Source organism: Beta vulgaris, chromosome 9 (genome assembly GCF_026745355.1).
Source record: "Beta vulgaris subsp. vulgaris cultivar EL10 chromosome 9, EL10.2, whole genome shotgun sequence".
Taxonomy (NCBI): Eukaryota; Viridiplantae; Streptophyta; class Magnoliopsida; order Caryophyllales; family Amaranthaceae; genus Beta; species Beta vulgaris.
Genome location: NC_079210.1, coordinates 43,999,361 through 44,071,449, shown reverse-complemented (window position 1 = coordinate 44,071,449; position 72,089 = coordinate 43,999,361). Strand labels below are relative to the sequence as shown.

Sequence of the window (72,089 nt, the reverse complement as noted above, 5' to 3'; positions counted from 1 at the left end):
AGTCGTGACGGGACAGAGAGGCAAGGTAATTAGGTGAAATGCAAGAGATAATTTCTGTAAATATGAGAGGAGAGCCAAGGTGAAACAGATGATAATATTCTCTTTTGATAATGTTGCTCTTCAAGAGCGTAGAATAGAAGCAGTTAGTAGAGTTACTGCTCTTACTTAATAGCTCTGGTATGTCGTTACATTTGGTAGGACATTGACTCTTGAGTAGGATAATGGGAAAGTGTTCTGTGAGTGCTTTATGTTGAAAAGTTTGTAAGTTTTTTTGTTCAATGGCGTATAGTGTCTTTGGGCCTGTGATAATAACACGTGCTGTGGGAAAGATTAAGCTAGTTTATGTTTCTTGGGATATTCTATGGTGCTTTTTGGTAATTTAAGTTCAGTCAATGTCCTCTACATCCTGGTTATCCAATATTACTGATACCATATTTCACTGATACTTCCTATTAGAAGGTGGTTGCTGCATATGGTCGAGCAATCAGAGATTCCTTTTTGTTATTCTTTATTATAATTTTAGCTTCTTGATGAAGTGGAAGGAGAATATTGTAGGTGCCCTTCACACCATCCTTCCAAAATCACTTCTATCCAATTTCCAACCCCTCTTCATACTGGATGTGCTTATGAGTTGAAAAGGCTTGGCAAGTTTAAAAAAGTGGGTCAAATTGGATATATCACGGAGTTGTTCAAATCTTTGGTGGTCGAGTTTTTCGTGTTTATGGATGCCATAGTTTTGTTTTGTCAAAGAAGTTATCCTCGTGAAAGAGAACACATTGAATGGAGTAAGGAAGTCTCCGGAGTCCAGAACTCAGATAGAGAATGGGCTATCTGGTGATCAAGGTGAAAGTCTTGGATGAGATTTTGTAGCGATATTCTTTGACATAATTAATAGGATTCAGCAAATTGCAGGCAAGCAGCAACTTGTCAAGTCAGAAGATGGATTGATATGCATTGACACAAAAGGCTAAGAAGCTTTAGGTTGCAGAAGAGGATAATAACACTTTTTTTTTTGGAATGTGGCAAACAGTAGAAAGAAAATCTCATGAGAGGCAACTCCAGGAAAGTATATTATGAGGTGATGTTGGGCATTCTAAAATTTCATTAGATGTTCAATGAAGAGAACTCCATAAGGCAGGCACCTATTGACGGACTCCTAACTCTTTTATGTGAAGTTTGCAATAAAACTGGAAAAGCCTATTTCAATAGAGGAATGATGGAGTCGATTAATGAGCTTTGCAAAGATTAACTTTCTAGTATCTGATGACTAAGGTTGCTTCACTATTGCTTTCTCCTACAAGGGGTGGCATATTGTAAAGGAAGATTTGATGGCCCTTTGTTTTATTTGCATGAGAAGGCTTTCCCTAGCAGTGTCTGAAAGTGGCTAAAAAATGACATAAACTACTACAGGCCTCTTATATTAATTGGTAGTGTTATAAAGTCACTGGATAACTCTCTGTTTCAAGATAGAGAAGTAATAGTTCAATTAACTAGGGCCCATATCAGCATTTTTTTGTTTGCGATGGTCAACTTTTGGATGAAGTTCTCACTGCAAATTGGTGCATGGAGTTCGCATTGGAATTTATTTTGAAATATCTTATTGTGTAAGCTAGATGTGGAGAAGGCTTATGATTGGCCGGGTTCTGGGACAAATATTTGAATTTGGGAGAGCTATGCTCGGAGATAGTGTAAAAATTATTGCCAGGAGAATTTCAACTGTTTTTATTTATTATTATAATCATATTTAGCTACCTGCCTACAGTAGGTCGTATCACCAAATCAGCAGATACTATCAGTCTATCACACTAGAAATGAATAAGATGAACTGTGTGAATAAGTACTTACTAATTGTTGAGGACAACCCATTTAGTTATTTTTGCACCATTAAGTAACCAAGCTTGTTCTAGAAAATATTAGGATTCCTTTGTGATGCTGGGGTCCCACAGAGTTGTGGGGGAGGATACTTAGGCTTTGCTCTAGTTTATATTTAAATTTTCTGTGGACCTAAGTATTGTTCCTTGTTGATGTTGGTTCAGTCATTTTTTTGGTTTAGCATCATAGACTCACTTGATTGATATTGATCTACCAGTGGAGCAGTGGAGGCTTCTCTTTACTTTTAGCTTTCGATATATCAGTTAAGTGTTGCGAGGGTGTTGTGTGAGTTGTGGTGCTAGAAATGGGTTTTTTGGGTGCTTTGATCCGCCGTCGCCTTCGGTTTGCTGTCTTCTATAGTGTCGAATAATTATGAACCCCCTATCAATCTAGAAGAACTGATTGATATTGATCTGCCAGTGGAGCAGTGGAGGCTTCTCTTTACTTTTAGCTGTCGATATTTCAGTTGAGTGTTGCGAGGGTGTTGTGTGAGTTGTGGTGCTAGAAATGGGCTTTTTGGGTGCTTTGGTCCGCCGTCACCTTCGGTTTGCTGTCTTCGGTAGTGTCGAATTATTATGAACCCCCTATCAATCTAGAAGAACTGCTTGGATTTTGGGCAGCTTTTTTCTAATATCTTTGAACACTTTCTCCAAGTGCCTATGGTAGGTTTATTTGCTTCTATGTCCTTTGGTCACCGGGTAATGGAGGTTTTTCCTCAATCTCACTTTACATTTTTTGCCGAACCTTGGACATGTTAAACCTTCTAATGGATTATTGCCTAGTGTAGAAGACTTTCCTCTTTTATCTGCTGAAATCTTCTTAGGTGTTCACAGTGGAACTTGTTGGCTTGGTGGGGAAAGTTAATCTTGTTTTAGTTTCACCCATGATCCCTTTTCCCATTGAAGAATCCTGGGGAACAGGATGCTCTCTGGTTTGATTCAGACCTTATAACAAAAACATGGGTAAATTCTTCAAATTTGGTTGAATAAACCGAGAGTTTAAGTTCGATTTTCCATGTTTATCTCCTACACATAAACCATCTATCCATTATAAATGGGTGTATTATATAATTATATAGTCTATGAATCAAACAAATCTCTATGTGGACTTTCTTCTGTATGAAACTTCAATTAGATAATTGCATCTGAACAGTCGTATATTTGATTATATACCAGATATGATATGAGGTTTCAGGTATCATTTCATCTGACCATCTGTTTTACATGTACAGAAATGCGTTTGGTCCCTCAGCTGGAACTATATGCTTCTCTGGGTTAATAATATGTGTTGTCCGCCTGGTTCGTGCTGCTGTTGACAGTGCTAGACAAGAAAATGCTACTGGAATCGTCAATGTTGTCCTTAGGTGCTGTGTCAATGTTTTTGTTGCAGCTGTTGATTTTCTGAACAAGTTCACTATCAACTTTGCGGCTATTACAGGTGAAGCTTATTGTACATCTGCAAGAATGACTTATGAGCTTTTGAAACGTAATCTTCTATCAGCTGTGTTTGTGGAGACAATTTCTACGCGCTTACTGGCTGGAATAATATTCGTCCTTTCAGCAGTTTATGCAGTTGTGGTAAGTTACTCCATTTACTGTCACTTGCAAGATTATTATGATGTGTTTCAATTTGTTCAGAAACGTTATACTGATCTCATGCATGTTATCCTTAGTGGAGACACCTTTTCTTGTGATTAGAACCAAACAAGAGAAACGAGGAATCATTTGTTTCTTTTCACATTAGAGTTTCTAGTCTAAACTGAATGGAACTTATCAAATCTTATTTTAGTTGTAAATTGACCCTAGGTATCCCATATATGAACTTAAGTATCCTTTAGAAACAATTTTTTTTTGAGGTAAAAAAATCATGCAGAATAATGCTTTGCTATCATCTTTTTGGTTCGTCGTTTACTTTGGCAGTTCTTCTGTGTTTTCATTAAGAACTGAATTTATGAATTTTCAGGTATGTGCCATATTAAATGGTGTAACAAATCTCGGAGTGAATTCCTACTATGTTTCCCTCTTGGCTTGGTTGCTGCTCATAGTGGTGCTTGGTTTCTTCGTGCACCTGCTCGAGGATGTGATCGACACGGTATACGTGTGCTATGCCATTGACCGAGACAGAGCAGAGGTCAATAAACCTGAGGTCCATGACGTTTATGTTCAGCTTCCTATAAGCAGGAGCACCCGAACGCCACTCAACGTGTAAATTATCATGTCCTGAATTCTTTTTCTGTTGTGTGGTTTAGTTTCATCTCTGTAATTCTGTATTCTAATTTGTTGTCCCACTTTGTAATGACTTGGTGGGTTGTGCATATCCTTCCCTGGTTCATTTGTAGAGTTTTAAGGTTTTTTCAGAATAATAAAGTTTAATAATAGAAGACGTAGTCCTAGTCTTCAAGGAAGTTTAAGAAGGGTGGGTAATTTTGTTGGCTTTCTTGTCTTTTCTTCCCATTTCAATTCTTAAAGCTTATAACAGAGTCTGCTGTTCACCATATGTGGCTATCTTATGAAACCAATTCTTAAAGCTTACATCAGAATTCAGGTCATTAACTTTGTTCCTTTTTTACTTGAAATTTAATTAATGTCATAGTGTGTAGATTAATATGAAACGGAGGGAGTATCTTATAAAACCAACTTCTTGTGAAAAACTATCCAATGAAGGAGTTTCAAAAACTACATAATAGAATGTTTTTGGTTGTGGATCACTTCCTTGTGATGAAATTAGAGGGGTTTTAGACACGTGAGTAGAGTTTGGTTGTGGACCATATTATTTTTCTAAACTTTTGGAAAGATTTACCTAATAGAATGTGTTTGGTTGGAAAGATAGGGTGTAATCGTCATTTTGCCACCAAATGGTTTGTTTGAATCATATCTTGTTCAAGAGCCTTTATAATTTCCCATAGGCTAGAATAATGGAGGAAATATGTTGAGAAGAATCCGATTCTTAACTAATATAGGTCACATTATTTGTTTAAGGGTGTTTTTTCAACTCATTTCATTGTTTGGAGCTCTTTAGATAAGTAAGAAAATAGCATTGAATTTAGGGCATGTTCTCTTCGGCATAAAACAACTGAATTGAATTGAATTGAATTAAATTAAATTAAATTGAATGTAATAAATATATAAATAATATTTAAACAATAATAATATGAATATTAAATAATAAATTAGATGATAAGTAATAATAATGAATAATAATAATAATAATAGTATTTCGGATAATTTTAAATGATAGTTATGAATAAATAATATTAATAATCATAAATTAATAATATTATTAATAATAATTATTATTATTATAATAATATCTAATGATAATAATGATAATTTATAATAATTATTTTATATTATTTGTATTGATATATTAATACTTGATGATGATTATATTATAACAATAATATATAAGGAGTAAATTAATATTACTATTTCAATAATTAGATTTAATAATATAATAATATTTAGTAATAAAAATAATGATTGGGTTGGACCGTGCAAAATTGCATCATAAACCGTTTTGACGCGATTTGATTGGTTTATGGGATACAAATGTGGGTTTATTTGTGCTTTTGACCTAATAATAATAATAATAATAATAATAATAATAATAATAATAATAATAATAATAATAATAATAATAATAATAATAATAATAATAATAATAATAATAATAATAATAATAATAATAATAATAATAATAATAATAATATTGGGTAAAGCTACAATAAACAAAATAATATATAAAAATAATAATAATAATAATAATAATAATAATAATAATAATACTTAATAATAATGATATAAAAATAAATAAATAAATAATAATAATAATAATAATAATAAGGGAAAAGCTAAATGCAGCCCTTAGGGCTGCATATAAGAACCTATAAGTGGAAATTATTTTGTAAAACAAGCATTAATGACCTTGATAAATGCATGCTTTTTGTCATAAATAACCAACTTTATACTAGTTTAGGAAAGGTATTTAATGCTTATATGCAGCCCTAAGGGCTGCATTTAGCATTACCCTAATAATAATAATAATAATAATAAGAGTAACTACTAAAATAAATTAGACCAACATAATAATATTTAACAAAATGGTTATAAAAGAATGGAGCTGAACAAAGCTGAACTAAGCTGAATTGAACTGGACTGAAAATAAGTTGCGGAGAACAGACCCTTAGTGTATATAATTGAAATTGCATTAAAAAATCATGTCATCTAGCTTGTTCTTTTAAAAAGTTAAGTTAGGGTTATGAGTAGATACATTCCTAAGTTAGATAGACCTTACATTTGAGAAGCAAGGAGAATACTAAATATTGTTTTTTGGATCACTATATCTTTTTAAGAAATATGAGTTTGTTTTGTAAGAGACCATCCACTTTTAAATTGAAATTAGGTAATGGTATGTCCAATATTAAAAAGAGAATATGCCCAATAGTTACTAGATTCTTTCGGTGACTAGTTTAATCCATTTAGTTATTAGGTCTACTTTTATATTAAAATTTGATCGTCTCTTTTAATAATTTTTGAAGAAAAATACACCACAAATGACAGCCTAAAAATTAATCATATTATCATAAAGCATATAGTCTTGGAACTTGAAAGAGACATTCTAACTATATAAATACAACAGTAGTTTCAATTATTCAATAATTTGCATTAATTATCCAATGAAATTAGCAAATGTTTAATAGGAAACAAAAGGCCTAGTCAAAATCCAACTCTTCTAGTCACACTCACAAGTCACATCCATGGTTCATGATATTAGGAGAAGCTGAAGATGTTTCATGTTTCCCAAATTTACATAAATTCCAAATGCTTAATGCCATGGAATGGTAATTGTAATACATTATGAGTCACAAGTTTACAAGACATATGCATATGTTTGGTGAATGAGTGAGAGTACCTCGGAAAAGATGAGAATAAGGCCATAAAATACGACTTATGTCGCTACAATCCATTAGCAAATAGGCTGAGAACTAACGTCCGGCGAAATTCATGGGGCCTGCTCCAAAGTAGCCATTGCAAGTGTGCATCTCCCATCATCATCCATTTCCATTGGAGACGAGTTTATCAATTATCATCGAGCAGTTTCTCTAATTCCAAGGACAATTATATTACCCCACATATATATTTGTTGCTAGTTCGTCTGTTGATCAATAATGTAACTTACAAAAATTGATTACTCCTTCCGTCCCATAATATAATGTCTACTTCAATTTTTGGTGCAAACTTTAAAATCTTTGACTGAATATTCTCATTTGTATATATAAAAAAGCATATTCATGTGAGATCTTGTTAACTTTTTATATTTTTTATTAATACGGAATTGAAGATATCAAAAGTCAAAGTTACGTCTTCGAGACCATGTAAAAAAGAAACAAGCACTATATTATGGGATTGAGGGAGTAAAAGATACTACTATTAGATGCATGCCACAAAACTTGAGGTGTAGAAAGAGAAATGACAAATTTGCCCAAAAAAGAAAGGATATTTCTTTTTTTTAACACAAAATAGGGCTTTAGATTAACATAATAACCGCATACACCAATGTTTCATAACATAACCGAAACTGGAATGAAAACTGACAAAATTATCTAGTCGGTAAAAAGTCAAAATATGTCCGAAAAGGAATCTATCCATAAAGCTACGCCATCGGGTTGACCAGTTCTTGCATATAGTCCTGCATAATACATTGCGGAGGAGAAGTATGTGTGACCTTGTCTGCCTCCATGTCCATACCAAACCTTGCTAGTTTATGAGCTACCATATTTGCATCTCGTTTTGCATGAAGGAAAATTACCACCCAGTTAGATTTCAATAGCTTGACAATGTCACAGATTATCACATTCAGCTGATGATGAAGATACTTCTCTGCCCTGTCCATCATAATCTTAAGAGCTTAAGCATCTGTTTCCACCTCTAATCTGCTGATATTGTGATCTTTGGCCATTGAAAGTCCTTCTCTAATTGTTACCAATTCTGCAGCTGTTGGATTAATAGCATCAAACTTGATTGAAAATCCCATGAACCATGAGCCATCTGTTCTCCTGATGACACCACCTCCACTTGCTTTATCGTTCGATTTCCATGAACCATCTGTGTTCAGCTTCAAAGAAAGGATATTTCTACTCGCTTGCATAATTACATACACATTGATAAATGTTGAATTGCTATGGATCTATTCTAGTATTTTAGATGGATTACATACACTCTCACTCAATCACTACCTAATATGACCTTATTTGAGAATATACCTTATATAATATTTTAATTTGTTCCTTTTTTTATGAGAAATAAATATGGCATTTCGTATTAAGAAGCTTACTTTGTCGTCGCCTTAAAAATAAAGTTCTGGTCATTGGATGTCCCTCCTTTCCTCCCTCTCTGTGCACCAAATTTCGAACAAAAAAAAGCTTGTGATTTTGTGCGACTTCCACGGATAAAGAGGGAGGGAAAAGGGAGTCGGGGACTAGATATTTAATTTATTGGCCGGATGTCAATGACAATATGAAATTTCGACAAAAAATGTCATGTAAGATGTTTAAGTGTTTTTTCACACAAACTTCTTTTAATAAAGCCTTATCTGATATATTTTTCCACAAGGAAAAAAAAAATTTGTACCTACCACATAGACTACCCATCATTAATAAGGATTTGCCGAGGGTTGTGGTAATATAATACAACTCAACATAATTATTAATTTTTTAATGCTCTATTATTTGTGGGTTGCCTACTTGGTGGATAGGTGTAACAATGTCCTTTCTACCACTAAGATAGGAATATCATTATAGTAGCATTGTAGGAACAGTTGCTGATGGGCAGGACACTAGGACGTGAGATCGGATATGCATGAGAAACTTGTCACCCCCATCACATACAAATACACATCTACTTTTATTCATTTGCGGCTTAACATATTTAGATTTTAGTGCTTGTGATTTTGCCAATTTCCAACTCATGTATCATGCATGATTCTCCATCTTCATCTGTCTGATCTTCTCGTTTACTAGTAGTAATTTTAGTCTTTCCATTATTGATGTTAAAAACAATACTAATAATATATGGATAAAGTTGCCATCCTGGACTAATCCAATTACTTACCCCCAAAACAACTTTATTTCTTTTACGTTTTATATCATTGGACACATGGAGCAACTTGGATTTGTTATCTTGTTGAATCTATCAAAACTGTATTTGCAACTCCAAGAGGAAGAGTAACAAATGTTAGTTTGTTGTGCGATCCAAGATTTGTCCACTGTACTCTATTGTCTATGCCCCTTTCTCACTAATGGTATAGGCATGCCGCCCAAGCTATAATGCACCTCCCCTGTTGAATTATGAATGGGCATAAAAATTTACATATCAAACTTTAGGGACATTAGAAAATAAGAATAATTGACAATAGAGGTCTGAATTTTGGGCGATAATTTTTAAAAGGTTTGAACTATTGATTAACTTGTGTATGTCCCAACTTTAGGGGGTCTTAACTTTTAGCGGGCCTCGGTGACTTAAAATTGACGATTTTTTTTTAAATCTCACCTAGTTCCTAATTTCCTCCCTCAATTAACCATTCTGGTGTGACCCAAATTTTACAAGTTATGACCTATTAAGCCGGTTTCAAGTCACTAAAGCCCGCTATAAGTTAATACCCCCTAAAGTTGGGACCTACACAGGTTAATCAATAATTCAGGCCTTTTAAAAATTATCACCTAAAGTTGAAACCTCTATCGTCAATTTTTCCTAGAAAATATTTCTAACCTGTGTAAGGATGTACGTTATAAAGTTGTCTGACTACATAAGAGGAGGATTTAGGGAAGAAGTAAAGAAATTAGCTTATATGAGTATATGAAACTAACTATAGCTTTGGTGCAGGTAGTAGCACGTGTGTAAACTCTACAACTAATTTAGATGGTTTATTGAAAGACGCAGATTTTCGAGATTTACAATATATTAAATTTGTTTGCTTCAATTTTCATGGTAACTGTTAAACATGCATCTCATCATTTCAATTCATGGATTTTTTGTAAATTCGATATGCATATAAGCATGACAACTATAGGTTGTTCATACTTTATATGCATATGAACGACTGAACATTGATACAAGTGGGTAAAAAAAGATGCAAACAAGTTCTAGGATTAATAATGTAAATGCGGACGGTCAAGGGTGGCTGGTCGAAATAACCCGTACTGATCAGCAGTAATGTAGGTTGTTCATGATTCATGCACCCATTGGTTGAAATTGATGTAGCTACACAGTTGTTAATTCACATCTCCCACGCCCGATACACTGTTTATACTACTCGATAGTACATCCAAGCACTCCAAGAGAAAGCTTCTAGTTAATGTTGTATGGCATTAATTGATACGCACTATTTGACTTTCAATAATAAGATATTCTACTTTTACCAATTAAGCTAAGTTCATTCAATGCTAAAAAAAATTAAAAATAAAAATGGAACCTCCACCTCTTGTGAAAATAAATCTAAATTTGATTTCAGGTAAGTTAAAAGGATTATAATGTATTTTTAATTGGGAGCTCGAACTCCATTTAGATTGGAGAGTATCCTATTAGTAATACTACGATTCAGGTCTAATAGTGTTTATGAAAAAGCTTGTATTGGATAATATGATATGATAAGTGGACCGTATATATTACAATTACATATTACAAGAGATAACAACTAATAGGGAAAGTAAAGATATTCTTCTAATAATATTATAGAGAGCTATACAAGGAAGATATAATATCCTAAAAATATACATGATATCTTAAAAATGGACTACAATAATTGGAATCTTTGACTAAGATATTAAACGTGTATCTCGTATAAGGTCTAGTTCATTACAAGTCACTTGTAAATTATACTTTCTTTTCTTTTCTTTTTTGATTGGGAAATTAAGTCAGCCCAAGGGCTAACCCTACCAAAGCTACTAGCCTTGTAGGAACTACCAGCACATTGGCTGTTAAAGCATGCAAAGCATGCTAATGAAATACCCCAACATAATGATGGGGGTAAGGATCGAACCCCTGACCTCAATGATCAGAGGGGAGTGCTCTACCACATGAGCTAGCTCCTCATCCTTACTTGTAAATTATACTTTGATATAACTGGAACATACTCCTAATTTTATACTAGTTTAGGAAAAAAAATATATAGAGGTATATTAAGGAAAACCTCACCCCCAAAGACCCTCTAGTGGAGTTTGATCTCATGACCTTGAATTCATGAGTCCAAACCTTTACCACTAGGTCAAGTATTCTAGTTTAGTAAATGCCCCCTTATTAATTCCATTTTGATAAATCGATCGTAACTTAAGTACACAAGCTAGCCATCATCTTCTAAAAAACAGTTGGTTAAATAACAGAGTCGTATGCTGGAGGCTTAGTAAGGACACGACACAATGACTCATGCTCCTGTTATACCACCCAACCAAGCGGATCCGGAACAATAATGGCCCCCGGCATAGCACGACCCAAGACCTCGCCTTGCCTGTATGCCTGGGCTAGCTTAAAATTAGAATTTTCTCGAGCTTTTTCATGACGAACTTTATGCTTGTTGTCATATTTTCCCATCTAAAAATTATTGTTCAAGTTTGACTAACAATCATGTTATTCTAGTATGAACACTAGACCAACTACAAGAGGGGGGTGAATTGTAGTTTAGAGGAAATTTTCGAATTTAAATGCAGAATTAAAAGAACTTCAAAGTAAAGAAAGATAACACACAAAGTTTAATATACAAGGAAAACTTCATAGGCCCAATAAGAAGGAAAACCTTGACCCCAAGGGATTTTGACTCAACACTTCTATTATTAGAATAGGCCAAAAGACGTTCTTTACAACTTATTATTGGACTCTTCTCTCTTCCACTAGGAACTTGTTCTCAATCACTCAGTTTCCCCTGAAGTGATGACACTCACTTGACTTCACTGGAAGTTTTCTCTCTCTCTCACTTGATTACAAGGATATTGTGGAAATTTTCACTCATCCAAACACTAAGGATATTCTAATGATATGTATTTTAGGAGAAGAAAAAAAATTACATAAAACTTTCTAAGTGAAATATTCAAATGTGATGCTTGAATGTTGTAAAATATTCAAACAAGTATTTTCTCCTTAAATAGATGCAGTAGCTTCTTGTTCTTCACTCCACATTCTTGATGTTGTATTGTTGCTGAGATCTAGGGATCATGGCCCATAACTTATTGCACAACCTCCATGATTTTTGCAACGGTTATTAACCACCTCCCACTATTCGTTGTGCGCACATATCTTGCAGGAGGTTGGAGAAAATCTCGCCTCAACTCTCCTTCTTTGAAGGCACGGTTTATCAACCTGATTTTTCTCAACAAAACAACAATATATCTAATAACTAGAATTTTTTTAAATCAAAAGATTCTAAGTTAATAGATCCAATAACCATAAATTATAATAGAACGGTTAAATATATAATGTCTTGATTAGATTAAAAACTATTAATCTTTCTCCACAAGACAAAATATAAAAATTAACAAAATAATATTTTTGGAATTTTTATATTTTTCAAAATAAAACTATACAAAAACCTAAGTATTTGACATCATCAAAACATTTTTTTTTGGCCCCTTTTCGAAAACCGGTGGTAAGATGAATTTTCTCTGGGCTGTCTCGTACAAGGCTTTGTCACCCAGAGGCCCAACAATCCCCAACCATGGTGTGTTTGTCTCATACCATGGTATCATTTGATATATTTTTTATATCGAATTATATTGGCCTTCAAACAGATCGACTAAATACTTGAGGGAAGATAAGGGGAATTAATCAAATGAATCACATCGTATTTGATCCCTAAATATCAAGAATATAAAATGGAAAACGATACGAGTATACGACTGCTAGTCTACTACACCACCTCACCCTCATCTTAAAAACTCATTAACCACCAAGTCTAATGGTATGGCTTCATATCTCCAACATGGGAGATCAAGGTTCAAATCTTGGTGGAAGCAAAATTTCAATATCGTTGGAGAGGGAGGGTTTGGGGCTTGTTGTGCCTCTGTGTGAGTACTGTGTGAGGACAGCCCAGAAAAAATTCATCTTACCACGGATTTCCGAAAAGGAGAAAAAATAAAACTCATTAACCGAATGTGGTACATTGTACAAGTACAATGACTACAAGCCCACATTACCACAATGTCCCCACTCTTCCCCTCCTGAAATACAGTCACCAATGTAATTACAATCAACTTGAGTGGCAAATCACATAACCCTATTCTATATAACCCCAACCCACTGCCACATCACTACCATCCTATTCACCAAATTCTGAGCAATCATCATTCACTGAAGCAGAAGCAAGCAACCAACCAAATATGGCTATGGCATTCAAGATGGTAATACTAATACACAAGTATACTAGTATTTTTTTTATATCATTTCTCTTAATCGCAAATTCGCTTTATAATTACAATATTCTATCGCTAATCATGATTATTATTGAATAAAAATAGGCGACGTTAGGGATGAGAGTGACAGAAGAATGCAAAAACTCATTCATGGAGATGAAATGGAAGAAAGTTCACCGGTACATCGTGTTTAAGATCGATGAAAAATCCGGTGGATTCACCGTCGATAAAGTCGGCGCCGCCGGTGAAGGTTATGACGACCTCGCCGCTTCTCTTCCCGACGACGATTGCCGTTACGCTGTCTTTGATTTCGATTTTGTTACCGTCGATAATTGCCGCAAGAGCAAGATCTTCTTCATCGCTTGGTATTAACGCCAATCCCTTCTTTTTATTTTCTTTTAATATTATTATATCATCACTTTTTATTTATTTTGGTCATATCTTTTTCTGCTTTTTTTTGGACATGCACTTACGAATTATATGAGGTTAAAATTTTAGCCTACTAAATATTTCTCATATAACTATACAACTTTTATCGCACCTATTTGAAACCTTTAAATAAACAAAATTCGCATAATAAGGAGAGCTTAAAAAGAGCAAATTTGTAAAAAAAAAAAAGTATATATATGTACATGATCCTTAAAAAAAATGTACATGAATAATGATACTGCAGGATGTACGATGGATACTTTTACTCCGTTTTTTTATTGTTACATTGTTATTTTGAGAATAAAGCCACTAATTTTGATTGATTATTTTGATTATAAGTGAAAATATAGTCACCGTGCGGTTTTTTAGATTCGTGTCGACATGTAGATTCATAATATCAAATTTTTATAATTGATACGTAAACAAAAAAAAAAAGAGATGTTAATTGTTAAGGGTTAAATAATATCTTAAAAACCATGTACAACAATGTAGCAAATAAAAAAACGTAGATAGTATATAAATATGTTTTATAGAAGAAGTACGTGAGAGTATTCCCTTCCTCTCCACTCTTACAAATGTCTAGCTCGTTAATCCAGATCAAGTTGACTTGTTGTTAGAAGATTAATTTAGTAGGGGACTTGTTAGAAGATTCAGCTTGGGTATTTTGGAAAACTTTTGTAATTTCACTTTGTGTACGGTAGACCGTAAACCTGTTAAATGTTAATTTGGTGCCTGCATAGATCGGTTTGACGTAAAATGTTGATTTGAGCTTTGATATGAATTGTTTTTGTTTTTTTGAGCGGGTTTTAGGTCCATTTTTATTTTCATATAGTTTTCTCATTATTTCGTGTTTGCGTCGAAAATATTTTATGTTTGAGTACTTCTAAACTGAGTTTAATCGAATTTCTTGAGTCAAGGTAAAAACTCTAGCTATTATGATCAATCATCATCTATTCATTTTGATAGAATCCTAATTGTACATATGAAATAAGCGCTAACTTTAAGTTTTAACTATATATATTATATTGGTCATGTGAATGAAATTTCGATATTGATATGTCGGTCTGATCTAATAGAGTAACAATAAGTTACAAGCTTATCTGATTAAGCTAAGATTTTTCAGACCGACAGAAAATTTGAGTTGCTTTTGTTAGTGTACATCTATTCCTAAATACTACTATAAAGTTCCATTACCGACACCATGAGGACTTAAAGTTAGCTTAAAGTTAACATTTTCATAATCAAAGTTTCCTAATACATTTAGAAACTAGAAAGTATAGTAAAAATGTACTGTTCTATCACTTTGTGAAAATTACCTTTTTCTTGCTAAAAAGTTTAGTATATCTACATACGAAATGACGATTATGGTCCTAAATTATGTGATTATGTACAATTACAGGGCTCCATCAGCATCAAGGATTAGAGCAAAAATGTTGTATGCAACCTCAAAAGATGGAATAAGAAGGGCATTAGATGGAATTCATTACGAAGTTCAAGCAACTGATCCTAGTGAGATGGGATTCGACATCATAAAGGATCGCGCTAATTAGTTTTTTAGAGTTAAATTTAACAGCCCTTATAATCTCAAAATCAATCTGAAAATGTTCTAATTAATGTGGTTTTCATCTTCTTTTTTTAATGACCTTAGATTTAGATCAAAGGTAGTAGTAGTATCTTACTGGAGGAGCTTTAATTAAATATGTTGTTTGTTAGTTTTGTTGCTCCCCTCCCTTTGATCTTTTTTGTTGTTGTGTCTCCTTTTTTTGGTACTTAAATATGAAGCTAATCTTGTAATCTTGTATTTTTGTATGTTAATCCTCTAATTTGATAAAATAATTGAGGTGGGCAAATGTACTAATCAAGTAATAAAATAGTATTACTATCAACTTTTATTTGTTGCACCTCCCCACCATAGATTTTGAAGACTATTTTGCTTTATCGACACAGAATGATTCTCCTTACCACTTTATTTATTTTTTAACCAAAATGATAGTGATGCCTCACCAATCACCATCGTTGGTTGAGCACATTTGAGAAAAAAAAAGTAAACGTATAAGAAATTTGACCTTATTATGCTCAAGTTGAGGCATTATTCCATTCATTTTAACCTACTAGATAGATAACGTCATGATGATGGGGTAATTATATATAATAAAAGAATTATGTTATGATAGATGTGAGAACGACAACAGATAATTAAATAATGATATATCATTATTATTTTACTTGCTAATAATGTGTTAGTTACGTCTAATATATGTTGTTATACTTTTATTAAGTAGAAATCAAAATTCTTGTGTCACTGTATTAGACTTGGGTCACTTGAAGTCATATGGACACTGCATGTAAATTCCAACTACGAAGATCTAGTAATAAATTGTATCAGATTTATTGTAGATAATCCTTTATAGAAAAAGAAAATATTAAATTCAATTTGAATATTATTTTCTAAAATTTGATCAACTAAACTAGATTATATCTATATCGAGTTAGAATTGTTTGGCACTCGCGTTTGAGGTAGCGGTTAGCGGTTGGACAAGATTGAAACGCTACTTAAGAAAATTATTAGTGTTTGGTAAGATAGTGGTTGTAGTAACGGGTAGCAGTTGGAGTAGATTATAAGTAGCGGTTGTGGAACGTTACTACAAGTAACGTTTGATGTTTAGAGGTAGCGGTCTACGAAATAAACCCTATATAATAGCATAAGGTAGAATTATTAACCAATGTTTTTTTATCTTTTACAATTCCAACGGCTACTTTTGCCAAACACTTCGAATTAAACAACTAATTTAATCGCTGACCGCTGACAGCTACTAGTAGACAGCTAGCAGCTACCCCCAACAGCTACAGGCTACAGCTACTACAACTGCTAACAGCTACTGGAACCGCTAGTTTTGCCAAACATGATTTGGTCCCATAATAAGTTTTCCCACTTGAGAGTTGTTGCAATGTTCATAATTTTGCTGCACAATTGTCATGATTTTGACAAAGGAGCATTCAATTAGTGAGCATATGTCTGAATCTGCAGACAGTAGTCACCAACTAATTACTAAATATTTTGTCATTAGCCTAAATAGTTTATCCAGGAAATGATTATCAATAATAGAGAAAATAATTAATAATAATTGGCATTTGGGCAACAATAAGTGAAGCAGAACAGAAAATGGACTAACATGTTCAGTACTAAGTGCTAACTTAACAAATGAGTCGGGTGGCCATGTGAATTAACTCGATAGCTAAATTCTCGCTCTGTCTATTCGTTTTCGATGACCTTGTTAGTTATTGTTGACACTTGACAGTCTCTTTCCTAATTTTTAAGTGAGAGCAATAATACTCGGTTTATTACAATTAAAACAGTTACTTCATTGATTGCAGTATGCTTTCAATTAAGCTTAAGAAAAACATATATAACATGATTAGGAATTAGACTTTTGAGATTTTCGTATGACTGTATGAGCTCAAGTAGTAACTAAGAATTAGTGAGTGTCTCGGACGATGTCTCAGGTTATTTTTTTTTTCGTAAATTTTTCTCTTATGAGAAAAAAATTGATGTCATAATTTGAAGAATACAAGAAATTGGAGTAAGAGTTTATGCCTACAATAGTATATTATCATTACTATAAATGTGTGTATCTAACTACTTGTATAATTCTTTTAATGAGATATAATTACAAGATCTTATTATATTTTATTTGAAAATACTAAGCAATGATGTTATGTTGGATCAATGATTAAGCTCTTACTTTTCATTTCAAAGATCACGTGTTAAGGACGCCTTTTAATATTAATATAGATAGATTTAGGATTTTGTGAATATATCATAGTACTCGTTTAGGTGGATAATCTATAGTATATTGTTTCTCTAATGTTTTGGTCATCATGAAATTTGCCTAAATAAGACTTAAAAATCTATATCTATATATATATATAAAACAAGGTTCATTTATCCTACTTGGCATGTCCACAATGATTCTCCAATTGCTAATGCCACGTGTCATAGCTCTCCACCATTTTGCCATGTGTCAATACATTTTGACAAAATTAAACAATGGGCTGTTTGATTACCTCTTGCGGCATTGATTTCATTGCTTTGCATTGAAAGATTTTGGCAGAATTTAAGGAAAGAATTATGGTAATATATCAGACAATAGTAAGGAAGAATGATTTTATTTCGGTATATAATTATTTTCCAAGTGATTATACATCCTAAAATAACAGATATGATAGCATAATATGACAACGTAATGGGCTATATTAGTCAACAATAGCTCGAAATATGTCAATTGGTATAAAGCAAATATATATCATTCAAGACAATATTCTAAAATTTTGTTATTTTGGGAACATATTATGATCATGATTTTTGCTATACTAATTGGCTTCCAAATTTCTCACTACTATATATATTTACATGCATGTTGCAACTCCTAAATCCTGCTTTTTTTTCTCCAGTATGTCCATCTGGTCAATTAAAAAAAAAATTTAACATTATTTCAACTTATGATCCCAAAAAAATTGAAAAGACATGTGGATCAACCAGTTAATAGGAAGACATTTTTTGATGGAGCAAACATGAAAATATTAAAAAGGTTGATTGAAGATTAACGACGTTTGCAAGGAAGGCACTGAAGAAATTTAATTTTATAATGAAGATGAAATACATACTATCAACCACCTTCTTTTTAATTCTCGATAAAAAAATATACTTTTTAAAAAAGTTGTTAAAAATTAGAGTTTAAATCATCAACTCATAAATTCAATGGCCACCTAATTAAGATTTAGTGGGGTTAAAGCAAAAAGAATTGGTACAACTTTTAATTAAACAAAAATATTAAGTGCATATTCACCGATTTGAAGTATAAACAAAAAACGATGAAGGGCCTGTTCTCTTCGGCATAAAACAGCTGAACTGAACTGAACTGAACTTATAAGAGCTGAACTGAACTGAACTGAACTTATAAGAGATGAACTAAACTGAACTGAACTGAATTGAATTGAATTGAATTGAATTGAATTAAATTGAAATAAATTGAATGTCATAAATATATAAATAATATTTTAAACAATAATAATATGAATATTAAATAATAATTATAATGATAAGTAATAATAATGAATAATAATAATAGTAGTATTTTGGATATTTTTAAATAATAGTTATAAATAAATAATATTAATAATCATAAATTAATAATAATAATTAATGATAATAATGATAATTAATAATAATTATTTTATATTATTTGTATTAATATATTAATACTTGACGATGATATATAATAACAATAATATCTAAGAAGTAAATTAATATTACTATTTTAATAATTAGATTTAATAATATAAAAATATTTAGTAATAAAAATAATGATTGGGTTGGACCGCGAAAATTACATCATAAACCGTCTTGACGCAATTTGATTGGTTTATGGGCTAAAAAAAGTGGGTTTATTTGTGCTTTGACCTAAACCATGTTCCTCCTAATAATAATAGTAATAATAATGAGTAAAGCTATTATAAAAATATATATATATATAGAAACAACAATAATAATAATACTTAATAGTAATGATATATATTTAAATAATAATAATAATAATAATAAGAATAGTAATTAGTAAAATAAATTATACCAACATAATAATAAAAATAATATTTAACAAAATGGTTATAAAAGAATAGAGCTGAACTGATCTGAACTTATTGGAGCTGAACTGAACTGAACTTATTGGAGCTGAACTGAACTGAACTGAACTGAAAATAAGCTGGGGAGAACAGGCCCGAAGTGTCATATAAAAAAAACTGCCACGTTAGAAAGTTGACAATCTATGATTCCACTCTCATAGGCTCACTTAGATTTGCACTGGATTAAGAAGAAACAAGCGACATTAATAGAGTTTTTTCAAAATAGGAGTTTGGTTTATATAATTGAAATTAAATGGAATGACAAAAACAACCATATTATTATACAGTCAGGCTATGGATGACGAAGATTGAAAAAATTCGTGTAAAATAAATTACCTTATGTAATTATTATACAACCATATTTTAATTATAATATTGTATCTCAAGAAGATTTGATATACCATTGTCAATTACCATCACAAACAAAATAGTGGTATCGAAGTGTAGCAGCCTTTTAATGGATATATCTAATAGGAAGATAATCAAAGAATAACAAAGAATCTAGAAAAGGGGAAAATAATTTTATTCTTTAAATAATCTTCAAAAATATAATTAAGAAAAAAAATCAAATGGGTGATTTCACAAGTTAAAAGAGGTACCTTTTAAGCAAATTGTAACTTTTAATTTTAAATGGGTCACTTTTAGATTAATAAAATTGACGTATTTAAGGCAAAAAGTTACCGCTATCCCACATTAATTTATTGTATATGTGTTACTAAAGATTTGTATACATAAAATAGTCATCAATATTTTTTAGTATATCTAATCAACAAAAAATCTCCCGTGTATTTTGTCATGACATTAGCTACATCAGTCATTGAACACACGGGTCATAAGCCGGTTTTAAAAATTTTTTTATTACACGATATGATTATAAAAAACTTTAAATCACGAGCTTATATTCAAACCATGATTTTAGGAGAAACATCCTAAAATCCTAAATTTACAAAACAAAATATCCCCGCGCACTTTAATGTGTATTTTGTTTCATCTATGTATTTATATATGTATATTACGATTACAAGATTTTTAAAGTTTAAAATGTTGTAACAAAGGATTTTTATATATCATGAAATATAATTTTACATTTTACATTATTTCCATCTTAAAGGCACAAATTTTAATAATTATGGATTCAATAAATTTGAAACGAAAAACAACTAATTAATTAACAAAAGAATTCCCATGCATTATGCACGGGTTCAAATCATATCTATATAAAACCTCCCGTGCATTTTTCAATGTTCACTTCGCCTACGTGTCATGCTACTACTACATCTGCCACGTGTCATTGCCAAATTCGACACTCTGTTATATGCAAAAATTCTGATGTCACATGGCGTGATAATTTCCTTCCAAAAAAAACTACCTTGAAATCAAACAATGATATTACTGTGGGAAGTTTTAAACAACTACCTAAATTATAGCTACCGGTCAAATATAATTAAATATTTTTTTATTTAAAATTCAAAATTCACCCACCAAGAATTGTTATTATAGTTGCGGAATAATAAAGGTAAAAAATGTTACTCTATTATATAAGATGTTTATGTAATCACACCCTAATATAAACTGATTGTCCAGAAAATTAGAATGTGCATTCATCCTAATTTCAATTTCAATTCTAAATTCCTAAATGACAGTTATACTACTAATATATTAAATTAATTTTCACTAACTGTTAAAATTTAGAATCTTGATTTTTTCAATAGGTTTCTCACTCACTAACTGTAATAAATTAGAATATTTTCTATAGATTGGCATAGTCACTATTTCATTTCAACCTCATGTTATTGTTTCAAATAATTTGAATTTTGATTCTTCCACTCACTGTTATTAATTTTGGAATTATATGACTCATTTTAGTATTATAATTATAAGATATAACTAATTGCTAAAAATACATGCAAACATAAAATCATGGAAATTTCATCATAATTAGTCAAAAATCATTTTTTTAAAAATAAACTTACCAAATAATTCCAACCTATATTGACCCATTTAGAAAATTTCTTCGAACTCCACTCAATCCAACTCCTTCACAGATTTGTGATTTTGCATGCGGTCTTTAAATCTTCTTCACTTTGTAGATGGAATGATGTACACCTTGGTTGCATTAAGGGATTATAGTAACCATGCTTCAAATGCAAAGAACATAAAGATAATCAAAGGCTTAATTTCTTTACAAAACCCACATGCGTGAGTTTTATAATTGTTGTTGTTGCAAAAGTCGATGACTTGAGAAGATAACAATTCAAGATGTTGGAGTATAATTTTGATTGATAATTTGTGGCTTTAAAGTATAAAAATGTAGCTACTTATAAATGAGAGATTGTAATTTGATTTGCTTGAAGGCTCTAGATTTTAGAAGATGAGTAGGCGTATTTTTTGGACTTAATTTTTGGAGGGTTTTGATGGAAAATCAAAGAGGAAGAAGAATGGCTGTTGGTAATGGATAATTGTTCATAAAAAAGTTTAATATATGGTACATCAATATAAGGAATAGGAAGAAAGAATGCATCTCATTTAAGTTCCCTGAATAATCTGAATACAAACAATTGTATAAGTTTGCTATAAAGTGTAACAACTTATAAAGTATTGTATATAAAGCTTGATATAAAGAGTTGAAAATAAAGTCTGATATCTTATTGTATAAGTTGATATTAAGGTTATATAAAAAATACAATTTTTAAACATATTACTATGGTTTTTTATTTTTTGATGTATACATAACTAATTATCAGGTTAAAAAATTGGGTTTTCTCTTTTGATGCATAATGTACGTACTTGATATATGATGTATGCTTTTAGATATAGTTGAAGAATATTTTTGTGGACTGTGCTACATAACAAAAGGAAAAAAAAATTATATTGTTAACTCATAAGAGCCCTTTATTGGATATATCTAACAGTACGACCAATCATAATTTCAGTACTAAAAATCATACAAGAGTTATTGACTTGGTGCTCGAAATCTAGATCCTAATTTCATAAGGAGCGTCTTAAGGAGATATATAAATGAAATATATTGTCTATTTGATAAATAAACTCACATGTTTTTTTAAAATGATGGAAAACGTAATCACTCTTTACTTTGATTAAATAATATTTAATACATTGGCTTAATTATAATATTTCGGTAAATATTTATGAACTTTACAACATATTTTTGGCGAAACTATCATAAAATCTTCGGTTATTTCACCAAATACCCCTGACAAATCAAAAAATTCACAATATACCCTCAATGTTTCAACAATTCACCATATACCCCTGACATTTCATTTTTGCGCACCAAATACCCTTTTTTTAACGTCCGTTATTTCTCCGTTAGCTTTATTTACGATTTTGCCATTATTAACCCTAAACCCTAATTCTAATCTGACCCTAATCCTAATCTAACCCTTACCCTTACCCCAAACCCTAACCTTAACCCAGCCTAACACCCCTCCACCCTAGGCCCAACCCCCACCCTGACCCCTAGCCCCACCCCTTCCCCTCCACCGCCGCATCCCCTCCCCTCCACCGTCGGCCCCCCCCTCACGCCGCCTTTCCGGCTTGCCCCCTCCCCTCCCCCTCCCTCCTTCCTTCGCGGTTCTCTTTCCGGCAGCGAATTCAACAGCAGCAAAAACAACAGCAGTAAAAACAACAGCAGCAGCGGCGGCCGGCGAGAGTGAGGGAGGGGAAGGGGAGGCGCGACGAAGGGGGAGGGGAGGCGCGACGAAGGGGGAGGGAGGCGCGCGCGACGAAGGGGGATGGGAGGCGCGCGCAACGAGCGACGAGAGTGAGCGGGGGAGGGGGAGGGGGCTGCCGGAAAGAGGAGCGCGAAGGAAGGAGGGGGAGGGGAGGCGCGAAGAGAGTGAGGGAGGGGGGCTGCCGGAAAACTTGGCGCGAAGGGGAGGGGGGTTGCCGGCGAGGGGGAGGGGGGCTGGGTGGGGGGGTTGCCGGCGTGGGGGAGGGGGGCTGGGTGGGGGGTGGGTGGGTTGGTGGGGTGGTTTAGGGGTTAGATTATGATTAGGGATTAGGGTTTAGATTAGGGTTAGGAATTAGGTTTAGAAGTTAGGGTTAGGAGTTAATAATGGCAAAATCGTAAATAAAGCTAACGGTGACTTAACGGCGGTTAAAAAAAGGGTATTTGGTGCACAAAAATGAAAAGTCAAGGGTATATGGTGAATTGTTGAAACATTGAGGGTATATTGTGAATTTTTTGATTTGTCGGGGGTATTTGGTGAAAAAACCGTAAAATCTTATATTTATCATTCCCATGTAATTTGCAGGGGTCAAAAACCTATACTAAAAATTTTCGAACAAATCTATTAGTAGCATATATTATGTCCACTCACACATGAGAACCATGGTATTAGGGGGTCTATTCTTTGTTTTTGTGTGTAAAGAAATTGATATAGACATTTAAAATTGACTATAAGGAACAATGACATAAAATTACGTGAGTTTAAAGTATCTACGAGACAAGTTTTACCGCTAAAAAGTTAGTTAAAGTTAAATAAATGACTCTAAGCAGGTCCATTTTTTATAAGGCCCGTTCTAATAAAACAAGAACAATCATACTACTAATTATAGATAATTCACAAGTCATAATCTTATGGCACAAGGTCGTAAGCCAGTTTTAAACTATTCTCATTACAAGATTCTAAATTTTTTGATCACAAAGCCATAATAAATATTTCAACCTAAAATTACGAGATACACCTAATTCACGAGTATGTTGGAATGTAAATATAGAAGTTTGAAATTGTTCTACAATACAATTCTAAAAATCGAAAAGAATATGGAAAAAAACATATCATATGGTGATTAAGAAATAAAAGGCAAATCAAGAAAAAAAATACCATATTTGTATAATTTTCTTGAGTGATTGTCTCTTTAAATTAATTTTTTCACTTAGAAATTTAGAGATAACCCCATTTACTTTGATGAAAATCATGCTATATAAACTTTGAGATTGTTTTTTAATACAATTTGGATAATCATATCATTAAAAAAAAATTTGTAATAAGATAGTTTAATAAGAGAGAGGAGTTGAGCGAAACTGCAGAAAGCAAGGAGTGAAAGTTGTTGCATGATTGAGTGACAGTAGTGCTGCGCATTGTGTTTTTAATTTTTTATATGAGCCTCTGTATAAAACGATAGGCAGAACAAAAGCTTCTTCTTTTAACTTTTTTTTCTTTAAGAAAGTTTTTTTTGCTAAGCAAGTAATAAAATTAATTAGAGCAAATAGTTACAACCTAAAACCAACTAAGAGAAAGCAAACCTTTGCTAAGCAACAAAAAAAAGGTTGGTTGGTCACATGTGTTATCATGACATTAGCTACATCAATCACTGAACATACGGGTCGTAATTCGGTTTTAAAATTTATTTTTAATACACGATATGATTATGAAAACTTGAAATCAACCAGCTACTATTCAAATCATGATTTTAGGAGAAACATCCTAAAATCTTAAATTTATAAGCAAAGTATTCCCCCGCATTTTAACGTGTTTTTTGTTTCATTTACGTAATTATAAATGTATATATCACGATTACGATATTTTTAAAGTTCAAAATGTTGTAACAAAGGATTTTTATATATATTAAGTATAATTTTACTTTTTATATTCTTTTAATCTTAAATACATGGACATGGATTCTAATAATCACGGATTCAATATATTTCGAATAAAAACAACTCTTAATATACAAAATAATGTTGTCGTACATTATACACGGCTCCAAATCATTTCTACATAAAACCTCCCGTGCATTTTTGCACGGGTGGAAAGCTAGTTGACATATACACAATTGTAATTTTTATATTAATTTTAAGTGGTAATATGTGTAATACCCCTCATGATTGTTTTAAAGGGATTTAGTAGACTACTCATTCCAACAAAATGCATCTTTCTTTTCTTTTAGAGGGCTTAGTTCTATAGTTACTTCAAAATTTTCTCGGGGTGCGCACAAGTGAGAATAAAATGCGCTGGAATCACTTGTGTTATTATTGAGAACAATTGTTGGTCAGAATACATATTGGTGACGATAGTCGATAGACTCACTCCAAATAAGTCAAGTGTGACAATTGCAATTTTAAATATTGATTTTAAGTGGTAATATGAACTTCGAATTCACAAGAGTTATCATATTAAACTATTACCTTCACCACTAGGTCGTGTCAGGATTAATATTGAAAACTGGCTTGACTCGTCATTCAAGCACTACAATTCATATATTTGACTCGGTTTAAATTATAAAAACTTCCAACTTTAGCATAATTTTGTTATTAATTTATCCTAAAAAATGTTAAAAATACAAAAAGGCAGATAATAATACTAACATGGACCGATCCATTGAGGATTGAGATTGGCCCGTGAAATGGGCTATTCACTGGCCCGCTCAATTGCTTACGTCTACGTGGTTTATGTTCATACTAGAATTTTTTGCACGCGATGCGTGCTTGAATTTTTTTCGAAACAGAAACTTGATTTTCTTCGGCATAAGAGTCAAAATTTGAACATTAGACATACGAAGTATAATTGTTTTTAGTTGCAAAATTTGATTGGTTTAGTGTCTGTTGTCTGTCACTTAAGTCTCTCACCATTCTTTTTGTTTTGCTTTTTTTTTTTTTAACTTTTCAAAGTTAAATTCTATGAACAAAATAGAAATTTTATTGAATTCATTTATGATTTCTAATATTATAATTTTTTGGTTGATTTTTGAATTAAGTACAATACTTCATAAATTGTAAAGAAAGTAGACACTTTGATTTCAAGTCAATTTTTTCATAGGTTGTAGTTTGTAATAAGTGAATTTTTATGTTTTTATAAAGTTTTCTCATTTTAGTGATTTGCATAACGTAAATTATGCAATTTTATGATTTTAGTTGACTTGTGAGTGATTGTTATAATTATATTTTTGATATCTTTTGTTTGAAGCCTCCTTTGATTTGTAAGTGAATTTGTAATTTAGAATGGGAAGGAGGTAACATATAGTCTCTTCATTCGGGAACACCATAGCTTCCCCCTTCCCTTATATAATAGAGATATGTTGTACTTTAATTCTTGAATGATATTTTACATAAACCTTTTTACGTACCTTGATAATTAATCGCTATTATATAATAGAAAAAAATAGGTCCAAATATATGTAAAAGTTTCATTATATATAGGAAACACTATAAAAAAGTAAATAATTTTTTTTCTTATCTAACTTCTAAATTTTGATTTCACTGCAAATACACCTCTATTTTTTATCATGACCCACCATTAATTGTGAATGGTTCTTGAGAATAGTGATTTGTAAGTAAATTTTTGTAAATGTTTTTGTATGTATTGACGTTCTAGGTTATTAGCTAGTTTTAGTTTGTATGTTAATTTTAAGTTTTAATAAAGTCTCCTGATTATTTGAGTGATTTGCGTGATTTTTATAACGTGATTTTCTCAATTATTGTATGGGTGATTTGTAAAGTTTCTTCTTTTAAGTGATTTGTGAGTGAGTGTTGTAAATTTATTTTCGGTAGTTTTCTTTGAGTGCTGATTTTGATTTTGACATTCCTTTGTAATTTAGAAAGAGAAAAGAGGCAAAATAGGCGTTTCAAAAGAGGACACCGTTGCTCCCCCTTCCCTTATATAATAGAGATATATATATATATCTACCCACATGGTTGCACAATCAAGGCCCAATAGCATCCTGGTACAAACCGGCACATGGACATCATCAGACATCAATCATCATGCTCAATCTTCATCTTGCGCTTGTAAAACAATTGAAATAAAGCTTGACATAAAACAATTGGCCTTTCTTTTAGTAATAGAGATGCCCAAGAAACTTAAAGTCGGATTACCTTAGCTGTTCACTCTCATCTTAAAAATCCAGGTAGTAAACCTAATTGAGATTTGAACTAATTGGTTATCATTTTTTTTTCCAAAAAAATCATTTTTAATTTAGAATAGTCTCAAATAGTTAGAAGACCATTAGATGAAGGTTTCAAATTTTGATCCTATTTTTAGATGAACCATAACTAGTTATTGCAATTAATTTTTAAGGGACCGTTTGCAACACCATAAGTTATCAATGTATGGTTTTAGGAATATAAAAGTGATATGATATAAGGGGTATAATAAAATCTATTCAAATATATTAAAAGGAAACTGTGTCACGTGGCGCTCTTCCTAGGGAGTTTTAGTTCATGTACTCCATGTACAATAAAAAAAATGAAGGAATTGCATAATATAGGGTTCAATCCCGAGACCTCAAGTACATATACTAAAGTTCAAACCACTAGGCTCAGTTGTATTTAGTGTTATTATTATAAAGTATTATATTGATAAATGAAATTTTTTCTTACCCGATGAATAGCCCAGGCCTAATAACTATTTAAAATTAGTAAAAAATGCACATACAAGGTCAATAATTATCCTCAATAATCAACACCCATCCGTAGATAACTCTCATCCAAACACAAGAAGTTAGCGGTTAGCATTGGCTAATTTGTTAGTTTTGAGACTAAATTGCCTTTTTCTTTTTCTTTTTTGTGGTGTGTTTACCTCTTGTTTGTTTTTACTCATATTCTCCTTAGCTTTGTTGGTTACATATCAAGAAGATTGAGGTGCAATCCAACCATCCCCATCGATCATAACCATTGAAAATACATTGAGACAATTAAGGAGAAACTTTACGGAACCCACACCTCAACCATCGATCGTTGAACAACCGAGTTTTGAACAAGAGTCATTTATGTCCACTACTTCTAGCACTATGGGGGATAAATATCCTAAAGTATTACGGGACTTTGGGCATCCCGAGAGGCCAAGACCTTTGAACTCAAAAGTGAAATTAACCGCCCAACTACTACCACCAACTTCAAATTCTCTCCACATTTGATTCGCATGATCAAACAAGAGCCATATGGGAGTATGACTCATGAGTGCCCTCTTGAGCATTTGACTAATTTTTGGAGCTATGTACCACGTTGAAGCAAAACAATGTGAGTCAAAAGTTGCGGGGGGTCAACCTATTTCACTTATTTCTTGTGGGCAAGGCTAAGAAGTGGTTGCAACCATTCTGGAAGACTCTTTGCCAACTTAGGCACAAGTGATTGCCTTTTGTGGATGAATTTTATTCTCAAGAGAAAACCTCCAAAACTAGGAGGAAGATAGCTAATTTATCTTAAGAGATGGATGAGACATTATATGAAGCTCGGGATAGGTTCAAGGACCTTCGAAAATCTTGTCCTCACCATGGTTATAATCAATGGATGCTTATGCAAAGCTTCTATGATGGTCTTCTTCCTATGACTCGTGCAAACCTTGATTCGAGTGCGGGAGGCCGACTAACAAAGCTTCCGACTGACAATATTGAGCCTATAATTGAAGAGGTAGTAAGGCAATACTCTTGGGGGAATTCTACTAGAACCGCAAGCAAGAAGAATGCAAGTAAAGGCAAATATGATCTTGATGTCATTGACCACATTAATGCAAAACTTGATACCCTTGCAAAGAAATTGGAACAAGTAAGCTTGGCATCTCCTAGACAAGGCATTTCTCAAGCCTTTTCTTGTGGAATTTGTGATGGATCGGACCATGCTAGTTCTTATTGTGGAGGGTCTATGGACCATGTTGCATGGGTGAATTCTAGAGGTGAGGGAAATCCTAACTTTAACAACCAAGGAAGATGGAATAACAATGCAAGTGGTGAATGGAAGAAATCTCAACCACCCCAACCTGCTTACCAAGCCTCGAATACACCATCGGGATTCCATAACCCCTAACAAGCATTCACACAACCACTCGCTAGAGCTCCCTTTGAACCAAACAAACACAACCAATCTTCCTTATAATCCACTCTCCAACTTTTCCTAGCCCAACAAATAAAAACCAATGCCGATAATGAGGAAGTCGGAGAGATACACTAGTGGAAAAAAACGCAAGGGTTGCGGTGCTAGAGCTACAGTTTATTGAAAAAGCAGCCCTTAATAGTGAAAGGCTGTGATTTATTGCAAATCAAATGTAAGTCAGTTTGTACTTATGATCATAGGTTGTTGCCTATGAGATCAAAAGAAGATGAACATACCTTTAATGTTAGCCCATCACCTCCAAAACGTAGGCACCCCAAAGACTCATGGACGTGGGTCGATAGTTGTGGGCGGTTTGATTACCACCATTACTGAGCACTTTAGAGTTTTCCCTTGGACCGCCGAGGTCTAGGGCTGAACCTCATAAACCGACAACACCTACAAGTTGCGCGTTAGTTTATTATGACTGGAATTCATTTTACTTATAAGAATGGTAAAATGTCTTCCATTAAACTTCCAAACCGCCACATCACCGAAATCAAAATAGGGCAAGCAAATTATCTTGTCCTGGAAGTCGTGGAGGAAGGCAAAGAGATCCGTACCTACCAGAGGCGGGATCCCCATGAGCTTGCCTTATCCTCTTCCTCCCCTCACCCCAAACCAATCCCACCTATGTTTCCGACTATGCCCCTATTTATGCCCATATAAATAGGCGATTTGATAGTTTTGAATAAAGATTAACCACCTTCCAACAAGAGATGCGAGATAAATTTTTCCCCCTCTTGCAATATTTTCATGATAACAACATGGTCCCTCTCGTCACCCCCTACCCCTCCTATATGCAACCCACTTCTCCCCCCGAGGGAGAGGAGGACCTAGACCCTTGAGTTGGTCTCTCTCCACCCCCTCCCCGATTGTTCTTCTTTTCACATCGAGGACGGTGTGTGGTTTGGCTTGGGAGGGGATATTTTCATTATTTTGGTGGTTTCTACTTTACGAGGTAGGTGGTCATTTTTGGTTCATGGGCCAATAATTGTAATTAAGTGGTATGCCATGATTTTATTTTTCTCATTTATTTGCTTTCTTTGTTTTTAAGAAAAAGAAAAAAAAATCACATATTTTAAAAACCCAAAAACATTTTTATTCCGTTCTTTTACCTTCTTTCTTCATTTTTCTCTTTCTTTTCCTTTCTTTTTTTTATTTCTCTTCTTTTTCAATCTTTGTTTTTTTAGTTTTAAAGAAGAAAAAAAACAAAAACATTTGGAAAAAAGCAAAAAAAAAAAAAAACCCAAAAAAATAATTGAAAAACAAAAAGAAGTTTTAGCTTTGAATAAAGTTTTGATTTCCTTATCCAAGGGTAGATTCTTAGTGCCAATTTATGTGGATTCCTTTGTTTTGGTAATTTGGATAGATGAGTAAAGTTGTTTTTGTTGGATGCTTGTATGAGTAATTTGGGGCGATTAGGGATCGAATAATCCTTGTTACTTAATTTTCTACTTGAAAAAGCATTTTATAATTCTAAATGTTGTCAAACTTTGTGTTGAAAAGAGTTGAATTATCTCTCTTATGGAAGTTTTTAATGACCCTAGTTAAAACTTGGAATCTTCTTTCGTGGACAAGTTTTACTTTCGAAGAAGTTATGCGAAGAGTTAAATCGATTATGAAGAAAAAATGTTTTATGTCTTGAGTCTAATAAGTGTATCCAATGAGCCCACAAGGCATAATAAGCCTATTAAAGTCCATGAAAACGAATAAAAAAAAATCGAAAAGAATCAATAAGTGGTAATATATATCCACATATCCTTGAAAAAGTTGGTTGTCGAAATGGTTGAGTGGGAGCTTGAAAATTTAATAAGTAGAGTTTCCCTAGTAATGATGAATGTCATTTTGGCTTAATTTATTGAGACTCTAGACCCATTGCTCAATCGTTATAATCCTACAATCATGGTTTTCTCTTAACAAAAGTCAAGTTTTGGGAAGTTCATGTGCACCATAGGTGGTTAGGACCGATCTTGGGACTTTCTTCAACAATTTGAGAATGAATTGTCACTCTTGAATGCCTTAGTGACTCTAATTGTTATTTGAAACTTTTGATAGCGTCAATTTTTGCACCTTAGATTAGTCTATTTCCTATTTTCCCACGTCATGGATACATATTGACGATGATTATACTTTGAAAGTTTGCTTATATCGTCAATTGCTTTAATTTGTGAACCATGGATGAAGAGATGACTTTGGCTTATTATTTATGTTTGTCCTTAACTGGACTTGTGAGTTTGAAAACTCTTTGGAAACCCTCACGAGATCTCACTACTTGTCCTCTAGAGCGATCTAGGGAATTAAAGAGCTTGTTGCATGTGCTAAAATGTAATCGTGATTCCTACAAAGATGAGTTAGTGTAAATTCTTTATCCTTCCTCCCTTTTCCTTTTTCCTTTTTCTTCCTTCTTTCTTCTTCATTTTGTTTTCAAATAACTTTTCATTCTCCTACTTGTGTTTTAATCTATTTTGCTTGAGTACAAACAAAGATTTATCTTGGGGGAGTTTAATGATTGGTTTATATACTTGACTTTTGAGTAGTTTTTAATATTTTTTGTGATAGCTTTTAGGCTAAATTTCTTCCTTTTTTTTTTGTGCATTTTCCTCCTTTGTGTTATTTCTTTGGGTGTTTGTTTTTATTTCAGATGTTGGGAGCATGCTTGGGGGACCTATATATGCATAAACCCGATGCAAAGCATTAAAGAAATGGAGCACCAAGGGGCTCGAAAGAAGAGAAGAAAGAGAGGAGGGTGCTAACCCGAGGGCTCGAGTCACCTAACCAGCCAGCACTCCCATTTTATTCATGATTAGTGGATCCGCCCGAATCTGCGAATGTTCAGGTCTGCTGACCCGAGGGCTCGGGTTCACAGATCCGCCCGGGTCATATATGTTGAGCAGCCCAATTTTGTTCCTAACCAGCCGACCCGCCAACAACCCGTCAAATTTTGCTCAGGATCAAAAATGGGTTGCTCACCATATATGACCTGGGCGGGTCTGTGAACCTAAGCCCTCTGGTCAATAGACTTGGGTGGGTTCACTAATTAAGAATGAAATGTGAGTGATGGCTGGGCTGACTTGGGCGGATCAAGTGACCTGGGCCCTCGGGTCAGCACCCTCCTCTTTAATTTTCTTCTCTTCTTATGAGCCCCTTGGTGCTCCATTTCTTCAATGCTTTGCCTCGGGTTTGTGTATAGGTCCTCTAAGCACACTCCCAAATTCTGAAATAAAAACAAACACCTAAAGAAAGAGCACAAAGGAGGGAAAAATGCACAAAAAGAAAGAAAAGGAAGAAAAGGAAGAGATTTAGCCTAAACTAGCCTAAAAGCCATCACAAAAACTATTAAAAACTAATCAAAAGTCAAGTATATAAATCAATCATCAAACTCCCCCAAGATAGATCTTTGCTTGTCCTTAAGCAAAATAGACTAAAACACAAGTAGGAGAATTAAAAGTTACTTGAAAACAAAATGAAGAAGAAAGAAGGAAGAAAAAGGAAAAAAAGGGAGGAAGGATAAAGAATTTACAGCCACTCATTTTGTAGGAATCACGATTGCATTTAGCATATGCAACAAGCTCTTTAAACCCCTAGGTTGCTTGAGGGCAAGTGGGATCTCGCGAGGATTTTCAAAGAGTTTTCAAACCCACAACTCTAGTTAAGCAAAAACATAGATGATAAGCCAAAGTCATATCTTCATCCATGGTTCACAAATTAATGGTCGATTTAAGCAAACTTTTAAAGCATAACCATCATCAATATGTATCCATGACTTGGGAAAATAAGGGATAAATTAATCTAAAGTGCAAAATAGACACTATCAAAAGTTTTAAATATTAATTAGAGTCTACTAAGGCATTCAAGAGTGACGATTCATTCTCAAATGGATGAAGAAGGTCCCAAGATCGGTCCTAACCACCTATGGTGCACATGAACTCCCCAAAACTTGACTTTTGCTAAGAGAAAAAACCATAATTGTGGGATTATAACGATTAAGTAATGGGTCTAGAGTCTCAATGAATTAAGCCATAATGACATTCATCATTACTAGAGAAACTCTACTTATTAAATTTTCAAGCTCCCACTCAACCATTTCGACAACCCACTTTCTCAAGGATATATGGATATTACCACTTATTGATTCTTTTCGCTTTTTTTTCGTTTTCATGGACTTTAATAGGATTATTATGCCTTGTGAGCTCATTGACTCCACTTATTGGATTCAAGACATAAAACACTTTTTTTTCACAATCGATTCAACTCTTTGCATAGCTTATTCGGAGGTAAAACTTGTGCACTAAAGAAGATTTCAAGATTCAACTAGGGTCACTACAACTTCCATAAGAGAAATAATTTAACTCTTTTCAACACTAAGTTTGACAACATTTAGAACTATAAAATGCTTTTTCAAGTAGAAAATTAAGCAACAAGGATTAATCGATCCCTAATCGCCTCAAATTACACATACAAGCATCCAATGGAAACACCTATACTCATCTACCCAAATGATCAAAACAAAGAAATCCACATAAATTGGCACCAATAATCTTCTCTTGGACAAGGAAGTCAAAACTTTAGTCAAAGCTAAAACTTCTTTTTGTTTTTCAAAAAAAAAATTTTTTGGTTATTTTTGCTCATTTACAAATGATTTTGTTTTTTTTCTTCCTTTTTTTCTTTAGAACAATAAAAAAACAAAGATTGAAAAAGAAAAGGAAAAGAAAGAAAGAGAAAATGAAGAAAGATCTCCTAACAAAAATGTTTTTGGGTTTTTCAAATATGTAATTTTTTTCTTGGAAAAATTGACAAGAGAGGTCTGAACTATGACCGATAATTTTTATAAGGTACCAACTTTGGATTAACCTGTGGAGGTCCTAATTATGAGGGGTCCTAACTTTTATAGGTCCTGTGTGACTTGTAACTGAAAACATAGGTCATAAACAAGGTCCCACATGATGTTTAATGAAAGTAAGTTTTACAAGTTGGCCATTAACAGACGCATTAAATTATTTCCCCCCTAAAATTAACAGACCCATTAAATTGTTTTCCCCCTAAAATTAACACCCTGAACTGTTCATCTTCCTCCTCCATCGCCATTACTGTGCAATTTTGGAGTTGAATGAAGAAGGAGAGCAGACAAGTTCCACGATTTTGAAGAAACCCTAGTAAGTGAATTATCTTGAACTTCTTTGCTTGTAACGTTTCATTTACTACTGTAGTTTGCAAGGTTGAATTTCTCTCCCTTCCTTCTGCGCGCTTTAATGGAGTGTTATTGTTGCGAGGCATCTCACACCATTACACATCACTTTTGCAGTTCTTACAAGTTAACTCCAAATTCTCTCTCCTCTCTTTTAAAGCAATTTTCTGTTATGAATTTACATTTGGAGAGAGAAATCCAATCATCTGCTAAATTTTCTTGGAGTGTTATTTATGTGAGGCATCTCACACCATTGAATTATGATATGCAGTTCGGCGGTTTTTGTTCTTCTCTCTCCTCCTTTATTCTTCCTTGCCATTCCACTTATCAATCATCTGGTAAATTTTCTTTTTCTAATATTCATTTTCGGATTTTTTTTGGGGTAATTTGGTTGATTTATTGGTTAATTGTGCAGTGATTGTTGAAGATTGTAATTGGTGGTTTAGTTGTGATCTTGACGGAGAATGATGATGACATTGTGAGCTGTATTTTTCCCTTAACCAGTTTACAAATTGGGTAATTTCTGCGCTTCCATTGGAGATTAACAAAGAGAAAGAAAGAGAAAGATAGAGGAAGACAGAAAGAATGAGAAAGAAAGAGAGAAAGAAAGATTTTAGGCTACAAGACAACCTAACGTGCCTTTTTAATGAAGTCACGTGAGGGTTTACCGGTTTCTGTAGGTTGGCAACCTGTAAGGACCTATAAAAGTTAGGACCCCCCATAGTTAGGACCTCCACAGGTTAATCCAAAGTTGGTACCTTTTAAAAATTATCGGTCATAGTTCAGACCTCTCTTGTCAATTTTTCCTTTTTTCTTTTTCTATAAAACTGAGAAAGCAAACAAATGAGAAAAATAAAATCATGGCATACCACATATTTACAAGCATTGTCCCTTTCATCAAGCATAACCACAATCACAAACAACAATTCAATCAAAAATAGCAACAAAGATCTCCTAACACCTACCCCGTAAAGTATACGTAGAAACCACCCAAATAATGAAAATACCCCCCAAGCTAAACCAAACACCGTACTCGGTGTGAAAGGAAGAACAATCGAGGAGGGGGTGGGACTTGGGAGAGACCAACTCTACGATCTAGGTCCTCCTCTCCCTCGGGGGGAGGGGGGAATGGGTTGCATATAGGAGGGGAGGGGGTGTCGGGAGGGACCATATTGTTTGTTATCATGAAAATATTGCAAGATCGGGGAAAAGCTCTCTCGCATCTCTTGTTCGAAGGTGGTTAACCTTTGTTCAAAACTATCATACCACCTATTTATATGGGTATAAATAGGGACATAGTCGGGAACATAGTTGGGATGGGGTTTTAGGGGGGGGGGGCAAGCTCATGGGGATCCTACCTTTGGTAGGTACAAATCTTCGTGCCTTCCTCCGTGGCTTCTAGGGTGATATAATTTGCTTGCTTTGTTTTGATTTCGGTGATGCTGCGGTTTGGAAGTTTGGAAGACATTTTACCATTGTTACAAGTAAAATGGATTCTAGTCACAAAAAACCAACGTGCATCTTGTAGGTTTTGTTGGTTTATAAGGTTTGGCTCTAGGAACTCGGTGGTCCAAGGGCGAACTCTAAAGTACTCAGTAATGATGGTAATCAAATCGCCCACAATAATCAACCCACGTTCTTGAGTCTTTGGGGTGCTTACCCTTTGCAGGTGATTGACGAACATCAAATGTATGTTCAACTTCTTATGATCCCATAGGTAAAAACCTATGATCATAAGTTCAGACTGACTTACCTTTGAGTTATCCTTCCTTCTAAATATAGTGTTCTCCTTGCGTAAGTACCAGATAGTCGGTTGGTTAATAAGTGAGTCATTCGCGTTTTTCGTTTCGTAACTTTTTGCTCGACTTATCTTACACCAACAATAAAAAAGATTAAAAGAAGGTGAGGGAGTGGCGCTCGATCCAATTTTCAAATCAAAAATTTGTGCAAAATCGGCAATAGCCATAGAACGAGCAACATTCCCTAACCTAAAACGGAGAGCGGCTTCGGCTCCAGTTGAGCATACAAGCCGTTTCTACCCGGTTACTTGCAAAGAGCTTAGAAATTTGAGTGTTGTGCATTTAAAGGTTTTTTTTTTCATCATTAACACTTTTCTCATATGTAATTTATTGCTATATTATTAACATTCCCCCTTATTCCCCCTAATGATAACAAAGTTTCATCAACAAAGCGGGTGGGGGTGAATTCCTTAGTCTCAAGGGCTTGAAATCTAGTAAATTGCTCTAAATCATCAAATTTAAGGAAAGAGAATTCAACATCATGAAACTCACCGGGGGCATTAAACCCCAAGACGTTTTCCCCTTGCGGTTGTCAGCTTGAGCTACCTTCTCCCGCTTGTCTACTCCGCTTTGAGGTCCTGCTCTCCATGCTTTGAACTTCTTGTTGCTCAAAAAATGAAAATCCTGTAACTAGGTGTGGTGGGTGGAAAAAAGTGTAATTTTTGTTTGTTTGTTTTTGAGTTTTTAATGAGAGAAATGGGAAATGATGTTTTAGGAAGAATTTGCGAAAAAAATAATTTAAGTGAAAGAGGATGAATATGAGAGTTATGATAAAAATTTTGAGTAGAGAGGGAATTGTGAGAAATGGTGGAAATGGGGTTTTTGAATAAGAAAAAGTTGAAATTTATGGAAGAAAGTTGATGAGGATGAAAATTTGTGAGGGATGATATTAAGTTTTTCAGTGGTAAGATGAGTGATTTGAGTGAGTTTTTAGAAAGATAGGAGTTGAGTTGAAGAGGGTTAGAGAGAGATGAGTCATGAGAGGTTGGAGATGAAGGAAGAGTGAAGAGAGAATGAGAATACTTAGAAAAAATAATTCCGGCACTCCTTAGTATGCCAACTGGTCCCCTGACCCGGGCGGATCGCCACACTTGAGCTCTCGAGTTAAGCAACTCAGGCGGGATTTGATAAATCTTTTTAAAACAATCATGACGGGTACTACAAAATATATCAATTTTGAAAACTAACAACAGAAAACTGAATTTTTTTTTGGGTTTTTATATATTTGTGTTTGGTTCTTAAAAAAAACTGAAAGTAGAATACAATAAAAAACGACTCATAAAATGTTCATTTATTTTTTGTGTTATTACGTTGTTGCACTATGAAAATGTTTTTCTTTACCAAAACTCTTTCTAACAATTTATTTATTAGATGCAATTATGCAAATCATGCACATGCGATAATGATTTCACATACATCTATATAAACTTCTCCCAAACTTATTTTTCTTAGATAGATGAATCCGATTTTTCATCCATTCACGAAAGTGGGTATCTCTATTGAATCCCTCAACTTTTTTTGGAACTCGCGGAGTCTTTTTGCATCCATGGCCGAATGCTTAAAGCGCGAAAGCTATAAATGGCTAATTCGTAGGTTCGATTCGTTCATCGGGTGAGCCCCCTTTCGAGACTACAAGATCAGCCAATAGTCGGACAAACTCGCAATGGAAACCTCCTCTATATTTTTTCTTTGATGGAAACCCTTCAACTTTTTTTTGATGGAAACCCCCTCATTTTTTTATGGAAACCCCTCAATAACATTTTTTTGATGGAAAGCCCTCAATTTTTTTTATCTTTATGGAAACCCCTCAATTTTTTTTATTTTTATTTTTCAAGGTGCACTATAGTGGATAGGAGGAGAAAGTGTTTGGGCATGGGAATCATCAAATGACAAGATATATCGCTTTTACTTCCTCCGCTTGCACAATCAATAGTGGGTGGTTCAATCCATTGAAATTGAATTTGGGTTCTTTCCTTCTACCCTATTCCATTTCTCCACTTTCTTCTCAAACCAAGACTTCGATCACTCTTCCTCGTTCTTCCTTGTAAGTACTTCTCCTGTCACTCTCTCAACCACTCAGCGTTGACCCACTTCACTTCACTACTAAGTAGTAACTACTGATTATTGATCATACGTTATAAAGTAATGATGGGAATTTTCTCTGATCCTCTATTTCTATCAATCTGACAACCCCAGTTCTAAAGTTCCAATTTTTATATGTTGTGCGCTGGTATTATGTATTATGTATTATGTATTATGTATTATGTATTTTGTATTCTGCAATTTGCATTTTGCAATTCTTGTTTACTTAATTTTTTTAGACTCAAATAAAATTGATACTGCATAAACTTAACATTTCATTCAATTGATATTAGAAAGATTCTAACTTTTGCTGGAGAAAAGCCTGCAATTAGAATGAGTTCTTTTGCTAACTAGGTAGGTGATCAAGTGATCATGGGTGAGATTGTTGCAATAGAAAAGAATTAGGCCATTGAGTTTCTTTAAAAAGTTTGCTTGATTAGATTCTGGGTTATTAGTCATGCATTTGTAAGTTAATATTGTAGGAATTGATACTGAGTAGCTGACCCAGGTAAGTTGATATACAGTAGGTTTAATTGCTCTGTCTAGGTTGATTAGTTCGAGTTCGTTTTACGTTGTTGCTTGTGCTGAGAACTTTCTGTCAAGGTGCTAGGAGCCTTTTAAATTAAGGTTGTACTAGTAGTTGTAGAATATGTACCATGAAGTTTAAGAATGATAATTAGCTGTTACTGGATTGGAATTCCTGCCCAAGATTGTTTGGTAAGTTGGTAACTATTCAACATATCCATAGAGACTGGAGAGACTGCAATAAGGGCTATATTGATGCTATTGATCTTTTTTCTCATACAAGATGTGAAACCTGCTAATGTAATGAAAAAGCAGAAGGATTTCATCACTCTTAACAAGTTTTAGAAACTGTACTCCTTGATGTTGTTCACATGGTATAAACTTCTTTATTAAACTTCTATGAGTTGAATTGATTAGATTTTTGTGGTTGGACATGTAAAGAATGTCTCTGTGAGGTACCTTCATGTATGCATTTTGTACCTTCATTTAGGCATCTGTTCTTCACCTTTCAAAGTGCATGATTTTGCTAACCATTTGATTTTATCTTTTATATTCACTTGTAGCAAAAGATCATCAATCTTCTCAGCGATGGATATTTCTAGAGCTGAATCTTCAACGGAATTGCCACTGGGCTTGGATACTACCATGGTGGATGAATATGATTCTCTGTCAAAATTGCTTTTAAAATTCAGTTGCATTCCTAGCATTAATAAAGCCTGGGTATTCAAATCAGATACAGGTATAAGTTCTTTGTACTTTCTGGCACTATGAGAGATTGGCTGGTTTTGTGATCCTCTTGGGATCATGTCTTTCTACTCTTTCTGTAAAATTGTTGTCTCATGCTAGAACTTGTGCAGGAAAGGATTCCAAGGCAATGTTTTCTGTTAACCAGCCAAACCTCTTGGCAAATAAAATGAGAAAGTCTCTTTTATCTGCTACTTTGAGAAAAGATGGTGACAATACTATCAACTTCGAATGGTCACCATTCCCTGTTGAGCTGTCAGGGGTTGCGTTAATGGTGCCTTCACCATCAGGTTCAAAGCTGCTCATGATTCGAAACCCTGAGAATGACTCCCCCACAAAACTTGAAATATGGGGTCCTTCAGCCATGGAGAAGGAGTTTCATATTCCTCAATCTACTCATGGTTCACTCTACTCTGATGGATGGTAATATTTGATCCTTAATTATCATCTCAAAGTGCATTACACATTGCCTATAATGCTTTATAAGTACTACATGCTCCACTTTTTTCTTTATTTAACGAGGACTTAGGTTCTTTTATTTTCTTATAATACATGTGCTGCTCAAGTTCCATTTCCCTTTTAAATGTGTTTATCTTTTGTGTCCATCAGGTTTGAAGGTGTTTCCTGGAACTCTGACGAAACACTGATTGCATATGTTGCTGAGGAGCCATCCCCTCCTAAACCAACCTTCAATAAGTTTGGTTACAAGAGTGGTGGTTCTGCTGATAAGGATTGTAATAGCTGGAAAGCACAGGGGGATTGGGAGGAGGGATGGGGAGAAACTTATGTAAATAAAAGGAGGCCAACAATCTTTGTCATCAATATTGACAGGTTCGGCATCACCTTCTGAATTATACGGTCAAAACAAGGAAATATCTATAATGATAGTAATTTCTGATTGCACAGCGGTGATGTACGCGCTGTTGAAGGAATTGAAAGGTCATTGAGTGTTGGTCAAGTTGTATGGGCTCCAGCAACTGAAGGCTCACAGAAAAAATTGGTCTTTGTTGGGTGGTCATCAAACTCCAGAAAACTTGGCATGAAGTATTGCTACAACAGGCCTTGTGCATTATATGCTGCCTGCAGTCCATTCAATGAGTTAACAGGTCATGATCCTGATCACAGGTGAGTTGCCTTTTCCAGCTGCTCAATATTTCAGTTTCACTGTTCATAGTTTACAATTTGCATTATCTTCTACCTCCAGGCTCCAATTGTCCTTTGGGTTCAGGTGATTTTGTAATTGTTACAGTAGGTTGAGCTGGTACTGTATCTGCACTTTTTGACTCAGCTTGTTCATGTCTCATAGATGCAAGGAGGACTCGGAGCTGTTGATTTTGACTCAGGGAATTAATAGTGCATTCTCTCCGATTTTTAGGTATGTTTTGTCACTTTGTGTCTCAGAGATTCAATGCAAGGTTCCGCTTGAGGAATGATAGATTTGGTCAAGACTTCAAAATTCGTAGGTGACAACTTAATCAATTTGTGATTGTAGCCTTGTGGGTCAAATTTCTATCTTATCTCCTCTGGCCACCACATGATAATTGCATTTGCACCTCTTTTGTTTTGAGCCATATAGTAATTCGGCTGTAGGCTGTAGCCTATAGCTACGCTGGCAGCTCTTTAAAATTATGTGACAAATCGCTGTCGGCTTTGACATTTTTAGAAGAAAGTAGAAAGTACGCTCAAACTGCAAACTTCTATCTAGAAAATTTGGTATGTAATTAGCATGTAGTAGTGAGGTGGATTCCATGCTGTCTTTTACTTAGTAGGTATAGATGTAAATATCACATGGTTGCTTATGGAATCACATTGCCTTGGATCTTGAGAATGCATTACCTTGCTTCATCTGGGACACTGCATTGCAGCATACATAAAGGTGACACCATATTCATTAAGTTGTCACCTCAAAACCAAATGGCATTGGGGAGAATTCTCAAAGTGAAGAACAGCTGTTTGTCAATAGAAACGCAAAATACTGTAGAACTAGATATTACGCAGCTTATCTGAAAGTAGTTTGAATTGTTGCCAGATAACACCAATAGAATTTAGTCCTTGAAAGAGTCACTGAAGTGAAATTAGAATTACTCTACATTCTACAACTAAAGGCATGAGTTGACAGTGTGCTTTTCTGCATATTTATAACTAAATCTGGCCATCTATAGTTCTAAAAGTTGTAAGATGGAATCAAGCTCCTGACTTTGGAGGACAAATCCTACCTGTATGAGGTACTGCAATTTAACTGCTAAAACTTGAAGTTATCTTCAGATTATTTTTATAGTCAAATGTCACTGGAATACTGAATAGTCAGTCATAATGTGCTTTCTGTGGTATAGGCCTATGAAGAGAGATTATACATTTTTCTAATTGCTCTCTATTTTTTTCCTCATTGAAATGCGAAGGTCCAGGGTGCTTAGGCTTCTTATTTGAATGCTAAGCAAACTTAGTGCAGTACTGCAGCTACAAATCTTCGCTGATTACCAATCTAACTGTGGACTCTATGTAACATAGTGATATATTTATTCTTTCAGTCCTGATGGCCAATACCTTGTCTTCTTGTCTGCCAAAGCTTCTATTGACACGGGAGCACATTCAGCTACAAATTCACTCCATCGAATTGATTGGCCCAGTGTTGGAAATCCAAATTCTTCCTCTGCAATTGTTGATGTGGTAAGGCTAAGTACTATGTCATGTTAAATTTGGATGAGATGACCTTTTTTAGTATTTGCTCCTTTCTTGAAAGTGTGCAAAATTGGTTTTTATTTTGGTCAAACTTTGTGTAAATCCTACTACCGTAGGGGGCTTATTGAAACCATTGATTTGGGAATCTAGATAGACTGATTGATTGATTTGGGATCAAATGAGGAGAATGAGAAGTACGTGGTCATTTTTTTGGGCTCCAGGCTCATTATTTGTATGCTTTAGTTTACTAGGTACTAACTACTAATCATCTATGATTTGAAGGTTCATCTTTTTTTTTTTTATTATTGTAGGTTTGTAATTCTTTCTAATTGCAACCAGAAAGTGGCAAACTGAAAAATATTGAACCTAAAACCTTCAAATGATGAACATGAAGTTATACTAAACCTGGAGTTCGAAATTTAATAACATAAAAGCATAAAATTAATGAGCCTACAGTTTTAAGTGTTAACCTTATCTGTCGCAGGTTTTTCATTTGATATCATCTCTGTGTAGTGTGTACACACACACATGTAAGGTGTCAGAAATGTGATTTAGTCTTTCTAACAAAATTTATGGCTTAAGTTGTTAAATTTGACAAAATAACTCTTGTTCTGTCGATGGAGTGAATTCAGCGAACATTGAAGAGTCCTCGTTAGATGGTGAGTGGCTAATAGAGAATAAAGGGTATGCTCCGTAAACTACGTTCTCTGCTTAGTGCTTATCTACCTACTAGTGATAGTGGCTTTACGTAGTTGTTAGTGGTAGAGTACCAGTGATTCGCCCTTACTGGGTGTTCACTGGGGGGCAAAAACAGAATATTACAAGGGCTCAAATGCCAAAAACGCTACAAATTGAGTCCTGAGATCCTTAGAGCGCTCGCCTATACACTAACACACTATACAATACTGATTTTAACAACACAGTTACAAACAAAAGCCACTGTAGTCAAAGCAATGCAGCTTGAAGTACACGATAGTCAACTGAAAGCCATACAAGGCATATCTCCTTTTTAGACCTTCCTAGGAAGTGAATCTGATTCACCATCCTGCTTCCTAATGGTATTCTGAACTTGAAGAAGAGAAATTGCTTAAAATTGTTACCAATAAAGTTGAAGATGCTCTGAAAATTAGGGCCTTGAGTCCTGGTCTTTCAGCAAATAAACAATATTTGTTGACTCATATTCTATGTTTAGCCTGAAGCTTTCTCACTCTTCCATCTGCTTACAAAGGAAGATACCATGTTGAGCATTGCACACACAAAATCTATTCATACTTGTATCAAAAAGACTGAAGTCAACAGAAAATTTTTGTTCTTATTACCTTAACTAGTTTTCCACCCGTGCAGAAATGCACGGGAAGTTTATTTTTTGATTTAATTTTTTATATCAAATAAAAATGTGTATATATTATGTTATACATGGGAAAACACTGCAAGTTTGCATGTAGCATTTATTGAAGAGGAAACACGAAAAAACCCTTTTATCTCAACGAAGTGAATGAACATCACAAATGAATTATTAAATGGCAATAATAATAAGAGTATTTCAAAAACATTTTGAACCACGTCTTTGTACTATATATTTGTGGTAACAATTGAGTTTTCACGTTCTTTATCAGCTATTAATGTTTTTCAATCCCTTTTTACTAATAACTCTTGATATGACAATATATATTTAAAATTATATAATACGTCCCTTGAAATCATGGTGTATCTATATTTATATAAATACGCAATGAAATAGTATAAACATAAAAGTAGATCTAGAGCAGGCAACCAGCAAGTTGGGCTGGCAATCAGTTCAAGTTTGGTTGGATTTGCTTTCGGGTTTACTACACATTTGATAAACAGGTTGAAATACTCAACCCTGACCCGACCTATTTGATAAGCGAATTACCCGTTGAACCCATTTAATCATAATTAGTATTATACAAAATATAATTATTTTCTTAAAAGTATATATGAGAGAGTTCACTGTTGAAAGTATCCATGTTTAATATTTCTTATAATAATTGTGACCAATTTTAGCAATATTTACTTTTTTAACCAAATTTTAGATTTATCAATATATTTTTCGAGAATTTTCTACATATATGTAAGTTAATAAAGTCAAAGCATGTCAATTTCGAGTCGAAAATGTCAACCTCAACCTACCTGTTTAATCAATGGGTTAGAAAATCGGTCAAAGTTCCAACCCTAACCTGCTTATTTTGGGTTAGGTTCGGGTCGTATTTCGTATTGAGTTAGCTTTTGCAAACCCTACATAAAGTAGTGACATTATAATTTACACTGTATAGTAAATGTAAATTAACAAAGAAATTAAAGAGAAAATATATTTTTCAATTTAGTTTATTAAAAAAATAACATGTAACTCATCTTATCAAATAGACAATAAATTTCATGTATATTGTAATATATAAATGAAATATATATTGTAATGTATAAATTTTTCTTCTAATATATACCTAAGAAATGAATATAGAAATATCAGTTATTAATGTTCATCAAACCCTTTTTGCTAATAACTATATAATACGTCCCTTGAAATCATGGTATATATATTTATATAAATATGTAATGAAATAGTATAAACATAAAAGTAGAGTAGGCAACCAAGTTGGGCTGGCAATCATTTCAGGTTTGGTTGGATTTGCGTTCGGGTTTACTAAACAATTAATAAACAGGTTGAAATATTCAACCCTGACCCGACCTATTTGATAAACGAATTACCCGTTTAACCCATTTAATCATAATTATTATTATACAAAAAATTTCATGTATGTTGTAATATATAAAGGAAATATATATTGTAATGTATAATTTTTTTTTTCTAATATATACCTAAGAAATGAATATAGAAATATCCTACACAATATTATGATCTTGTAATGAGAATCGTATAAATAAAAATGGGTTTAACCTTAAACAAAATAACTAAATGGGCTTGTTATCTAAAATGATATAATATTGTATTAAGAATAGTTTAAAATTGGCTTACAACCCGTGCGATGCACTATACTGAAATATAAAGTATCTATAATAATCAGTATTATTATTATTATCCATATAAATGATTAAATGGTACTAAGTTAATAGCACATACATTGCTTAGGTTAATTTGATTAACTTTGAGTAACATATAGTGGTCAAACTTGTTCAAACTCGCTTTAAGCTCACATAAATTTTCTTACAATGAATCTAATTTTTTATATCAATATTGTTACATATTAAAAAAAAATACGGTTTTTTCACCATATACCCCTGACAAATTTTTTTTTGCACCGTATACCCTTTCAACTTTCCAAATTCACCATATACCCCTCACTTTTCGAAAAATACATCAACTTACCCTTTTGACTAACGGTGTTAGACTTCCGTTAGTCATTAGGCCCTAATTCTCTCCTAATCCTAATTAACTATCCTAAACTCTAAACCCTAATACTAACTCTTAGCCCTAAACCTAACTAACTAAAAAACCTAACCCTAAAAGCCCATTAGCCCTTACCCACCCTTATGCCCAGCCCACAGCCCACCACCCCCCTAACCCACCACCACCTGACCCCCACCCCTGACCGGATTTTTACACCCCACCCCATCCCACCGGATTTTCGAGAACCACCTGACCCACCACCACCTGACCCCCACCCCAACCCACCGGATTTTCGAGAATCACCCCTGACCGGATTTTTGCACCCCACCCCATCCCACCGGATTTTCGAGAACCACCCACCCAACACCCCTCCTCTTCTCCCACCCTAGCCGCAACCCCCTCCCTTTTCCCCGGCAACCCCTCCCCTTTCCCCGACAACCCCACCCCCTCCCTATCCCCTTTCCCCGCTGACCCCCTCACCACCACCACGTCACCAACACCACGCCTGACACCATCGGACCGCCACCCTCGAGACTGTTCGCACACCTCGTATTTTCCCTTCGCTCTTTCTCTCTCCTCCCCTCTGCTGGGCATTTCTCGCGCCGTTCCGAAGCCGTCTGCGCGCTTTGCTCTGCCGCTGTCGCGGTTTGCTCTGTCGCTGTCGTTGCGCGACTCATTTTCTGCCGGAGGTTTGGGGGAGGGGGTGTACGATTGCAGTAGCTCGAAGTAGGGGAGAGGGAGTACAAAACAGGGACAGCGGGGTTAGGGAGGGGAGGTGGTGGTGACGGGGTGATGGTGGCGAGGCGTTGGTGGTGAGGGGGGTCACTGGGAGAAGGGGAGGGTGGTGAGGGGGGGGTCACTGGGAGAAGGGGAGGGGGTGGTGGTGAGGAGCTAGGTGGGGGTGACGTGGCAGTAGGCTCAAGGGGTGGGGGTGACATGGCAGTAGGCTCAAGGGGTGGGGGTGACGTGGCAGTAGGCTCAAGGGGTGGGGGTGACGTGGCAGTGGGCCCAAGGGGTGGGGGGATGGTTCTCAGAGGGATGTGGCAGTGGGCCCAAGGGAGAGGATTAGTGTATTATATTAGGTTTAGGGTTAGGGTTAGGATTATTGTTTGAATGATTTAGGTTAGTTAAGTAGGATTAGGAATGGATTAGGGCCTAATGACTAACGGAAGTCTAACACCGTTAGTCAAAAGGGTAAGTTGATGTATTTTTCGAAAAGTGAGGGGTATATGGTGAATTTGAAAACTTGAAAGGGTATACGGTGCAAAAAAAAATTTGTTAGGGTATATGGTGAAAAAACCGAAAAAAATATCTATTCCCCCTAGATAGCATGGTTTTCATTTGCGGGTCAGCAAAATATGTGCTGATAATTAATATTAATAACATATATCTAAGAAAAAATATGAAAACCCAAAATATTTCAATTTAGAAATTGAAATTTTGTGATATTTACATTAGAATCATGAAGTGATCATACACAACTAAATATTGAAATAATTTAAGAAAGATATAAATGAGAAATAAAAGATTAGATGGCTTTTAAAATTTGTTACTATTGACTTGCGAAATAATTTACATCTTGACTATTTGAGAAATAATTTATATTAAGATTATCTGGACCCGTGCATAATGCACATGGATTTTTTTCAGTTCTCAAATAGTTTTTTTTAAATTCCAAAATTATTGGAATGACTACATTTAAAATTGAAAGATTATAAATTGTAAATTTATATTTCATGATATAATCTTTTCATTAGGGCTGTCAAAATTAAAGCTGATCCAATATGATAACCCGTCTCGAATCTAACCTGAAAATTTCGGATTTGGGTTAAAATTTTCAACCTGAAAAAAAAGATGGGTCAGCCCAACCCGACCAGAAAAAATAATGGGTTAGGTTCAGGTTGAATTTTTGAACCTCATCAAAACAATCCGAATAATCTGACTTTGAAGTGGGGTCAAATTCAAGGCAGGCCAACCTATGTTTATCTAACTTGTATTAGATCAAACTCGTTTCTTGAATATTCTAAATTTGATTAAGTTGGCATTTGAATTCAAGACTCACTCAATATGTTGAATTATTGCAATGATTAAATTTAAAATCAGGTCATTTTGGGTTGGTTTCGGGTCAACCTGAAATCGAAAAGGTCGCGTTCAAATTCTAATTTTCGACCTGAAATCAGAATCAAGTCAAGTTTGGATTAGGGGTAAGTGACCCGAAATAGGAATCAGGTGAACTTGAAATTAATCCAACTCGAACTTATTGTTACCCTACATTATTAATATAGACAAATGACACGTAAAGATAATTATTGTATACTACAATAATATCTAATAATAATGTACTCTACTGGAGTAATAATTAAGCAATATAAAAAGTTGTGAAAATTATCAATCCCGCAACTCCAAAATAAATTGTCTACATTATAAATCAAAATCTACGACTACGGGTAAGTTACATAAATGTAATGTAAAATGGTAAGTTATATCAATATTAACATTGTTTATTATTAGTTAGCAACTTTGCCGGAATTATACACGAACTAATATGATTGTAAAGTATTTCCATTTGCTGAGTGAAACTTACCAAATTTATAAGATTGTAATTGATCCATTTTACACGTGGCACTAAAAAAATGAGAATAAGTATAGTGATGACATGTGGCGAAATGAGTAATAGCTTGACACATAGGCAAATTATTCTAGCTTTATATATATATATAGATTTATCTAAGCAAACCCCAGATCCTGCCTGGCCAGATTTTTCTGGTGAAAAGCCATCTTTGTTCTACTTCAGCAACTCAATAGGACAAGGCTTATAATCTCTGTCCAATCTGTTCAAACCAACATAAGAAGTAAACCTACTAGCTAATATATTAATGACCAATCTAGTATCGAGAAACAAGCTGTCAACCCCCTTTCCCACACAGATGAAATGGGCCTTACACCACTATAAAGACCTCATTTGAATAAGCTCAAAATAATCAGAATCAGAATTGAATTCATTCTGAAGCAAAAGCCAAACCTAAAAAGCCAAATGGCTTCTTGCTTCTAACTTTTGTTTATCTGATTGAAAGTTGAAATGAAAGTGTTTGGCAAAACTAGCCGTCATGTTAGTGGCTATATGCAAAGTAACATATAAGACGTAATTTATAAATTGAGATTAAGGATGGGAGCATGAAATTATGGCTATCCTGGCTGAAATGAATATGAAAGACTACTTTTAACCGCCTAAAGGCTAGTTTTAGTAGCTTTCCACTAACACTAACTTAAACCGCTAACCTCAACCCAAAATTCTACCCTGAAACACTTATAATTGACATAATTAGGGGTCTGGCAAGGTCAAATCGCTTACATCTGCCCTACAAGCTCATCTTAGACATTCCCATGGTCTATCTTCACGAGTCATGACAGCTTGCTGTGCTCAATTGTAATGCCTTTTCTTGCATAAGATGGCGTATTTTATTCTTTGCATTTGTACATCGTCCTTGTCATATCTTGTTCATGTCTAGTTACATCCTCAAGAACACAGATGTGTGTGGATTAACCCTGGAGGGAGGGGTTCTACAGCTGGTTTAGTTGACAGCTTATTCTTCTTCCTGTTGAAAAGGAGGTTACTGGTTGCGGGCAGCCTTGTGCTATCATCTTTGCACTATGACATTTTTTCTACTCCTAGTTTGGCCCAGAAGCAGGCTGAGCTTATGATAAAGAACTTTGCTGGCTGCTTAATACCATGTGAGGACAATAAAGTAGAATAACTCTTTGGTAGGATTTTTTTAATGTCTTCCATCTTATGAATTGGTAGAACTTTAGAGAGTTAATTTCCTGGCCCATTTGTGTCAAGTAATGTTTGTGAAGGTACTTCCTCGCTCTAAGGGAACCTTTTGTTTTCCCTTTGACTGCTACCAAAGGAGCTTGATTTCTCTTTCTCATTGTGTTAAGAGTGTCTATGCAACGAACTTTTGAGTGGGCATGTATTACTTTATAAATGAGACTTTTCTTATACAATCTAGTTGATCCTTCAAATTGGAAAAAGAATGAGATGGCAATGGCCGCTCTTATCTGAAGAATCTGGTTACATGCTTGTTTGCGCTATTATAGGTTCCTGTTGTGATGTGTCCTAAGGATGGTTGCTTCCCTGGGTTGTATTGCTCCAGCTTCTTGCGGGATCCATCGCTTTCTGATGGGCATACTGTTATTTTGTCCTCCATATGGGGAAGTACCCAAGTGATACTTTCCGTGGACATACTGAGGTAACAAAGGTCTCATGTATCAACTCTCACTGCCAATTATTTTATACTATTTGATCGTCTCAAATATGATTCTCATTCTACAGCGGCAATGTGTTACGCGTAACGCCTCACGATTCTCCTTCTTCATGGAATCTTCTCTCCCTTGACAAGGATAATATTATTGCTGGTACGTCTATATGCCTGCCTTCCTCCTCTTTCTCTCTTTAATTTCATGTAAATGCATTTTCAGCATCGAGAGTCTTTTATGTTGGTTATGTGTAGTAAAATTCTTATCCTTCACTGTTTGCAGTATGTAGCAGCCCAGTAGAGGTTCCAGAAATCAAATATGGTTTACATTTCAAAGAGTCTCCTGCAAGTGCTTCATGGAGTTGGCAAGATGTTTCTGGCCCTGTTTTTAAATGCTCCAAGGAGGTTCGTTCTTTTTTTTTTTGTCCTTTTTCTGTGGATGATGCATTTTTACATTTGGAGTAATGGTGCATGCTTTGGCATTTTTAGGAATGATTATGTGCATGCTATTGCAGGTTGAATCCTTGTTGTCCCCTCTTCAGTTCAGCATTATGAAGGTTCCAGTCAAAAGTGGATCAGGGAACTCTTCAGAAGGTAGCATGTAAATGTCTTGTTAAACTGTAGTATAGGTCCTTTGCTTCACAATATGGTCGTGGCCCATGCAGGTTTTTGCTCATCTCGTTTGTGGTTTTGGTTCTGTATGTGCAGGTGCTTCCAAACCTATTGAAGCCATATTTGTCTCTGGTAGAAGAGAGAAGAATGAATCCTGTAACCCATTAATTGTAGTACTTCATGGGGGGCCTCACTCTGTTTCAACAACAGGCTTCTCCAGGGCATTGGCGTTTCTCTCTTCGATTGGTTATAGCTTACTGATTGTGAATTATAGGTAAGACATGAGTAAAATTTTATATCTTTTTCAACTTCTTGGGGATTCACATACAGCTTATGCTCTACGTTGGGATTAGGTTAAAATTTTGATGATTTCTTTGTCTGCTTCGCTTGTTGGGACCGGTTCTGAATTGTAGAATTCTTGACATTTACACTTCTTTTTAATACATAACAGAGGTTCGTTAGGTTTTGGAGAAGAAGCACTGCAGACTCTTCCAGGGAAAGTTGGAGATCAGGTGCTGTCAAGTTTTTGCTCATCATGTTTGAGCAATATTCTCCTTATTCTAATATAAAAGAAAGATTTTGTATATAGCCTTAATATGTCAGGTTTTATGCAGGATGTTGGTGATGTGCTCACAGCGATGGACTACATAATTAATATGAAATTAGCGGACCGCTCCAAAATCACTGTTCTTGGCGGTTCTCATGGTGGCTTTCTGACTACTCATCTCATTGGTCAGGTGCAGTAACCCTTCCTTGCTTTCGCCCCCTCGGCCTTCCTCATGCCGCTCATTATCATTAGGAACCAAATTTTTTTGGGGGGTTTTCTATGTTGTGCCCGTGTTATACGAAATTCTTAGTTGTACCCAACCTTTTTGAAATTTCTACGTTGTACCCCTAAGCTTTCTAAACGTTACATGAAATACCCTTATACTTAATATCAAACAGTAGATTTTAGGATTTTCTTGCCCTCTAGGAATAGAGTAGGATTCTTTAGCCTTATTAGTTTATTGAGGTACGGGATATGATCTGAGAAATTGAATACTAAGTGAGGTTTGTGGTAGTTTCTGTTAGTAAGGCTATTTTATGTGAAGTTTAGAAAGTTTAGGTGTACAATGTGGAAAGTTCAAAAGGGTCAGGTACAACGTAGAGTTTCGTAAAGCACAGGGGCACTACATAGAAAAACCCTTTTTTTTCTTGTTTCTTTTACTTGATTAGGACCAATAAGTTGGGGTTTCTGTTAATCTAGCTTATGATAGTTACATGTTGCAGGCTCCTGAAAGATTTGCTGCAGCAGCTGCGAGGAATCCTGTTTGTAACCTTGCTTTGATGGTTGGTACGAGTGATATTCCTGATTGGTGTTTTGTGGAAACCTATGGGATTGAAGGCCAAGCAAAGTTTACAAATGCGCCCACTAAGGAACATTTAAGTGTCCTTTATGACAAATCTCCTATTGCACATATAAACAAGGTAATTTATCTTCAAAACTCAAAAATAACATTTGCTAGATGTGACTGAAGATCCATAGTATTGTTTCTCTGTTAAATTATTGTTTGATAGTGAAATTGTTTTGCATGGATTGACATTTGACATGGTAAAAGCATGAACACAACTTGCTTAACTGAACTATTTTTTATTGTTAATTACGGCAATGCTATGGTTTTTATTTCGAGTGACATTTGTGATATTCATCTTGCAGGTCAAAACACCCACTCTATTTCTTATTGGTGCTCAGGATCTCCGAGTTCCATCCAGCAACGGACTGCAGGTGTGTGACATGCTGTGCTCTCTACCTTATTCTTTAGCACCTTGTGCTATATTTCTATGTTAGATTTAAAATGTTCATCAATTATGAATTCTTAATACATAAGGTCCCTTGAATTTTGTGGCTAAATTAAGCTAATCCTTGAAATTGTACAAACTTCTGACAATTCATCCCATACAATATTCTTAAACAGTCATTTGAACTATCCATGATTAGCTTTTTGTTTTTGCTCAATTCTAATATGAGTTTTAATAATAATGACGTGATTGTTGCCTGTTGTTTATATAACGAGTAGTACGCACAAGCATTGAAGGAAAGAGGAGTTGAGATGAAAATAATTGTGTTTCCTGAAGATACTCATGCAATCGACAAGTAAGCTATCTGTCGTACACTTTTTATTGATGATGGCTAAATGGGGAATAAGTTCACCCATGAACAAGAGAGAAGAATCGGTGGAGCTCGCCCAACTAGATTTACCAAACTGCCCTCTCTATCACGTTCAGTGAACACTTCTCCATTTAGCCTCACTCTTTATTTTGTACTCAAAGTTTTGTGCTTTCATTACATGTTTTTTGTGCTTTTTGTCATTGGTAACTTCTCATCTTTATTGCAGACCGCAATCTGACTTTGAGAGTTTCCTAAACATTGGAGTTTGGTTCAAGAAATACTGTAAATAGACAGGTGCTGATATACTTCATCAACACTCACACGGGGAAGGGTATTGTTGGAAATGTCACCTCGATTGTTTTTTATTTGTATTTCTGTTTGTTTAATTTAGCTACACCTTCCTGAGATCTGTCATGTTGAACAGTTGAAGTATCTTCATGGATCATCTATTCTTGAGAAGCTGATAATGATTTTAATAAGTTGATCTCCAATTTCAGGACATCTAATTTGACCGTGAACTCCCTCAACCACCACCCCTGACTTCCACCTCTCCACAAAACCGGAACCTGGAAATCCCCACTCTTACCCAAATCCACCACCAGGGTTCACCCACTTTCACGGTTATACATATGCTGCCTTCTGCAGACTGCAGTATACATACTCTCATTGGCCTAGGGGGTTTGATATGAGATACCGGTGTTGGATTGTGGGCTTTTGAAAACAATCCTATGCCATCAATCTGCTGTTAGCCGAGATCCAAGCCATCAAGGAAGGCTTACACCTAGCCGGAAATGATTAAAATGTGTTAACAAACAAAGTGTCTTACGCTTTCCTAAAAACCCCAACCAAACGCCCCCTAAATAGACAGCAATTGGCGTAATTCATAACACACAGAGGAGAGGGTGTTGTTGGAATTTTGGAGATGTTACCACTATTGTTAGTATTATTTATTCTTTAATTTAGTTCCACCCTCCTGAGATATGTCATATTGAAGGTATCTTCTTGTATCATCTATTCTTGAGAAGCTGCTAATGCTTTTAGTAAGTTTCTCCAATTTCAGAACATCTAATAATGTTACCATGAACCGTATAATACTAAGTGAATGCAGACATGCAGTAGTATTCGGGAATTTATCTTCAGCGACGCTAAATGGCTAAATGTTAGCCAACTAATTTTTGTCGCAAGTCTGAAAAGGGAATAATTATATTTGTATCTATAGATTACTGTTTATGTGAGGCCTGTATAGAGAATTATGTGGGAGTTCAATGGTTGGAGCTTTCACCTCTCAACCTCATGGTCGGGAGTTCGACTCTCATCAACTCCATATTTAAGGCGTTTGTGTGGATATTTGTTTCTGGGTATAAATCTTAGTTTTCACTCTATGGCCATAGAGTTTGTGAGGTTTACTCTTCCAAAGTTCTTATAGAAGCAAGTAGTATACTGTACTATATTATGTAAATGATCATTATGTTGCTAAATGAAAAATTAATATTGAAACTTCATATTTAGGGTGTTTGTATGGATATTTGACTAAATATTTGAAAAGAAAACTTTGTCAATTTATTTCACCAAACATCAATATGTCATATGTCAACTTTGACAACTAACAACTACAGACCAACAACTAACAACTACCAGATACATGAGACAGAGGGTGTAATACAATAACAAATGGAAATAATGTTAGCCGTTGATACAAAGTGGAACATATTATCAATCAATCAGACGTTATGCAATAATAAGATGACCGTTGGGACAATGGCCTTTAATTATTTGATAACATAGACTTAAATGTGCAATTATCATCGACAAGGACAATAGAGTATATCTTTCCCCCTGCAATTAAGGAGTTACGTACTATTATGGCACTAAATTCCATTTTCATCTTCCACTCAAGTACATTTGTTTTCTTTTGTGTTAATACTTTACCAATTAATATTATTTTTCTTAATTCCATATCCTTCTTTCTTCGTGGGGTTGCCTTGGATGATTAAGAAGACAAGGTAGCCGAGTCATGCAAAAACGTACTTATCATCATATATTTAATAAAGAACCCACGCTAACTTATCCCAAAAAAAAAAAGAACACACGCTGTTATTCATATATAAGATAAGATATAAAGTTAAAATGAATGGCTACTATAAATCTAATACTACCAAGTTATGCTCGAGGGATCTCTTGTCATTTTGCATCACATGATTAGCTACTATACTTGGATTATTAGTATAAGCTGATTAAGTTAAATTATATCTGTATTCCTAGTCAGCAATTCTGTTAGTGGTTTACATTTTGTATATAAAGCATATGTACAGCTCACATTGAGGTGGTTAGCTTTTAGCTTCATTCTTCTCTGTAATAAACTCTCTGTGGAGTCACTCTTTCTCTCTCTAAATAATATGAATGTGAAGCTTAATCTTCTTTCTTCTTAAGTTTCTATATGGTATCAGAGCCAATCTCTAGTAGAGATTGATTGATTGTTTTCTTTTCTTAAAGAACAATTAAGTTCGTTTGAAGGTAGGAATTGTATTTTACAATTCTTGATTTGATTGGTGATTTCTGGAGAAATTTCATCATCAAAAATGGCAGAATCTGCGGCGAATTCAATTCAAAATGAATTGAATAATACAAATTCAGGTCGGAATGTATTGAACAATGTTGTTAATGGAGGTAATAATCTGGATCCTCTCTTCATATCAAATTCGGATAATCCTACATCTTCATTAGTTTCTGTTACATTTTCTGGAACAAACTTCATTAGATGGAGTCAGAATGTTAGGAGAGCATTAATTGCAAAGAATAAAGATGGTTTTATTACTGAATTAACACCTAAGCCTAATGAATCTAGTCCTGATTATCTGAAGTGGACTAGAGCAGACTATATGGTTATGAGTTGGATTCTAAGCTCAATGAATCCACAAATAGCTGATGATGTTGCGTATGTGAGTAATTCAGTAGAATTGTGGCAAGAATTGAATGAAAGATTTGGACAATCTAATGGTCCATTGATATATCAATTGAAGAAAGAAATTGATAGCTTAAGACAAGAAAATCTTACCATAATTACCTATTATGGAAAGATCAAAAGACTCTGGGATGAATTGAAGTCTTTAAGGATGACACCTTCTTGCTGTTGTGGTGCTTTGAACAAGTGTACATGTCAATTTGTTAAAAGATTGGCAGATATTGAGGCAGAGGACAAGCTAATGCAGTTCTTGTTAGGATTAAACAGTGGCTTTGAAAGCACTATTACTAATATACTCTCAATGGAACCACTGCCTACCATCAATCGAGCCTTTTCTATAACACAACAGATAGAAAAACAAAAGGAGATATCTGGTGTTCTGGAGATTGGAGAAAGCAGTGCCATGGCAGTTCATAAATACAATCAAGGAATGTCTGCTGCAATTCAAAGATTCCAAGGGAAGAAAGATTGGAAGAAAGAAAAGTTAGAAAAGAAGTGTGATCATTGTAAAGGAAAAGGACACACTATGGATCAATGTTTCAAGATAATTGGCTATCCTGAGTGGTACACAGCTGTGAAAGGTGCAAAAGGTGGTAATAGAGGAAGCACAAGAGGAAATAGGAGATTTGCTGCCAATGTTCATGTTGATAATAATGGACATTATGATACTCCACTGGATTATGAAGATAATTCAGAATGTCATGATAACAAACAGATGAATACTCAGATGCTAAGTAGCATTTGTCAAGAAGTAATGAAGATGATGAAAGGGAAAGAACAATCAAACACTGCTGCTGCTGAAAACATGTCATTTGCCAGCTTTGCAGGTAATGCCTATCATTCTGTAAACTTAGCAAATAGTTGTTATTCTTGGATTGTGGATTCAGGAGCATGTGATCACATGGTGCATGATGAACATATGTTAAGTGATATAAAATTTCTTAAAAGAGAAATTAAAGTTGGATTACCAGATGGAACTTTCAGAATGGTTTACAAGACTGGAACTGCTATGCTTAATGAAGTTTTAAGTATTCATGATGTGCTGTTGGTTGAAGATTTTAAACATAACTTGCTGTCTGTCAGTAAGTTGGTAGAGAAAAGTAATATCTTAGTGCATTTCACTAAAGATAATTGCTATTTTCAGGACCTATGTGATCACAAGGTTCTTGGAATTGGTAAGAAACAGGGAGGTCTTTACTACTATTACAGCAATACTTGTGATATAAATAAGGAATCTTGTCCAAGATCAGCTTGTCATGCTGTGGAAACTACTTCTAGTACTGGTATGTTGTCCAATAAGACTGTTGTAGGTAGGCAAATTGCATCTAATACTGCTCATGATGTAGATTTGTTACATAGAAGATTGGGACACTTATCATTGTCCAAGATGATACACATTCTGTCTCATCCACAAATAATATTTCTCTTACTTCTTCAAATTCTCAAAATCCTCACAATTCCAATGAGCCTAGTATTCATATTACCAGACATAGTAGCAGAAATGTTATTCCTTCTACTAAACTCACAGATTTTCTTACAACCTATATACCCCACAAAAATATACCTCAATCTTCTAGCTCTGAATCTAAGTCTTTTGCTGTGAATTCATGTAAAATTGCTGAACCAAAGTACTATAATCAAGCAAAGAATGATCCTGATTGGATTCTAGCTATGGAAAAAGAGTTACAGGCTTTGGAAGCTAATGAGACATGGGTATTAACTGAATTACCTAAAGGTAAGAGAGCTATAGGCTCAAAGTGGGTGTACAAGACCAAGTTAAAGGCTGATGGTACAATAGAAAGACATAAAGCAAGGTTAGTTGCAATTGGTTATCAGCAAATTGAAGGGCAAGACTTCACTCAGACTTTCTCTCAAGTAGCTAAATTGGCTACAGTTAGGGTGGTTATTGCCTTGGCAACTGTGAAACAATGGGATTTATGTCAATTAGATGTAAACAATGCATTTTTGCATGGGTTTTTGGATGAAGAAGTCTATATGGTGCCTCCTGCTGGTTATTTCAAGGCCAAACATGGACAAGTGTGTAAGTTACAGAAGTCTATATATGGTTTAAAGCAGGCATCCAGACAATGCAATAAAGAATTAACTAAGTTTCTTGTTTCTCTTGGATTTGCTCAGTCCAAACAAGACTATTCTTTATTCACTAGGTCTCTTAATGGTGAATTCTTAATCATCTTGGTGTATGTAGATGATATGTTGGTGACAGGAACTTCTGGGTTACAAATTCAAGAAATTAAAAACAGTCTTGATTTAGCTTTTACTATCAAAGATTTGGGATCCTTAAACTACTTTCTTGGTGTTGAAATCACCAGAACTTCTACTGGCACCTTTATGTCTCAGAAGAAGTATGTAAAGGACATCCTTGTTGACACTGGTATGGAAGATTGCACAAGTGTTGCTGCTCCTTTATCTGCTGGGTTAAAGCTTTCCACTGATACAGGAGAAGTGTTGCCAGAACCTGATGTATATAGGAGGCTTGTAGGCAGGTTATTATATCTTGGCATTACTAGGCTTGATTTATCATATGCTGTTCAGCACTTAAGCCAGTTTATGCATGAACCTAGAGTTCCCCATCTGCGTGCAGCTTTGCATTTAGTCAAGTATCTAAAAGGTACTCTGGACTATGGATTACACTACAAACAAGAGTCTGCTCTTAATCTTTGTGCTTATAGTGATTCAGATTGGAGCAGTTGCCAATTTAGCAGTAGATCTCTAAGCTCATATGCTGTATTCATGGGCAATAATCTGATTTCTTGGAAGACCAAGAAACAAGCTACAGTGAGCAAGTCCTCAACTGAGGATGAGTACAGGAGTATGTCCAATACAGCCAGTGAATTGGTCTGGGTTCATGGTCTTCTTGAAGATTTGCAAGTTTCTGTTCAGTTGCCTATTATCCTCAATTGTGATAACATCTCAGCAGAACACCTAGCACATAATCCCATGTTCCATGAGAAAACGAAACACCTGAAGCGTGACATGCATTATGTTCGAGAACAAGTGGCAGCAGGCTTTATCACTACAGCACATGTATCTAGTGCAGCTCAGCTTGCAGATGTGTTAACCAAAGCACTTCCTTCTACTCAGCATCATGCTCTATGTAGCAAGCTTGGACTTATATCTCAAGTCCAGCTTGAAGGGGGAGTATAAGCTGATTAAGTTAAATTATATCTGTATTCCTAGTCAGCAATTCTGTTAGTGGTTTACATTTTGTATATAAAGCATATGTACAGCTCACATTGAGGTGGTTAGCTTTTAGCTTCATTCTTCTCTGTAATAAACTCTCTGTGGAGTCACTCTTTCTCTCTCTAAATAATATGAATGTGAAGCTTAATCTTCTTTCTTCTTAAGTTTCTATAATTAGTGATTACAAATATCGAATAACTTGAACATATGTGTAACGTTGCAAACTTAGAAATAAATCAATCTCTCTCTCCATCTGTAATTAGCTATCCTTATTGTCCCTATTGCGTTTTCCCATATATAAACAACTAAGATTTATAAATATATACCAACTTATACACTACGCGTAGGTCTAATCAAGAATGGTTTGGCCTAATGTTTAAGATTGAGGTGCTGTGAATGATAAGTTATAGGTTCAAATCCACCTTTCCCTTCTTTGTACGTCCCAATGATAATTGCACCAAGTTGATCTTTAAGGTTGTCGACGCACGTTTTGGCCTTTAGTATCTTTTGACTATCTATTAGTAAAAACGTAAAAAGTCGACCATGTGAAAATATACATTGAAACTAATCTCACAATACTTTACATATATAATAATATCTTTCTCAACAAAAAAAAAGAATTTACTTGTCTCCACATAATACTTGTTTACAAAATATTAATCTCCGTAGCAAATAATTAAAGTTAGTATATGTGTAATGGAACAATCAAACTATTGCAGATTTGCAGTACTATTATTCTTGGATGGTGAGAGTTATTTGTAGGAAATCAAACTATTTAATAAAGAGAGAAAATTTACATCGTCATCAAGGAAAGTCAGTCACCTATAATATAAGTAAAATGAAATATCTAGCATATATACAATTTCAAAAGATTGATCAAACAGTCAGATATGTGGAGGTGGTCGTGCTCTCTTTTGAGCGTAATTAAGGATAATATTATAGGGAAATTACATTCTACAACCAATTTCACTTGTCTTGAATGATTCGGCTTAAATCTTAGGTAGGTGGTGGTTCAAATGAGCGTTTTATCAGCTAGTCTCATCTCATGGGATAATAGTGGTCCAAAGTTAGGAGGTTTTCAATGGAAGTAGATAGCTCACGAGTTCATTCAGATCCACTATGTTACCAAAGTTATATCATGGGAACTAGGCTGAATACCTGCCTATGATACCTAATGGCCTCAGATAGTGTGCCAAATGCTTCTCTTTCTTAATTTGATTTTTTGGCTTGGCATACTACGCGCAATTTTTAACCATTAATATTTTTAAATTGTAATTTAATAAAAAATAATATATTTTGAATATGTATATCGAAACAAATCTAATAAAATCTAATATAAGTATGATTTTCATTATGTATTGATAACAAATTATCTACAAAAGTGTTTCAATAGTGTGAAAATTCAAACGGAACAACTAAAAAAGAGTGAAATACGTGTAGATTGTATTGTCGGTATAGCAAGGTCTATACATGTTATTACTTATCTTATTGGCTCACAAATTAAGATTTAAGAGTAAATATTTGAAAATTATAGGTATTGTAAGTAACCAAAGTAAAATAAAAGAATTGATTGAATAAGAAAGATAATTAATCGAGAGTCTCACATTACAATATCACATATGTACAAAGATATGACCGAAGAGAGAAATTGTTAGTGAAAAGCCTCACATCACATAGATTGAATAAAATGGGTGTAATAAGTTTTTAAGATAACAAGAAAGTTAATAATGGACTTACCAAAATTGTGACAAGACACTTATTTATGAACTAATAATAATATATATATATATATATATATATATATATATATATATATATATAAAAGTGAGTTCATATGAGAACGCATACTTATATGAGAAATGAGAATGAATTTTACATGCTATAACTCTTATGAATAAGTGATGTAACTCCAAAAACAAAATATTTGAAAAAAAAAATTCAAAAAAAACAATTTTTTTTTTGAATTCAAATTTTTTTAGAGGGATATAACTCTAATGAATAAGTGTTGTAACTCTAAACCAATCGTGTGGTTGAGATTTATTCTCATTTCTCATGTAAGGAGCATTCTCATGTGATCTTGCATCTATATATATATATATGCATGATAATTGTTTAAGGACGAATGGAGTGTAACTTCGCAAGAATAATTAATTCGACTATATTGATTGAAATATACCTTAGACAAGTCCTCTAAAAAAATACACATTAAAGAAGTTTATTACTCCCTCTGTATTTTTTTATCTTTCTCATTTAGAATCTTGACACTATTCACAATTAGAGAGAATCTTTTAGATTTTTCTCAATATATAAGAAAAAATATAGTCATGTGGGGTCTTGTTTGATTCATCTCATTGAGTACTTTATTAATATTTAATTATTATAATTTTTACTAATATGTAATGAAAGATATTTAACGTAGAATAAGTGCATTGGCAAACGTGCAAAGTCAAAGTAGGAAAGATAAAAAAAATACAGAGGGAGTACCAAACAAAAGAAAGGATATATTATACTTTTTCCGTTTCTAATAAAAAGTGTTACATTGAGTAAATTGACATTATTAATCAACTTAGGGCCTGCTCTCCCCAGCTTATTTTCAGTTCAATTCAGTTCAGTTCAGTTCAATTCAGATCAGTTCAGTTCAGTTCAACTCTTGACAATAGTTTTACTCTCTCAATTCAGTTCAGTTCAGTTCAATTCAATTCAATTCAGTTCAGTTCAGTTCAGTTCAATTCAGTTCAGTTCAGTTCAATTCAGATCAGTTCAGTTGTTTTATGCCGAAGAGAACAAACTCTTACTTTTACTTTGTTTCTCGCTATTATATAAAGAAAAACATATATAGTTAAGTTAGTATTTTGTTAGATTCCTCTCAATTTTCAAACGGTTATTTCACCAAATACCCCCGACAAATCAAAAAATTCACAATATACCCTCAATGTTTCAACAATTCACCATATACCCCTGATTTTTCATTTTTGTGCACCAAATACCCTTTTTCTAACGGACGTTAGGTTGTCGTTTGCTTTATTTACAATTTTGCCATCATTATTCACTAGTCCTAATTTAAACCCTAATCCCTATCCCTAATCTAAATACTAACCCTAAAATCTAAACCCTAATCTTAACCCTAAGCCCAACCCAGCCCCCTCCTCTTCCCCTCCCCCTCCACCACCCCCCCACCCCTCCCCCTCCCCGCCCTCTGCCGCAGCCTCCAACCCCTCCCCCTCCCCTCCCTCTGCCGCAGCCGCCAACCCTCCCCCTCCCCTCAACTCCCCGCCGCAGCCCCTCCCCCACCCCCTCCACTGCCACTACCCCAACTGTTACTCCCTCCTCGCTCTCTCTCCTGGGTCGCTGCTTTGCCGTGGTTGTGTCTCGTGCCGTTGTGTCGATGGGGAAGGGGAGGAGGAAATTGACGGGTAAGGGGAGGGGCTGCGACGCCTGCGACGGTGGAGGGGAGGGGAAGGGTTGGGGTCCGTGGGGATGCTGTCTCGACGGGGAAGGGAAGAGGAGGAAACCGGCAGGGATGAGGAGGAGGAAATCGACGGGAAGGAGGAGGAGGAAATCGGCGGCGAGGGGTGAGGAGTGGCAGCGGCGGTGGAGTAGGAAATCTACGGGGAGGGGAGGAGAGGGGGCTGTGGCGGTGGAGTGGAGTGGAGGAGGAGGGGTGGGGGCTGAGATGGATGGGAGGGTGGGGCTGGGCTGTCATGGGCTTAGGGTTATGGGTGTGTTAGGGTTTAGGGTTAGGGTTATAATTAGGGTTATAATTATGTTTAGGGTATTAGGATCTTAGGGTTAGTAGTTAATGGTGGCAATATCGTAAATAAAGCTAACGGTCACTTAACATCCGTTAGAAAAAGGGCATTTGATGCACAGTTTTGAAAAGTCAGGGGTATATGGTGAATTGTTGAAACATTGAGGGTATATTGTGAATTTTTTGATTTGTCAGGGGTATTTGGTGAAATAACCGATTTTCAAAATATCAACTTTTAATAATTTTCACTTGTGTGCAATAAAAAATGTTAATGATCGGAGAAACACATCGAGCTATGTGAAAAAGTGATATAATTTGATCAAAACGAAGAAATAATAGGTAATTTGTACTTGCACGTTTTGGGAGTTCCTAATCTATTTCTCTTATTTGACAACAAACAATTTAGTGTTTAATCATACAAACTACACTAAGAAGTGTGTTGATGATTCCGAAAGGAGGTGCATAGTACTAATTAGGAGTGAAAGCATGTCTCATGTAGTCATGTAGTCATGTCTGCCACTACTTGCTACAACTGCACACCTCTCTAGTCCAACAACCGTCCGATCATCTAATCCTCCTAATTAGCTGGTGTAGAAATTACACTACTGAGTTATTGTAGCACGATCTTGGCATGCATGATTGCAGCCGTTGATCAAGCTAATTAGCTTGTCTTTACTTGATCTTTTTCCTTCGTTAAAATTCTTTGTAATTCCACCTTTTTCCAAGGTCAGCCACTACTACTAGGACCAAAATCTTCTTGTAAGCTGTAGCCTGTAACCTAGCTACTAGCTAGTTCTAGTTACATAAGTTGTGTAAAGTTGAATGTTTGTTTGGTTTGGTTTAATGTAAGTTTCCGTTAAGAAAAAGTTCCACATATGAACTGTCGTGTATATGAGAGAAAATTCAGATAAATAGTACCTTGATGAACGAACATAAGGTTGTCAGTAATTGCTAATTTGCTATTATGCTGATAAGCTTATTAAACAATACTATGTGTATAAATATAGTCACGCAAGTCCTGCAAATTGGAGGAGCTCTTAAAGAAGTGATGAGGAAAAAAATTGTTGCCTTGGGATTTATGAGAACACGCTCTTCTAACCATCATCTTAATGCAATGAGGGAAGAGTTATACAAGTTCATTCCATAATGTCATGTATATAGTAGTCTCAATCTATTTCATATCACTATCTTTGATGTGTGCGACGATATTTCCCCCAAATCGAACCACTATTCCCTCAATTACCATACCCATATTTTTTATTTCGCGCAATATTTTTTCTCTCTGCTCAATTGAACATCATCTTCATCAATTTTCCCCAATTCAAACCACACACTCGATTTTTTCTCTCTCTATTCAATTAAGACTGTCGATTATTAGTTGAGGATTATCTCAAGCAAGTTGCGGAGTTGGCTTTGGCGGTCATGGAATCGGTTTTTGCTCAGTCCGTCATGGATCGCCGAGCTTGCTTGCGTGTCATGGCCCAAGCTCTGCAGTTTATATTGAAATTCGATCATGGGCACAATTTTTTTATTTTAATATAGGGGTTTAAGTATTTTTTTTATTTCCCCCAAATTCGAGTTCTCATATTATGTCTCAATTTTTTTTATATCTGGACACGAATATTAAAGTTATATTTACGAAATTTGATTTTTTCACTTTAATATATGGGTTAAGTATTTTTTTTCTCAAATTCTTTTTAATATATGGGCACAAAAATAATTCGAGTTCTCATATTTTATCTCGAATTTTTTAATATCCATGGGGAGAGTAGGTGAAGTAAGGATAATATAGTCAAATTATCCCAAAAGCTTTCCTAAAAAGGGAAATGTTGCAACTAATAAAAAATACCTAAAAGTAGAAATTGTTGCAACTAAATAAAAACAGAGGTAGTATAAGGAACCATTTTTTGAGTTCAAGAAGCATAATATTACAAGATATTATCAATTATATATCAATTAGGTAGGTTTATTTAAGTCATTTTGCTTATCTTATCTTATCTTATCTTATTTGTTATTATATTATATTATATTATATTATGTTATGTTGTGTTATTATCTTATCTTATCTTATCTTATTTGTTATTATATTATATTATATTATATTATGTTATGTTGTGTTATGTTGTGTTATGTTATGTTATGTTATGTTATGTTATGTTATGTTATGTTATGTTATGTTATGTTATGTTATGTTATGTTATGTTATGTTATAATATATTACCTTTTTTCTTACTTTTTTTCTTAAATAAGTTAAAATAATTTGAACAAAACAAAGCCGTGCACAAGTGGACGGAGGGGAATTCGATAATCCCAATTTACAAGGGGCAAGAATCGAACCCTTATCATAAGGATAGAAAGAGGGCCTCCAAGTCTCCAACCAACTAAACCAATCTTGATTCTTAATAATATCAAGAATATGGCTCTATAACATAATCATAGTATTCTCAATTCTCTGAAACAAAGTATTACTTAAAATTTCGCAAGAATATGATTATAACTTATAAGCATTACTTAAAATTTAAGGGAGCAACAACATTACATTTTCACCAAAATAAAAACAAAATTACAAACATACTTCTTCATAAATTTACGAGGCTTTGACTGAAGTTTATATTATTCACTAATCACTATGCATGGGAGTGTACTAATTTGGAGTTCTTGTGTTACGCTAATAATGTTCCCTTTCATGGCGTGTGAATTGGTGTCCTGTTCGTGTTGGTTGGTGTTTATCGACGTCGTCTGGTGTTCACCTTGACTGTTATTTGGTGTTCGCATCGTCTCCGACGATTGGTAGCTTTTTATTTGTTAACGCTACATTTTTAGTGTGTCATTCTAAAGTGGCAACTAGCAAGTGGCAAATTGGCAATCACACATGTTATATATGTGATCAATGAGAAAACCGGATATCCACTCCAAGGCACGGAAACTACGCTTTCCTATTAGTTTAATTTCGCCCCTCTAGGATCACCGGGTTAACACGAAATAACTAATGAGATACAATGGAGAGAAACAATCCACTTAGATGATCTTCTAAGTGAATCAACAAGAACTTGTGTTTTGTGTTTGTTAAGAACACTCAAGAGAAGATTGCAAGTTTTCTCTTAAGCTAAGCAAGAAGTATTAGAGAGAGTATAGAATAGAAAATTCTGATTTTCTTCTAACCCTTCACTCATAGGAATCCCAAGGTTTATATAGGAATCATAAACCTTTCATTGACTAGAGTAGACAATCCATAACCCCCATTTTAATCACCCATCAAAGGCCTTTAATCAGCTGATTTAAGGACCTTAAAGGTCATTAAAATGAGGCCATAACATCACAACGGACATAAAACCGTCAAGGCATCTTTTCGCATTCCAAGGCAGAAGACAGTCGCGACTCGCGAAGAAGCTCGCGAGTCGCGAGGCGCTGGTCCGACCCGCGACGCTGTCGCGACTCGCGACGGGCCACTGGTCGTGACTCGCGACTCTTGTCGCGACTCGCGGCCAGTCTTCTGTCTCCCTTGGTTTATCAATGCGTTTTGCCACTTGATGCACTCTAGCTTTTGCATACTAGACCTCCTCCTCTTCTAGTACATACCCTTATGAGTTTCAAACCCATTACCCTATAAATGTTCCAACAATCCTCCTCCCATTTATAGGGTAATGTTGAAAAGTTTTTCAACTTGCTATAAATCGCAAACACACATGTTCATGCATCATGGAAATATCTAACGATTGAATTTCCATTTAGTAAAAGTAATCTTTACAATAATTTAGATCATAATGATAGACAAAGCTTTGAATCATATAACCATTACAAATTATTGAAGTTACTAATACACACAAACATAAACTAGGTTCTTAAAACCTCCGACACCTATGAAGCCTTGGTGTCCATATCCATTCATAAGCATTCCAAGTCAAGCCTAAGACTTGATGAAGCGGCCAAACTTCTAGCTTACATAGGTAAATCTTTCCGGACATGCTCCTACAATTGAGCACCTTATCAAAGATTTATTAAGAATAAAATTCAACCTCTTTATCATTGTAGCAACAAGCACTAACCTCGGGATGTATTAAACAAGTGCTCCCAACCTCTTAGAGAAGTACTATCCTCCTTGAATTTGAGATCTAACGTTGTATTAGACATCAAATAGAGTTTTCCTTCACCATAGGTTGATCAATAGGCTTAAGACCCATCCCTTTGTTCATTTTGTTCACTAGTTCCCTTGACAACGGTTTTGTAAACGTATCCGCCAAGTTCAAACTAGACCGAACAAAATTAATAGTTATACAACTATTCCTTATCATTTCCCGCACATAGCTATGTCTAACTCCAATGTGCCTTGACTTGCCATTGTAGACTTCACTATATGCTTTAGCTATGGTTGATGCACTATCACAATGGATAGCAAGAGGTGACATTGGTTTCACCCATAAGTCCACCTCACTCAACACATTCCTTAGCCATTCCGCTTCTTGGCAACAAGAAGCCAAAGCAATGAATTCCGATGCCATAGTGGAATCCGTTATACATGTTTGCTTCTTGGAAGCCCATGAAATGGCACCTCCTCCAAGAAGAAACACCCAACCACTAGTGGATGAATAATCTTCCTTATTCGAAATCCAACTAGCATCCGAGTAACCTTCTAAGATAGAAGGTTCTCTATTGTATGTTATGACATAATCCAAGGTCTTATTCAAGTACCTTAACACTCTTCTCAATGCTTGCCAATGCAACATACTAGGATTACTAGTATACCTACTGAGCTTGCCAATAGCAAAGCTATATCCGGCCGAGTGCTAGTCATAGCATACATCAAGCTTCCAATTAAGCTTGCATACTCCAATTGTGAAATTGGAGTACCACTACTCGGAACCAAGTGAATACTAGGATCCATAGGAGTAGCAAAATGAGTCGAATTTGACTCATTATACCTCTTGACCACTTTCTCAATATAATGAGATTGTGATAAAGAAAACGACCCTTTCCCTCTTATTATTCTAATACCTAGAATAACATCCGCTTCACCCAAATCTTTCATGGAGAAGCTAGAGGAAAGGAAGACTTTGGTCTTTTCCACTTGTTCCAAATCAGTCCCAAAAATAAGCATATCATCAACATATAAGCAAATTATAACTCCTTTACCGTTATTATCAAATTTGCTATATACACACTTATCGGACTGATTTATTTTGAACCCACTAGACAACACAACTTCATCAAATTTTTGATGCCATTGCTTAGGTGCTTGTTTAAGACCATACAAAGATCTAACAATTTCAAACTTTAGTTTCTTGACCTTTAACCACAAACCCTTCAGGTTGATTCATGTACACTTCCTCCTCCAATTCACCAGTAAGAAAAGCAAGTTTTACATCCATTTGGTGAATTACTAGACCATGAATCGCAGCTAATGCTATCAATAGTCTAATAGTAGCTATTCTAGCTACTGGAGCATAAGTATCAAAGTAATCGATACCATATCTTTGCCTAAAACCTTGGACCACTAACCGGGCCTTATGTTTTAGTATGGTTCCATCGATTTTCTTTTTCCTTACAAAAATCCATTTACAACCTAGGGGTTTGCAACCGGGAGGTAAATTAGCTAAAATCCAAGTGTGATTACCCATTATAGAATCCATTTCATCATTCACTGCCTCTTTCCAGAAAGCAGAATCATGAGACTTCATAGCCTCATCAAAGGACCTAGGATCCTCCTCCATATTGTAACAATATGAAATTTGAGTCGAAATTGACTCCCTTGACCCTTCAACTAAATATAGTTGAAAATCCGGTCCAAAAGATTTCTCTTTTCTAATTCTTTTACTTTTCCTAATTTCCGGTGTTGTAGTATCATGATCATTAGAAATGTCATCTACAACATTGGAACTAGTACTAGGTATCATGTCCTTTGGTCTTGGAATCGATGAGAATCTAGTCTCATCAAATATTGCATCCCTTGACTCTATCACGGAGTGAATAGAGACAAAGTCATTGGGCTCAATGACATAAAACCTATAGGCTTTGCTATGTACCGCATAGCCTATAAAAATGCAATCAATTCCTTTTTCACCTAAAGTTTTCCTTTTAGGTTCCGTCAATTTGACAATTGCCCTACAACCCCATACCTTAAGGTAATTGAGATTAGGCTTTTTATTACACCAAAGTTCATAAGGGGTAGTCTTATTCCTTTTATTAGGAACTCGATTTAAAATGTAACATGCAGTTAAAATTGCATCACCCCAAAAACCGTCATTAAGACCCGAATTAGAAAGCATGGTATTAACCATTTCTTTTAGGACCCTATTTTTCCTTTCCGCTATACCATTACTTTGAGGTGAGTATGGGGCGGTTGTTTCATGAATTACACCAATGGAACTAAAATAACTTGGATTATAATATTCACCACCCCTATCCGTTCGAAGTCTTTTAATCTTTTGATTAAGTTGGAGTTCCACTTCGATTTTAAAGGTCTTAAACTTTTCTAGTGCTTCATCTTTAGTAAAAAAATATATGTAACAAAACCTTGAAAAATCATCAATAAAAGTTACAATATATTTTTATTTCCTAAAGAAGGTGAACTATGAAAGTCACACAAGTCACTATGCACCAATTCAAGCAATACCGTTTGTCTAGTCACACTAGGATAAGGATTTTTTGTAATTTTATTTAGCACGCAAGTGTGACACTTCTCTAACTTTAAATCAAAGGAGGTATCAACCCCATTTTAGACATGTCATATAATCTACGATAATTCACATGACATAAACGATTGTGCCATAGAGAAGAAACATCAAGCATGTAAATAGAACTAGTACCAATTTTATTATCAATACTAAATTTAAACATTCCATTACAAAAGAAACCTTGTCCAACAAAAATACCACCCTTGGAAAGTACAAATTTATCCGACTCAAAAACAACTTTAAAACCATACTTATTCAAGAGACCTCCTGACACTAGATTCTTCCTAACTTCCGGTACATACACAACATCCCGGAGAGTTAAAGTCTTTCCCGAGGTTAACAACAATTCTACTTGGCCTATGCCTCTAGCCTTTACCGTAGAATCATTCCCCATATACAAGATTGGACCATCATCCAAATCTTTCAAAGACTTGAAGAAATCCTGTTATTGCACACATGTCTAGAGGCTCCCGAATCTATCCACCAAGAATCATCAACCTGCACACACATAATTTCAGAAATCATAGCAACAAAATGCATTTCTTCAATTACATTAACATGTGCATTGTTACCTTGGTTTTGAACAACACTAGGTTGTGTGTTCTTTGTCTTCTTCTTGTTGTTAGAAGGACAATCCCTCTTAAGATGAGGACCATTGCATATCCAACAAGAGAGGGTCTTCCTCTTCTTGTTTGCAACATTGGTTTTTTTGTTGTTGTTGTTGTTGTTGGATTTCTTGGTCTTACTAGACCCACCAACCTCTACCAAATTAACGGTAGATTTAGGAATACTAGGAGTAGTATCCTTAACCCCATCTTGAGCCCGGATCCCCTCTTCAATACGAAGATGAGTTCCTAATTGCACTAGTACAGAATAGGCGATTTGCGTCGGATGTGAGGCGCCTATTTGCGTCGGACTCTGGTGCGACGCCAAAGCCCTCGACGCAAATGACTCGGAAACAATCTGCGTCGTATGCGGAAACGACGCAGATGGTTCGGCTATTTGCGTCGCACTCGTATACGGTGCGACGCACATTAGTATTTTAATAAAAAAAAATATTATTTTTAGACCTAGAAACCCCTTAAAAAGGTCATTTGCGTCGGACAAGTCTCCACATCCGACGCAAATTGAAATTTTTAATTAAAAAAAATACACGAACCAACGAGAATAGAAGCGAAGGGACGAAAACCAACTGGAATTTCAACGCAAATTATACATTGAATAGAAGCGAAGGGACGTTTTTACAGAAAAATCATAAAAGAGAAATTACAGAAGAGAAATATTCTACTCAGATCTTGAGAAGAGGGAGTAACTATCAATATAGTAAATATATTACAGAATTACAGAATTTTTTTAACAAAAACGAAAATTAAATAAAAGCCTAATCACAGATCTTGTCGTTGTCGCAACCGGCCCTTCACCTTAACAGAACTCCACTTCTCCTACAAATGGTTATGAAAACGTAAAATTAGAAGTGATGAACTTAAAAAACGAAATCAGATGTGCACCAACAAAATCGAAAAAAGATGTGCACCAACAAAATCAACAAAAGCAGTAAACTATATTCAGAGCAAACTTAAAAACGAAATCAGAGAGTGATGAACTTAAAAAACAAAATCAGAGCAAACTTAAATTTTCAGATCTAACATATAAAAAACGAAATTAAAAAAATGAACCTAAAAAAACAAAATCAGATCTAACATGCAAGGATGAAATTGCACTAAATATATTAAAAAAACCTAAATCGCCAAAATCAGAGCGAACCTCGTTCTTTCTTCAAACCTCGTTCATCTTCGAATTTTCGTTCTTGAATTTGAGAAAACGGTAGTGAGAAATCTCGTTCTTCTTGAATTTTCGTCCTTGAATTTCAAGGAATTCGAAGGACTTCGGCGCCGTTGTTGGTGGTGTCGGGTCTTCGGCGTCGTTGTTTGTTGTGCAGAAGATTCGCTCGCCGGAAGGACAACTCGATCTCAGACTTGCTTGTTAACACAACTCGATCTCGAACGTTTTTTAATATGTGCGTTTTTTCCCGGTGTCTTGGTGTGATAAACGGCGAGGAAATCTGGGCGAGGGAGAGAGGGAGAGGGAGAGGGAGAGGGAGAAGAGAGATGAAACGGCTGGTGGAAAATTTTAGGGTTTATTAGTGACGGAGAGGGGGAGAGAGAGAGGAGATGAAATCTGGGCGCTAGTTTATGAAATAAAAAGGAAGTGGGCCTCCTGGCTTTAGTATGTGCGTCGAACATGAAGGAGGTATGACGCAAATTGGGTTGGAATCTGCGTCGCACGTTAAATAAGATGCGACGCATATTAGGCTTTTGCAACGCACCTATGGTAAGTGCGACGCATATAGCTTGTATTGGTGTTCATTTACCCATGATGTGCGTCGCACTCTTCTTTGCGTGCGACGCAAATTACCCTTTTGCGTCATTTCCGTTTCAGTGCGACGCAAATCATGGGACGCAAATCGTGGTTTTTCTACTAGTGTTGCTCCATGGACATGTCTTCCTTTTTATGTTTTAAAAGATGTTTTGTATCTTTCCAAGAGTTTGGTAATTTGTCAATAATTGAGGCAACCGCAATTGCATCATCCATCACCATACCATGTGATCTTATTTGGTTCAAAATATGATGAACCTCATGGAATTGCTCCATAATAGGCCGATCATTAGTCATTTTAAAAGAATTAAAATTACTAACAAGGAATTTCTTACTTGAAGCATCTTCCGAAATGTACTTGGCCTCAAGAGCGTCCCAAAGTTCCTTTGCACTCTCCACATTTTGGTAGAGATCAAACAACGGGTCGGTGAGAGAGTTGAGAATATGACCACGACAAATGTAGTCATCATTCTCCCACTTGATCCTCTTCCTAGTAGTCTCAAGAGGCTCTTCCTCTCCATCT

At 34.9% G+C, this 72,089-nt stretch overlaps 3 protein-coding genes and 1 non-coding gene across 4 annotated transcripts in view; 3 read left to right on the top strand and 1 right to left on the bottom strand.

Annotated features, from left to right (window-relative positions):
- LOC104903939 (uncharacterized) overlaps positions 1–4,285 on the top strand; it is an 11,132-nt gene extending 6,847 nt beyond the window's left edge. Inside the window, exons 2-3 of the mRNA XM_010692082.4 lie at positions 3,104–3,449; positions 3,835–4,285. Of these exons, the coding sequence (XP_010690384.1) occupies positions 3,104–3,449; positions 3,835–4,080 (592 nt within the window). The 3' untranslated portion in view covers positions 4,081–4,285. The remainder of the gene's footprint in view (positions 1–3,103; positions 3,450–3,834) is intronic.
- An 8,809-nt stretch (positions 4,286–13,094) lies between these two features.
- LOC104903938 (actin-depolymerizing factor 5) lies at positions 13,095–15,582 on the top strand. Its single transcript, XM_010692081.3, has 3 exons — positions 13,095–13,255; positions 13,373–13,632; positions 15,096–15,582. The coding sequence occupies exons 1-3, from the start codon at positions 13,235–13,237 to the stop codon at positions 15,244–15,246; spliced, it is 432 nt and encodes a 143-aa protein (XP_010690383.1). The 5' UTR covers positions 13,095–13,234; the 3' UTR covers positions 15,247–15,582.
- A 12,933-nt stretch (positions 15,583–28,515) lies between these two features.
- On the bottom strand, positions 28,516–28,621 carry LOC125493898 (small nucleolar RNA R71). The gene has a single exon (XR_007270224.1). It is a non-coding gene; the product is annotated as a small nucleolar RNA R71 (small nucleolar RNA).
- A 9,402-nt stretch (positions 28,622–38,023) lies between these two features.
- LOC104903937 (acylamino-acid-releasing enzyme) lies at positions 38,024–53,099 on the top strand. Its single transcript, XM_010692080.4, has 18 exons — positions 38,024–38,238; positions 39,365–39,540; positions 39,659–39,968; positions 40,155–40,376; positions 40,452–40,670; positions 40,852–40,920; positions 42,074–42,212; positions 49,690–49,841; positions 49,925–50,007; positions 50,131–50,252; positions 50,363–50,441; positions 50,556–50,733; positions 50,911–50,971; positions 51,074–51,196; positions 51,729–51,926; positions 52,156–52,224; positions 52,517–52,593; positions 52,835–53,099. Exons 1-18 carry the CDS (start codon positions 38,081–38,083, stop codon positions 52,896–52,898), a joined length of 2,499 nt encoding a protein of 832 aa, XP_010690382.1. The 5' UTR covers positions 38,024–38,080; the 3' UTR covers positions 52,899–53,099.
- Positions 53,100–72,089: the final 18,990 nt, after the last annotated feature.

Excerpts from the sequence above, each read along its gene's own strand:
- LOC104903938 (XM_010692081.3), top strand. The coding sequence starts at position 13,235 with ATGGCTATGGCATTCAAGATG. Across the intron at positions 13,256-13,372 it reads TGGCTATGGCATTCAAGATG|GCGACGTTAGGGATGAGAGT; the intron begins GTAATACTAATA and ends GAATAAAAATAG. Across the intron at positions 13,633-15,095 it reads AAGATCTTCTTCATCGCTTG|GGCTCCATCAGCATCAAGGA; the intron begins GTATTAACGCCA and ends GTACAATTACAG.
- LOC104903937 (XM_010692080.4), top strand. The coding sequence starts at position 38,081 with ATGACAAGATATATCGCTTTTACTTCCTCCGCTTGCACAATCAATAGT. Across the intron at positions 51,197-51,728 it reads CTACTCATCTCATTGGTCAG|GCTCCTGAAAGATTTGCTGC; the intron begins GTGCAGTAACCC and ends TACATGTTGCAG. Across the intron at positions 51,927-52,155 it reads CTATTGCACATATAAACAAG|GTCAAAACACCCACTCTATT; the intron begins GTAATTTATCTT and ends TTCATCTTGCAG.